General features: G+C 46.4%; 2 protein-coding genes and 2 pseudogenes across 2 annotated transcripts; 3 read left to right on the forward strand and 1 right to left on the reverse strand.

Annotated features, from left to right (window-relative positions):
* Positions 1-6,119: 6,119 nt before the first annotated feature.
* LOC105732599 (eukaryotic translation initiation factor 1A, X-chromosomal-like) lies at positions 6,120-6,614 on the reverse strand (annotated as a pseudogene).
* Positions 6,615-30,841: 24,227 nt separating this feature from the next.
* Positions 30,842-31,808, forward strand: LOC105732598 (alpha/beta hydrolase domain-containing protein 17C-like; annotated as a pseudogene).
* Positions 31,809-33,902: 2,094 nt separating this feature from the next.
* Positions 33,903-46,434, forward strand: LOC135275331 (C-type lectin domain family 4 member C-like). The gene is made up of 5 exons (XM_064376800.1): positions 33,903-34,012; positions 35,234-35,326; positions 40,252-40,362; positions 42,328-42,412; positions 46,290-46,434. The coding sequence occupies exons 1-5, from the start codon at positions 33,982-33,984 to the stop codon at positions 46,432-46,434; spliced, it is 465 nt and encodes a 154-aa protein (XP_064232870.1). The 5' UTR covers positions 33,903-33,981.
* LOC110569501 (small ribosomal subunit protein eS25-like) lies at positions 37,194-37,577 on the forward strand. The gene has a single exon (XM_064376753.1). The coding sequence runs from the start codon at positions 37,200-37,202 to the stop codon at positions 37,575-37,577; it is 378 nt and encodes a 125-aa protein (XP_064232823.1). The 5' UTR covers positions 37,194-37,199.
* Positions 46,435-63,654: the final 17,220 nt, after the last annotated feature.

Consider the following 63,654-nt stretch of genomic DNA (forward strand, 5'->3'; position numbering starts at 1 on the left):
CCAGGCTAAAACGATTCTCACACTTTAGCCTCCTGAGTAGCTGGGATCACAGGCGCACACCACCAAGCCCAATGAATTTTTTTTTTTTTTTTTTTGAGACGGAGTTTCGCTCTTGTTACCCAGGCTGGAGTGCAATGGCATGATCTCGGCTCACCGCAACCTCCGCCTCCTGGGTTCAGGCAATTCTCCTGCCTCAGCCTCCTGAGTAGCTGGGATTACAGGCACGCGCCACCATGCCCGGCTAATTTTTTGTATTTTTAGTAGAGACGGGGTTTCACCATGTTGACCAGGATGGTCTCGATCTCTTGACCTCGTGATCCACCCGCCTCGGCCTCCCAAAGTGCTGGGATTACAGGCGTGAGCCACCTGTAAAATTCGCCCGGCCCAGCGAATTTTTTTAATATTTTTCGTAGAGACAGAATTTTGCCATGTTGGCCAGGCTGGTCTCCAACTCCTGGCCTCAAGTGATCTGCCAGCCTTGGCTTCTCAAAGTGTTGGGATTACAGGCGTGAGCCACAATGCCTGGCCAGAATCTTCTATCTTAAACCATACTGTACATTGTGGACTTAGAAGCAAAGAATTTAGGCATTTTTACTCTCTGATATTGCCATGCCTGAGCTGGGAGTAAGGCCCTGTATAAGTAAACGAATTGGGACTGCAGGGTCCATAGGAAACGGACACATCATTAATTCTTGGCATGTCATCCTGCCTCAGTGAGTCTAGTGACGGGAACTCTGTAGTTTCTTTCTTTCTTTTTTTTCTTTTTTTAGAGCGGGAGGGAAGGAGGGAGAGAGGGCAGGCGGGGAAGGGAAAGGAGAAGAGGTGGGAACTCTGGTTTCTAGCTTGGTGCATGGTAATTCCACCAACAGAAATAATCCCTCAAGCAGATGTTGCAGGAGAAACAGGTAGGTATGTGAGTCAGTTTCAGACATTAGGAGTTTGCAAATATAGGTGCAGATATATTACTGGCAGTTAGAGATAGACAGTAACCTTTGGCGTTGCCATTCACGGTGGCTCATGCCCAGCACTTTCGGAGGCTGAGGTGGCCAGATCACTTGAGGCCAGGAGTTTCAGAACAGCCTGGCCAACATGGCGAAACCCTGTCTCTATCCAAAAATACAACTAGCCAGGCACAGTGGCGCAAGTCTGTAGCACCAGCTATGGGGAAGTCTGAGGCCGGAGAATCACTGGAATCTGGGAGGTGGAAGCTGCAGTAAGCCGAGATCACTGCACTCCAGCCTGGGCAATACAATGGGACTCTGTCTCAAAAGAAACAAAACAAAACGAAAAACTTGGGAGTCATCAACATGATACTGAATGACTAGTTTGGATGAGAAACATCCAAAGACTTTGCTAAAAACAGCAAGATCAGTTTTCAGGGTCTTTGGGGAACAACAAGGTTAAAGAATAACAATGTATTTGGTTGGATGAAGATCATCACTGTCAACTTAATGTAAACATTTTCTGTCCCATTGGGTAAAAATGGACAAATACAAGTAACCCTTTTCAGGAGTTTGGATGCAAAAGAAGGGGAGAAACAGGTGAAACTTTTGTGGGTTATTATTTATTTTTTTCCTTTTTTTTTTCCTTTTTTGAGAGGGAGTTTTGCTCTTGTCTTCCAGCAAGAGTGCAATGCAATGGCACAATCTCAGCTCACTGTAACCTCCACCTCCCGGGTTCAAGTGATTCTCCTGCCTCAGCCTCTCAAGTAGCTGGGATTACAGGTGCCCCCCACCAGAAGCTAGTTTTTGTATTTTTAGTAGAGATAGGGTTTTACCATGTTGGTCAGGCTGGTCTTGAACTGCTGGCCTCAGGTGATCCACCTGCCTCCCAAAGTGCTGGGATTACAGGTGTGAGCCACTGAGCCTGGCCTGGTTATTTATTTATTTTTGAGACAGAGTTTTGCCTTTATAACCCAGGCTGGGGCGCCAAGGCTCAATCTCTGTTTACTGCAACCTCCACCTCCCAGGTTCAATTATCCTGCCTCAGCCTCCTGAGTAGCTGGGATTACAGGCATGCACCAGCATGCCCAGTTAATTTTTTACTTTTAGTAGAGATGAGGTTTCTCCATGTTGATCAGGCTGGTCTTGAACTCCCAACCTCAGGTGATCCTCCTGCCTCGGCTTCACAAAGTGTGGGATTACAGGCATGAGCCACTGTGCCTGGCCTGTGGTTATGTTTTGTTACAACAGACTTGAGCAAGTTTATAGCTTAAGAACGCAAGGAAGAAAAGGTCTCTGGATCAGGCAGGGGAGAAAAGAATTAGAGGCTAAAGTGAGTAGCTGGCCCTAAAAAGAAAAAAAAAGAAGAGGAGATAGAGGAGGGAAGGGGAATGATAAAAGAGTCCCTCAGCGTTTAGATCAGACCCCAGCAGGTGGGGTGGCCAGTGGACAAGGTAACTTTATGGGAGGAGGAAGTGATTGAGGAAAATCACACATTAACTGCCTCAGTTTTCTCAATGACTTAGGAAAGAAGGACATCTATTTATAGAAAGGAAGCCGGGGTCCCAGGGATAATATGAGGATTAATGAATATCAACAAAAATATGACTTCATGTTTATTAAATGTTTACTTTTTTTTTTTTTTTGAGACAAAGTCTCACTCTGTCACCCGGGCTGGAGTGCAATGGTGCAATCATAGCTCATTGCAGCCTTAAACTCCTGGCACAAGCAATCCTCCTGCCTCAGCCAGCTAATGAATATTTTAGTATTTAGTAATATGCTATTAAGATAAGGATATTAAATATTATTTAATGCTTAAACTAATACTATGAGATAGAAATTATTCTAGTCCTCATTTTATGAATGAGGAGGCTGAAATTTACAAGACCAGTGCTCTAACCCCTGAGCTATGGAGACAAATGCGAAGCTGAAGTTCAGAGTGGGGCAGTAACTTGTAGATCAGAGCTTAGTTAAGTGGCAAAGGCTGGAGAGGAAGAAAAGCTCCCTGATTACAAATCTCAAAAGTAAGAAAGATATCATGCAGGGAAATGAGAAGGTAACCATCTATAATTGATAGAAAGCTTTACATTTCCAAAGTGAAAAAGAACAACAGTACAGGTAAGTGATGAAAGAAGGCACATCTGGACGCGCGGTGAGGTGGCTCATGCCTGTAATCCCAGCACTTTGGGAAGCCAAGGTGGGAGAATCAACTGAGGTCAGGAGTTCGAGACCAGCCTGGCCAACATGGTGAAACCCCGTCTCTACTAAAAATACAAAAATTGGCCAGGTATCATGGCATGCACCTGTAATCTTAGTTACTACTAGGGAGGCTGAAGCAGCAGAATTGCTTGAACATGGAAAGCGGAGGTTGCAGCAAGCCAAGATCGCGCCACTACGCTCCAGCCTGGGCAACAGAGCGAGACTCCATCTAAGAAAAAAAAAAAAGGCGCATCTGAATCTTTCCAGCCACAATCCTGCCAAAATGCAGATATATAAGCCCTCTGAACCCTCAGTGCAACACATTTATTCAAATCTGCTTTGAATAATTTGACAAATCTGCTTAACAATGACCTGATTAGGGGTAGGCACAAAAAGGGGGTGGCACAGTGATTTTCTAGTACACTTTCCTACTTAGGAATGCTCCTCATAGCTATTCTATTGCAGAGGAATAGCCATAAGGAATTATTGAAATGGCAAAACCCTATATCCTCTGGAAAGCATCCTACCTGCCTCTCCCCTTCCCCTTCCCCCTGCCAGTGGCTCTCAGACTCTAGCATGCATAATAATCCCCAGGAAGGCATCTTGAATTAGGTTCCTGGGTCCCACCCCAGAATTTCTGTTTCAGTAATTCACACGCGGGACTCAAAAATTTGCATGTCTGTGTAGGGGCGGAGAGGGTGTGATCCCTTTCCTCCTGATAGTAAGAGTCAAGAGGACACTCCAATGACAAAAGGCAGATTAACAAGAGAAAAGCATAACAAATTTATCTAATCAAAGTTTTACCTGACAAAGGAGCCTTCAGAGATGAAGATTGAAAGACTCAGAAAAAAAGTGTCTATTTTTATGCTTAGCTTCTGTGAAGAACGGACAGTTGTGTAGAATCGTAGGACTGGACCAAAAGACTGAGTGGGGAAACCCAGCAAAGCCTGTCTTGAGAGAGAAGGGAACGGGAGACAGGAGAGCAGGAAAAGTTTAGAGAGAGACTTTGCTTCTGAGGCCCTTCCAACATCCCTCAGTTGTAAATACTCAGCATGACCCAGCGCCATGGCTTGTCCCTGCGGTTCTAGCTACTCAGGTTGCTTAAGGTCAGGAGTTCAAGACCAGCCTAGGCAACATAGTGCCCCCCACTGCCATTTTTTAAGATACCTGAACACATAAACACGGTATACAAAAACAAAACCCCAAAGTACTCAACATGCCAAGGCACCAAATTTTGGGGTATTGTTTTCTGAGCCCTAACATCTGGCAAGTCCCCGGTGACAGCCATGCTGCTCACTCAGGACCACACTTTGAGAATCCCTGCTCTGTCTGGCTTCACCATGTTATATGCCACCTGCAGTTCAGAAAAAGAGGACCGGGCAGGGTGTGGTGGCTCACCCCTGTAATTCCTGCACTTTGAGGGGCCGAGGCGGGAGGATCATGAGGTCAAGAGATCGAGACCATCCTGGCCAACAGAGAGAAACCCGTCTCTACTAAAAATACAAAAATTAGCTGGGTGTGGTGGCACTCACCTATAGTCCCAGCTACTTGGGAGGCTGAGGCAGGAGAATCCCTTGAACCCGGTAGGCGGAGGTTGCAGTGAGCCGAGATGACGCCACTGCACTCCAGCCTGGTGACAGAGCGAGACTCCATCTCAAAAAAAAAAAAAAGACAACCCGTTGGCTTAGATTACAACAGTGGGAAGGCTTTTTATTGTTGTTTGTTTTTTGTTTTGTTTTGAGACTGAGTCGGAAAAGCAAAGGCATGAGCCACCAGAGTCCAGCCCAGTGGGCAGGCTTTTGTTTTCCTTTCTGAGAGCTGTAGGCAATAAACCTTGGTGAAGAAGCTAATGCCCCAAGGGGGAGCCAGCCCTCCAGCTTACCACAGGGACTACTCAGAATTTCCTGCAAAAAAGAAAGTGCAAGGCCTGGCTAGGTGGCTCATGCCTGTAATCCTAGCACTTTGGAAGGCTGAAGTGGGCGGATCACCCAAGGTCAGGAGTTCAAGACCAGCCTGGCCCACATGGTGAAACCCTGTCTCTATTAAAAACACAAAAAATTAGCTGGGCATCGTGGTCGGCGCCTGTAATCCCAGCTACTCAGGAGGCTAGGGCAGGAGAATCGCTTGAATCCGGGAGGTAGAGGTTGCAGGGAGCCGAGATCTCACCACTGCACTCCTCCAGCCTGGGCAACAAGAGTGAGACTCCGTCTGGCAAAAAAAAAAAAAAAAAAAAAAAAGTGCAAAAAACCGGTAACTTCTGGCGTAGTAGCAGCCGAAACACAATAGAGATTAATCGGAGAGCTGAGAACTGTGCTTATTTGAATTTTAACCAATTAAGAGTCAGATTTTTATTCCAGCATTCTCTTCCTCAGAACAGTCATGTCAAAAATCAAAACCAACTTTCAAAAAAATAAAATAAAATAAAATAATTTTTAAAAAATAATAAAAAAAAACTTTCTAGATTTTGCTTTGTTTTGCTTTTTTGGAGACAGAATCTTGCTCTGCCACCCAGGCTGCCACCTTGTTCCCCAGGTTGGTCTCAAACTCCTGAGCTCAGGCAATCTATCTGCCTCGGCCTCACAAAGTGCTAGAATTACGGGCCTGAGCCACAGTGCCCAGCCGACAATGTATTTTCACATGTATGTGAGAAAATGTCCTGGTGTTCCAGATGCTGGCAGTTTCTAAATATAAAACATACATTTCCAGAGATCTATTTTGCAGAGAGGTATTCCCAGTATTTTTATATCAAAGACTTTTAAATTATTCTTTTTAATAGAGAAGTAAACTTTCCCACAGAGAGTAACCTAATATCTGACATTAACCAAAAAAAGAAAGAAAAAAGTCATAGACTTTCAAAAAATACACCCATGCTGAAATGGCAGTTCCTTAAGAAGTCTTCTGTTGAAAGGCATTTCTTTTTTTTTTTTTTCCCTGCTTTAACAAACTGTATTCATGCTAATGAAATTTTAATCTTCTTTATCATGGCCAAAATCCAAATTGTAGGACAATCTTCAGAAAAGATGGAATGTAAAATCTTGAGTTCACTTTAGATGTCATCAAATCTTCATCATCATCTCCAATGTCATCAGACTGAATTTCATCATCATCTCCCTACCAAATGTATCAGTTTCATTGATTTTAGCATGCCTGGAAGCTTGCCATATGCCTTCAGACTTCTAGCTTCGTCTGCATTGTATTTTAAAATTACTCAGCTTTGTTATCCTGGTAGTCTTGGAGACCAACCAATATTATGTCGGAGGTATTTATCTAAACCTTTTCTCTCAGTTTTCCTCTGATGTGACATAACCTCTTTACACCATCGACATTGCTTCTAGCCGTCCATTTCCCAACATTTTGATTCCCTGAGCATACTCCTCACCATCCTCTTTGAATATCAGTTCTCTTATTTTCAGATTCGTTCTCATTCTTACCTCTACGTCTATATTTACCTCCTTTACCTTTATTCTTGGGCATGGCGGTGGCAGCGACCTCGCGGGGTCTCTGACTTCTTTCCGGGCGGCGGCTGCTGCTCCGAGGGGCGACACGAGAGAGCGCGCAGGATGAAGCAGGTGCTGGAGGCCAGGCAGCGTGCGCCGAAAGGCGCTTCTTCAGACCCTGAAACTCACCTGCTGGGGGAGCACTGAAGCTTCCATTTCTGTCTCAAGCACAAATGGAATGCTCAGGTTAAAACTCCACTTCTACAGATGTGCATAGGGCAGTCTTTTTGGTCTTTTTTTTTTTTTTTTTTTTTTTTTCCTGAGGCAGAGTTTCACTCTGTCATCCAGGCTGGAGTGCAGTGGCGCCATCTCAGCTCACTGCAACCTCTGCCTCCTGGATGCAAGCAATTCTCCTGCCTCAGCCTCCTGAGTAGTTGGGACTACAGGTGTGTGCTATCACGCCCAGCTAATTTTTGTTGTTGTTGTTGTTGTTGTTGTTTTGAGACAGAGTTGCTCTGTCGCCAGGCGCCAGGCTGGAGTGCAGTGGCGCGATCTCGGCTCACTGCCTCCTCCGCCTCCCGGGTTCAAGCAACTCTCCTGCCTCAGCCACCGAGTAGCTGGGACTACAGGCGCGCGCCACCACACCCTGCTAATTTTTGTATTTTTAGTAGAGACGGGGTTTCACCTTGTTGACCAGGATGGTCTCGATCTCTTGACCTCGTGATCCACCCCCCTCGGCCTCCCAAAGTGCTGGGATTACGGGCGTGAGCCACCGCGCCCGGCCCCTGACTATTTTTAAAAGAATTTTAGGCTGGGCGCGGTGGCTCAAGGCCTATAATTCCAGCACTTTGGGAGCCGAGGCGGGTGGATCACGAGGTCAAGAGATCCAGACCATCCTGGTCAACGTGGTGAAACCCCGTCTCTACTAAAAATACAAAAATTAGCTGGGCGTGGCGGCGCGCGCCTGTAATCCCAGCCACTCAGGAGCCTGAGGCAGGAGAATTGCCTGAACCCGGGAGGCGGAGGTTGCGGTGAGCCGAGATCGCACCATTGCACTCCAGACTGGGTAACAAGAGTGAAACTCGATCTCAAAATAAATAAATAAATAAATAAAAAATAAAAGATTTTTAGTAGTGATGGAGCTCTCACTATGGTGCCCAGGCTGATCTTGAACTCCTGGCCTCAAGTGACCCTCCCGTCTCAGCCTCTCAAAGTGCTGAGATTAGAGGCATAAGCCACCACACTCAGACTCTTTCTTTTAATTTGAAAGCTCATAATGACTTATCGTTAGATTTTAATACTGCCACTTCTAGCCAATATTTACTGCAATCTGGAGGGCTTTGTGCACAGGGAAATATAAACACTGGCAAAATCTTGGCCTATCTCAGTGCAATTAAAGAAACTCACATTACTTTCCCTTGATTGTTAAGTCACACTCCTACTCCCCCCTCACCCCATGAACAAACATATGTACTGCATCTGATAGTTTAGTAAGAACTACTGCCAAGATTGTTCTGAACCCATATCCACTCAGATTTCAGGACTAAAAGAACCTAAGAAATATGAGAACTACAGCATAAGCAAACAACATTTATACAAAATTCAAGAGGCCAAATGGGGCAAGTATCTTTCAGTAGTTGCTGGGCTTCCTTCTGCACTCAGCACATGTTGTGGTAGATAGAACATGAAGCTAATTCTCATTACCAAGCAGCAGGTGGGGCAATTGAGACATGCATAGGCTAGGCATGGTGGCTCACGCCTATAATCCCAGTATTTTGGGAGGCCAAGGCAAGAGGATTGCTTGAGGCCAGTAGTTTAAGACCAGCGTGGGCAGCATAGCTAGAACCTGTCTCTAAAATAAATTAATACATGCATACATGCATACATACATACATACAAACCAAAACCAGCAAGACATGGTGGCATAGGCCTGTAGCCCTAGCTACTTGGGAGACTGAAGTGAGAGGATCCCTTGAGCTCAGGAGTTCACAGCTGCAGTGAGCTATGATTGCACCACTGTACTCCAGCCTGGGTAACAGAGCAAGACCATGTCTCTAAAAAATTAAAACATCAACAAATTCAATTTTTTAAAAAAGGAATCTAAATTCACACAGTATAAAAAGCTATTTCTTGCTTTATTAGGTAAAACTATGCAGGAAAAAAAAAAGGCTATTTCTAAAACAACCATGTTCATCTCCATGTATGCATCCTTAGGTGGGTGCTACGGTTGTGGAAGGAAAATAAAATAAATAAATATCCCTAGAGGAAAATAACTTCCCCTACAGATTTTTTTTTTTTTTTTTTTTTTTTGAGACGGAATCTCACTCTGTCACCCAGGCTGGAGTACAGCAGCAACATGTTGGCTCACTGCAACCTCCAACTCCCGGGTTCAAGCGATTCTCCTGCCTCAGCTTCTTGAGTAGATGGAACTACAGTCACCGGCCACTACGCCTGGCTAATTTTTGTATTTTTAGTAGAGACAGGGTTTCACCATGTTGGCCAGGATGGTCTCGATCTCTTGACCTCGTGATCTGCCTGCCTCTGCCTCCCAAAGTGCTGGGATTACAGGCCTGAGCCACCGCGCCTGACCCCCTCCAAAAAAAAAAAGAGGCCGGGCGCGGTGGCTCACGCCTGTAATCCCAGCACTTTGGGAGGCCGAAGTGGGTGGATCAGGAGGTCAAGAGATCAAGACCATCCTGGTAACATGGTGAAACGCCGTCTCTACTAAAAATACAAAAAATTAGCTGGTCATGGTGGCGCGAGCCTGTAGTCCCAACTACTCGGGAGGCTGAGGCAGGAGAATTGCCTGAACCCAGGAGGCGGAGGTTGCGGTGAGCCGAGATCGCGCCCTTGCACTCCAGCCTGGGTAACAAGAGCGAAACTCCGTCTCAAAAAAAAGAAAAAGAAAAAAAATAGCGTTAGGATTAAAGGCATGAGCCACCACCCATAGCCTGGCGTCAGTCTTTAAATGATGAAACCGTGTCCTTGGAAAAGGATGGTGCAGTTTCTGGATTGGATGCTTCTGCCTTAATAATATTCTAACTCTAATGAAGTTATTAAAGGAGAACCTTACATCTTCGGAAATTGATTCCTCAGTCATTAAGCCTAGTTTTCAATGATTTTGGCATTCAATGAAGTCAATGGGAAGATTTAGCTTTTTTTTGCAATTTGGAGAGATTGACACATACATGTTTTTCTTACAATTTTATTCAACAAATATTCAGTAAGATGAAATATTCTTTGAAAAATAAAACCTGTGCCGAAACATACAGATTTAAGTCTTTACCATCAAATAGGGGGCTTTTGAGATACTACACTTTTGATACGTTTACTTTCTTTTCTTTCTCTCTCTTTCCTTCCTTCCTTTTTTTCTTTTCTTTTCTTTTCTTTCCTTTTTTCTTCTTTTCTTCTTTTGAGACAGACATTCGCTCTTCTTGCCCAGGCTGGAGTACAATGGGGAGATCTCGGTCAAGCGATTCTTCTGCCTCAGCCTTCTGAGTAGCTGGAATTACAGGTATGTGCCACGATACCCCACTAATTTTGTATTTTTAGTGGAGATAGGGGTTTCTCCATGTTGGTCAGGCTGGTCTCAAACTCCCAACTTCAGGTGATCTGCTCGTCTCAGCCTTCCAAAGTGTTGGAATTACAGGTGTGAGCCACTGGGCCAGCACAAGCTTTTATCTTTTTTTCTTTTTCTTTTTCTTTATTTTGAGACGGGGTCTTGCTATGTTGCCCAGGCTGCAATACAGTGGCTATTCACAGGCACGATCCCACTACTGATCAGCACGGGAGTTTTGACCTGCTCTGTTTCCGACCTGGGCCGGTTCACCCCTCCTTAGGCAACCTGGTGATCCCCCGCTCCCGGGAGGTCACCATATTAATGCCTAACTTAGTGTGGACACCCGATCAGCATAGCGCACTACAGCCCAGAACTCCTGGGCTCAAGTGATCCTCCCACCTCAGCCTCCCAAGTAGCTAGGACTACAGGCACACACCACTGTGCCTGGCTCTTTTTTTCTTTTTTCTTTGAGATGGGGTCTCACCCTGTCACCCAGGCAGGAGTACAGTGTTGTGATCTCAGCTCACTGCAACCTCCACCTCCAGGTTCAAGTGATTCTCCTCCTGCCTCAGCCTCCCAGGCAGCTGGGATTACAGGTGTGATATGACCACGCCAGGCTAAATTTCATAGATTATTTAATTTTAGTAGAGACAGAGTTTCACCATGTTGTCCAGGCTGGTCTTGAACTCCTGATCTCAGGTGATCCACCCACCTCAGCCTCCCAAAGTGCTGGGATTACAGGCATGAACCACCATACCCAGCCCAACTTTTCATCTTTCGAAGGAGTATTTGCTTGTTTGAAAGGGCCAGAAGTTTTGTGGAACAAATCCATATGATGAAGGGAAGTCGGTGGAGGATGGCAATGCTCAAAACTGACTCTACTATTTTTAGTTGAAAATGATTCATTAGTATAAAGTAAGGGGACTGATTTTCTTCTCCAGAGAGTAAGCATGCTCAGAAGGCAAACAAAAAAATAAATACATAAAAAGGAAAGAGGCCGGGCGCGGTGGCTCACGCCTGTAATCCTAGCACTTTGAGAGGCCGGGGCGGGTGGGTCACGAGGTCAAGAGATCGAGACCATCCTGGTCAACATGGTGAAACCCCGTCTCTACTAAAAAAATACAAAAAATTAGCTGGGCATGGTGGCGCGTGCCTGTAATCCCAGCTACTCAGGAGGCTGAGGCAGGAGAATTGCCTGAACCCAGGAGGCGGAGGTTGCGGTGAGCCGAGATCGCGCCATTGCACTCCAGCCTGGGTAACAAGAGCGAAATTCTGTCTCAAAAAATAAAAAAATAAAAAGAAAAGAAAATCAGATGAACCCTTGATATTGGGCTCTATTCTGGGGAAAAATGAAACCAGATGACCCTTCAAGATGAAAAGTTTTGTAGGCCAGGCATGGCGGTCTGTGCCCGTAATCCCAACACTTTGGAAGGCCGAGGCTGGCAGATCACTTGAGCTCAGGAGTTCGAGACCAGCCTGACCAACATGGTGAAACTCTGTCTCTACAAAAAATACAAAAATTAGCCGGGCATGATGGCAGGTCCCTGTAATCCCAGCTGTGCCCACCTTGAAATGGTTTTAAACATGTCAAAGAAGACTTTAATCCTTTGAATTTTTGTATAAATTTGGATAAATGGTTAATATTAATTTAAAAAGACAGACTTCGACCAGGTGCTGTGGTTTATGCCTGTAATCCCAGCACTTTGGGAGGCCAAGGTGGAAGGATCACTTGAGGTCATGAGTTCCAGACCAGCATGGACAACATGGCAAAACCCCTGTCTCTACTAAAAATATAAACCAGGCATGGTGGCAGGAGCCTGCAATTTCACCTACTCAGGAGGCTGAGGCAGGAGTTCGAGACCAGCCTTACCAACATGGTGAACTCAGAAAGTGGAGTTAGCAGTGAGCCAAGATCTGCCACTGCATTCCAGCCTCGGCCACAGAATGAGACTCCATCTCAAAAACAAAAACAACAACAACAACAAAATTTCAGTCTGAGTGCAGTGACTCATGCCTACAATCCCAGCACTTTGGGAGGCTGATGTGGGCAGATCATGAGGTGGGGAGTTGGCGATCAGCTTGGCCAACATAGTGAAACCCCTATAACAAGGAGCTGTTCACTGAAAAACAAACAAACAAACAAACAAACAAACAAAACATAGTGAAAGCCCATCTCTACTAAAAATACAAAAAATTAGCCAGGTGTGGTGGCATGCAGCTGTATTTCCAGCTACTCAGGAGGCTAAGGCAGGAGAATTGCTTGAACCCGGGAGGCAAAGGTTTTAGTGAGCCCAGATAGCTCCAGTGCACTCCATCCTGAGCGACAGAGGGAGACTCTGTCTCAAAAAAAATTTAAAAAGGCAGGGCGAGGTGGCTCAGGCCTGTAATCCCAGCACTTTGGGAGGCTGGGGTGGGTGGATCACCTGAGGTCAGGAGTTCAAGACCAGCCCGGCCAATATGGTGAAACCCCATCTCTACTAAAAATACAAAAATTGGCTGGCCATGGTGGCAGGCACCTGTAATCCCAGCTACTTTCAGGAGGCTAAGGTGGGAGAATCACTTGAACTCAGGAGGTGGAGGTTGCAGTGAGCCGAGATTGCCAGATCCCGACATTGCACTCCAGCCTGGGCAACAAGAGTGAAACTCCATCTCAAAAGAAAAAAAAAAAAAAAAAATTAGGCCGGGCGTGGTGCCTCACGCCTGTAATCCAAGCAATTTGGAGGCCAAGGCGGACGGATCACCTGAGGTCGGGAGTTCAAGACCCGCCTGACCAACATAGTAAAACCCTGTCTTTAAAAAAAAAAAACAACATTTCAAGTAGTTTCATGTCTCAGCTGAGCAGGAGTAGAGAGGGTAAAGAATAAGTGAGTAGGTCCCCATTTGTGCAACTAGGCAGAAAATTCAAATTTTTGATGCAGTGTGTCCATATGAGATGCAATCTCAAGACTGGTGCACCACAACACCTACTGAATCCGACTCTGCATTTTAACCAGATCCCTAGATGCTGCTTAAAAGTTTGAAAAGCGGCCGGGCGCAGTGGCTCACGCCTATAATCCCAGCACTTTGGGAGGCCGAGGCGGGTGGATCATGAGGTCAAGAGATCGAGACCATCCTGGTCAACAAGGTGAAACCCCGTCTCTACTAAAAATTTAAAAAAATTAGCTGGGCATGGTGGTGCGTGCCTGTAGTCCCAGCTACTCGGGAGGCTGAGGAAGGAGAATTGCTTGAACCTAGGAGGCGGAGGTTGTGGTGAGCCGAGATCGCGCCATTGCACTCCAGCCTGGGTAACAAGAGCAAAACTCCGTCTCAAAAAAAAAAAAAAAAAAAAAAAAAGTTTGAAAAGCACCACACTAGACCAGCAGCTGTCAACACTCGAATCAACAGCAGCCCCACCCACATCCTCCCTGATTTCCTGCACACATTGTATTATCGAGGACAAATTTTAAGCCATTTGCCTCCTTATCAATGTCAAAGACTCCTTGGATTTTTTCATAAGTTTCTCTTGCTGTATTAGTATATGCCTCTTTTACATTGGAAGCAGTCTTAGCAGAAATTTCTGTGAAGATAAGTCCATGTCCTGGTGCAAAAGCTTCACTTTCTTTTTCTTTTTAAAACTTCTCTTCTGGATTCTGCATGATTTTTATTTCCAATAAGCATGATGGCCATGCAGAACTGGCAGGCATCTTCCAGCCAGCCAGCCTGTCGAGTGGTGGGACGTATCTCTCCTTGCAATTCCATAGACTATCAAGCCCCTGCAGCACCTGTAATCAGACCTCGTGGTGGAGGGAAACAATTCCTGCCCTGCTGTAATGCATATCTCAGTGTTTGTTTCCATCGATAGTTCTCCTTGGAGCGCCAAACTCTACACAATAGTACTGTCACACACTGGCTGAAACTTCCTGTCTGTAAACTGTGGCGGTAAGCATGATTTACCAACACCTGTGGTGCCCAAGATGCCCTACGTGAGACAGGCAAACTCTATGGAATCTACCTCCCGATACAGCTGCTATTCCTGCACCACTCACGCAGGCCCCGCCCACTTGGACTGAGCGGCCAAGAGGAAATGGGGCAAACTGATGCAACAGCCAGCAGAGCCCAAAGCTCCTGAGGCACCTTCACCCCGCCTCTGCCCTTAATTCATTTTTGTTTTGTGAATACACATTTTTGACTTAAATGATTATCAGTGGAAACCATTGTGGTAGCAGAGGTTACATGAGAATACAAGAAGAAAACTAGGCCAGTTGCAGTGGCTCATGCCTGTAATGCCAGACTTTGGGAGGCCGAGGCAAGCCGGTTCGAGACCAGCCTGGCCAACATAGTGAATCCCCATCTCTGCTAAAAATACAAAAATTAGCTGGGCGTGGTGGCGCGTGCCTATAGTCTCAGTTACTTGGGAGGCTGAGGCAGGAGAATCACTTGAACCCAGGAAGCAGAGGTTGCAGTGAGCCAAGATCGCGCCAATGCACTCCATCCTGGACGACAAGAGCAACACTCTGTCTCAAAAAAAAAAAAAAAAAAGAGGAAAACCAGATCTGTTGTGGAAGGGCATAAGGTCATGGTGGGATATTTGTAAAATATGAGAGGATTGGTGATCTTTTTGTGTACAAAGATAAGGTATCATTCCAGAGGAAGTGCTTGAAGGTACGGTTAATGCCAGTATGGAGGCAGGGATGAGGCATGTCACTGCAGGCTCCTGGAGGAAGAGGAGGAAAAATAGAAACATTCAGCTTTTACTTATCAACTTATTATTATTATTATTATTATTTTGAGACAGGGTCTCACTGTGTTGCCCAGGCCGGGGTTAAGTGGCTGAGTCTCAGGTCACTGCATCCTCCACATCCCTGGCTCAAGAGATTCTCCCATATCCGAGTCCCCCTTGAGTAACTAGGACTACAGGTGGGTACCTTCATGTCCAGCTAATTTTTGTACTTAGTAGAGATGGGGTTCCACCACATTGGCCAGGTTGGTTGGTCTCAAAGTCTGGCCTCAATTGATCTGCCTGCCTTAGCCTCCCAAAGTGTTGGGATTACAGACGTGAGCCACCGCACACAGACTTATTTATTAATTTAGTGCAAATATAATTGCAGTTTTCGCCATTACATTTCATGACAAAAACCACAATTTCTTTTGCACCAATGTAATTTTTTTTATAGTCATAGAAATGTCATATTTGTATTAGTTGACCTGAATTAAGTTTAGGACACAATTTCTGGAGCTATCTTCCCAGAAATACCATTAACAGAAATGAGTCATAAATGGTAAGGCAAACTATAAACAAATTGGTCTGCGGCTGTTAATCAGTTCCAAGAAACAACATTTGATCCTGTGGCTGGGTGCCTGTTTTAGCTAAGAGGCACTCAACAGCAGCAAAGAGAGTTCTGCTGGCAGAGGCACAAGATTTCCTTTTTTCTCAAGCAGTTGTCTGTCAGTTTCTTTTTTTATTTTATTTATTTTTTTTTAAAGATGGGGTTTCTCTGTGATGGCCAGGCTGGTCTTGAACTCCTGACCTCAGGTGATCCACCCACCTCAGCCTCCCAAAGTGCTAGGATTACAGGCGTGAGCCACCGCGTCCGGCTGTCTGTCAGTTTCTTTAGCATTTAGTATAAAATTCATTTTTTTGGCCGGGCGTGGTGGCTCACGCCTATAATCCCAGCACTTTGGGAGGCCGAGGCGGGTGGATCACGAGGTCAAGAAATCGAGACCATCCTGGTCAACAAGGTGAAACCCCATCTCTACTAAAAATACAAAAATTAGCTGGGCATGGTGGCGCACGCCTGTAATCCCAGCTACTCGGGAGGCTGAGGCAGGAGAATTGCTTGAACCCAGGAGGCCAAGGTTGCGGTGAGCCAAGATCGCGCCATTGCACTCCAGTCTGGGTAACAACAGCGAAACTCCGCCTCAAAAAAAAAAAAAATTCATTTTTTTCCTTCTTTCTTCTTTTTTTTCTTCCTGTAACCTCAAACTCTTTAGCTAAAATTCAAAATCACCATTTGCTCACATAGTTACAGGACTAGGATTTTCTCTTCTTTTTTTTTTTGAGACGAAGTCTCTCTGTCACCCAGGCTGGAGTGCAATGGCACAATCTTGGCTCACTGCAACCTCCACCTCCCGGGTTCAAGCGATTCTCCTGCCTCAGCCTCCTTAGTAGCTGAGATTACAGGGGCGTGCCACCACACCCAGCTAATTTTTGCATTTTCAGTAGAGATGGGGTTTCATCATGTTGCTCAGGCTAGTCTCAAACTCCTGACCTAGTGATCTGCCCGCCTCGGCCTCCCAAAGTGCCGGGTGTGAGCAACCACGCACCGGCCAGAATTTTCTTTCTTAGTTCCAAATGTTAAAAGAAGCTCTCAGTCTGGGCACGGTGGCTCACGCCTGTAATCCTAGCACTTTGGGAGGCTGAGGCAGGTGGATCACGAGGTCAGGAGTTTGAGACCAGCCTGGCCAACATGGTGAAACCCTGTCTCTACTAAAAATACAAAAATTAGCCGGGTGTGGTGGCATGCGCCTGTAATCCCGGCTACTCTAGGGGCTGAGGCAGGGAATTGCTTGAACTCGGGAGGCAGAGGTTGCAGCGAGCCAAGATTGTGCCACTGCACTCCAGCCTGGGCTATGGCGCGAGACTCTGTCTCAAAAATAATGATAATAATAATAATAAAAGAAGCTCTCTTTGATTTTAATTTTTTCATATTGTCAGTTTTGAGCCTCTCCGAACTGATTCTATTCCTGTGTTCAATTGTGAGAATGCAGGCCTTCCTAACAAAAAGCCGGAGGATATCTTCCTTCCCCTAAAACCACAAAAAAGTAGATAAGTTTCTACAGCATAAATCTGTCCTGCATAAAATGTCCACACTCCTTCCTAAGGGCAGTAGGCTTTGGTTTGCACTTGAGTTCATCCTCTCTGACTGCCCAAGACATTATTCCAGCAATTCTCAAGCTGCTTGCTGCATTGCCAATATTTTCCTCAGCACTTGGTCTTTCCCACCAACATGCAAACATGCTGCTAATGCAGAATTCTAGAGCGTCCTGAAAGTAGACCAGATGGGAGGATTTCCTGATAGGGGATATCTGATTGTAAGCCACTGAAACTCCTTATTCTTTTAATTTTTTTTCTTGAATAGAGTAAGGATCTTGCTATGTTGCCCAGCCTGGCTTCCTGGCCATCCTCAAGTGATCCTCCCACCTTGGCTTCCCAAAGTGCTGTGATTACAGGTGTGAGTCACTGTGCCTGGCCCAATTGTTTTGAAAAATATGTGTTCAGTTAGGTCTAGAAAATGAGAAAACTGGCCAGGTGCTGTGGCTCACACCTGTAATCCCAGCGCTTTGGTATGCCAAGGCAGGAGAATCACCTGAGGTCAGGAGTTTGAGACCAGCCATGGTCAATAAGGTGAAACCTTGTTTCTACTAAAAATAAAAAAATTAGCCAGATGTGTTGGCGGGTAACTGTCATCCCAGCTACTCCGGAGGCTGAGGCAGGAAAATCATTTGAGCCTGGGAGGCAGAGGCTGCAGTGAGCCGAGATCAAGCCATTGCACTCCAGCCTGGGCAACGAGAGTGAAGCTCTGTCTCAAAAAAAGAAAATGAAAAAGTTGAAATTCTTTTTTTTTTTTGAGACAGAATCTTGCTCTATCACCAGGTTGGAGTGCAGTGGCAATTGGCTCACTGCAACCTCCGCCTCCTGGGTTCAAGCAATTCTTCCGCCTCAGTCGCCTGAGTAGCTGGAACCACAGGCACGTGCCACCACGCCTGGATAATTTTTTTGTATTTTTAGTAGAGACAGGGTTTCACCGTGTTTGCCAGGATGGTCTCGATCTCTTGACCTCGTGATCCGCCCACCTCAGCCTCCCAAAGTGCTGGGATTACAGGCGTGAGCCACCGCGCCTGGCAAAATTCTTTAAAAAAAAAAAAAAAATTGGCCGGGCACGGTGGCTCAAGCCTGTAATCCCAGCACTTTGGGAGGCCGAGGCGGGTGGATCACGAGGTCAAGAGATCGAGTCCATCCCGGTCAACATGGTGAAACCCCGTCTCTACTAATACAAAAAAAAAATTAGCTGGGCATGGTGGCACGTGCCTGTAATCCCAGCTACTCAGGAGGCTGAGGCAGGAGAATTGCCTGAACCCAGGAGGCGGAGGTTGCTGTGAGCCGAGATCGTGCCATTGCACTCCAGCCTGGGTATCAAGAGCGAAACTCCGTCTCAAAAAAAAAAAAAAAAATTTGAAATTCTCTTTTTTTTTTTTAAAGACGGGGTTCCACCATGTTGGTCAGGCTGGTCTTGAACTCCCGACCTCAGGTGATCCGCCCGCCTTGCTTGGATTACAGGCGTGAGCCACCACGTCGGCCAAAATTGAAATTCTTTTTTTTTTGAGTCGGAGTTTCGCTCTTGTTACCCAGGCTGAAGTGCAATGGCGCGATCTCGGCTCACCGCAACCTCCGCCTCCTGGGTTCAAGCAATTCTCCTGCCTCAGCCTCCTGAGTAGCTGGGATTACAGGCACGAGCCACCATGCCCAGCTAATTTTTTGTATTTTTAGTAGAGACGGGGTTTCACCATGTTGACCAGGATGGTCTCGATCTCTTGACCTCGTGATCCACCCGCTTCGGCCTCCCAAAGTGCTGGGATTATAGGCGTGAGCCACCGCGCCCGGCTCAAAATTGAAATTCTTAATGCAGATGTGTCCATATGAGATGCAATCTCATAACTGGTCCCCCACAACACCTGCTGAATCATAGTCTGCATTTTTATTTTATTTTATTTTATTTTGAGATGTTGTCTTGCTCTGTTGATAGGCTGGAGTGCAGTGGTGCAATCTCGGCTCGCTGCAACCTCCTCCTCCAGGGTTCAAGCAATTCTTCCGCCTCAGCCTCCCAAGTAGCTGGGACTACAGGTGCACGCCACCACGCCCGGCTAATTTTTTTGTATTTTTAGTAGAGACAGGGTTTCACCATGTTCAGGATGGTCTGGATCTCTTGACCTCGTGATCCGCCCACCTCGGCCTCCCAAAATTCTGGGATTACAGTAGTGAGCCACCACGCCCGGTCTAGACTCTGCATTTTAACCAGATCCTTAGATGCTGCTTAAAAATTTGAAAAGGCTTTATTTAAAAAAAAAAAAAAAAAAAGCCGGGAGCGGTGGCTCAGGCCTGTAATCCCAGCACTTGTAATCCCACTGTAATCCCAGAGGCCGATGGATTACCTGAGGTCAGGAGTTCAAGACCATTTTGGCCAACATGGTGAAACCCTGTCTTTATTAAAAAAAGAAAAAGAAAAAAGAAAAAAGTTTGAAAAGCACCAAACTAGACCAGTGGCTGTCAACAGTTGAAGCACTTGAGCTTTAAAAAATTCTGGGCCGGGCCGGGCATGTTGGCTCACGCCTGTAATCCCAGCACTTTGGGAGGCCGAGGCAGGTGGATCACAAGGTCAAGAGATCGAGACCATCCTGGTCAACATGGTGAAACCCCATCTCTACTAAAAATACAAAAAATTAGCTGGGCATGGTGGCGTGTGCCTGTATTCCCAGCTACTCAAGAGGCTGAGGCAGGAGAATTGCCTGAACCCAGGAGGCGGAGGCTGTGGTGAGCCGAGATCGCGCCATTGCACTCCAGCCTGGGTAACAGAGCGAAAGTCTGTCTCAAAAAAAAAAAAAAAAAAATTTCGGCCGGGCGAGGTGCCTCACGCCCATAATCCCAGCACTTTGGGAGGCCAAGGCGGGTGGATCACCTGAGGTCTAGAGTTTGAGACCAGCTTGGCCAACATACAGAAACCTCATCTCTACTAAAAATACAAAATTAGCTGGGCATGGTGGCGCACGCCTGTAATCCCAGCTACTCGGGAGGTTGAGGCAGGAGAATTGCTTGAACCAGGGAGGCAGAGGTTGGGGTGAGCCAAGATCGTGCCATTGTACTCCAGCCTGGGCAACAAGAGGGAAACTCTGTCTCAAAAAAAAAAAAAATTGGGCCGGGTGTGGTGGCTCATGCTTGTAATGCAAGCACTTTGGAGGCCAAAGTGGGCGGATCACCTGAGGTTGAAGTTCAAGACCAGCCTGACCAACATGGTGAAACCCAATCTTTAAAAAAAGAAAAAATTATGATGTCCAGGACACAGCTCAGATAAATTAAATTAGAATCTCTGGGTGAGATCCAAGGGTCACTATTTTCAAAATCTCTGGGTGGGATCCAGGAGTCAGCCACTTTTAGGGGCACCAATGGGTACTGAAGTTTGACAAACACTGAACTAGACAGACTTTTTTGATCATGTGTGATTGACTGCTGGTATAGTCTCTTAAGACAAAGAGAAGGTTGAATTCATTATAGTCCTAGGAAAAGATGAAGACTCTTGTTGATATCTTATGTGGCATCAGGCATTGGCTAGACAAAATCTAGCCTTGACTTCCAAAGACATATTTATGTATGTATGTATGTATGTATTTATTATTATTTTTAAAATAAAGACGGGGTTTCACCATGTTGGTCAGGCTGGTCTTGAACTCCCGACCTCAGGTGATCCACCTGCCTTGGCCTCCAAAGTGCTTGGATTACAGGCATGAACCACCACGCCCAGCCAATTTTTGTATTTTTATTAGAGACCAGGTTTCACCACGTTGGCCGGCTGGTCTTGAACTCCTGACCTCAGGTGATCCACCCGCCTCTGCCTCACAAAGTGCTGGGATTACAGGTGTGAGCCACCATGCCTGGCCAATCTTCCTTTTTTCCAGAGACAATTTAATTTTTTTTTTTTTTTGGTGGGGGGATGGAGTCTTGCTCTTTCACCCAGGCTGGAGTGCAGTGGCGTAATGGCTCGATCTTGGTTCACTGCACCCTCCACCTCCCGGATTCAAGTGGTTCTCCTACCTTAGCCTCCCTGAGCAGATGGGACTACAGGCACACACCACCACATCTGGCTTATTTTTTTGTATTTTTAGTAGAGACGGGGTTTCACCATGTTGGCCAGGCTGGTCTCATACTCCTGACCACTGGTGATCTGCCTGCCTCCACCTCCCAAAGTGCTGGAATTACAGGTGTGAACCACTGCAACCAGCTGACAATTTACTTTTGCTTTGTAGTTGGAGTTAAAGTAGATTTTACCTTGATTCAATCAGGCGTTGAGTTTATTCAAAACTGATTTCAAAATTTTAGGCAGGGTGCAGTGACTAATGCCTGTGATCCCAGTATGTTGGGAGGCCGAGGTGAGTGGATTGCTTGAGTCCAGGAGTTTGAGACCAGTCTCAGCAACATAGCAAAATGCTGTCTCTACTAAAAGTACAAAAATTAGCTGGGCGGTGGCTCATGCCTGTAATTCCAGCTATCTGGGAGACTGAGGCATGAGAATCACTTGAACTCAGGAAGTAGAGGCTGCAGTCAGCCGAGATTGCACCACTGCACTCCAGCCTGGGTGACAGAGCCAGAGAAGACTCCATCTCAAAACAATAAAAATCGCTGGGTGTGGTGGCTCACACTTGTAATCCAGCACTTTGGGAGGCCAAGGCCAGCGGATTGCCTGAGGTCAGGCGTTTGAGACCAGCCTGGCCAAAGTGGTGAAACCTCATCTCTACCAAAAATACAAAAGTTGGCCAGGCGTGGGGACATGCACCTATAATCCCAGCTACTCAGGAGGCTGATGCAGGAGAATTGCTTGAACTTGGGAGGCAGAGGTTTCAGTGAGCCAAGATTGCATCACTGCACTCTAATCTGGGCAACACAGGCAGACTCTGTCTCAAAAAAATAAATAAATATCACTGGGCACGGTGGCTCACACCTGTAATCCCAGCACTTTGGGAGGCCAAGGTGGGCAGATCACCTGAGGTCAGGAGTTCGAGACCAGCCTGGCTAACATGGTGAAACCTGTTTCTACTAAAAATACGAAATATTTGCTGGGTGTGTTGGCATGCACCTGTAATCCCAGCTACTAGGGAGGCTGAGGCGGGAGAATTGCGTGAAACTAGGAGGCAGAGGTTGCAGTGAGCCGAGATGGCACCACTGCACTCAGGCGTGGGCAACAAGAGCAAAACTCTGTCTCATAAATAAATAAATAAAAATAAAAATATAACAAACTGGATTTCATTCTTTATGAATTAATAGTCTGTTCTTGGGCCAGGTGCAGTGATGCGTGTCTGTAACCTGAGCACTTTGGGAGGGCAAGGTGGGCTGATCACTTGAGCCCAGGAGTTCAAAACCACTCTGGGCAACCCCAGAGAAACCCTGTCTCTACTGAAAATGCAAAACTCAACTGGGTGTGGTGGGGTGTGCCTGTAGTCCCAGCTACTTGGGAGGCTGAGGTGGGAGGATGGCTAGAGCCCAGGAATTGAAGGTTGCAGTGAGCCAAGATTGGGCCACTGCACTGTAGACTGGGTAATAAGTGAGACCCTGCTTCAAAAAAAAAAAAAAAAAAAAAAGTCCATTCCTAGCTCTTCATTATTCATAGTGGAGTGCTTGTCTAAAGTTCTATCATTTAGTTATCAGCCTCCCAGTTGTCATCTTCTGCTCAGACACGCAGTCCTTCAGTCATTAATGAAGAGCTAGCAGACGCTATGTCCAGCTTTCCGTCTCTCCAGGGTCTTGGCTCATGAAGACCTTGTGGAAGCCTCTCTGATGCTTTCTAATAGTTCTTTTTGGTATTGATCCAGCTTTGCTGGTTGGTCTCAGCAAACAATTGGTGTGCCACAAGCTATTTAAGCCACAATCCGGACTGGAAGTTTCGTTTATTTTTGAGGTGGCCTTTCATTTCCTTATTGATTTAAAAATTATAAAAATATATGTTGTCCACGAGCCCTAGTGCTTCTTTTTAGGGACAGCCAAAATTTAGTAGTAGCATTTTAAAAATCAATCAGATTTTAAAAACACAACATACTGATTTTATGAACACAACATACTGATTTATTTAATGCAACCACAGAAGTGAAAAGCAAAATTTACATGCCGAAAAACATTACTATATTTGATATTTTTATCAGTGTGTTGAGAAATGCTGAGTGTATGATTGCTGAGAAATGCTAAGTGTATGATAAAATTATATTGTTTGCTAAAAAGAACGATGGCAAGGAAAACCTGGCCTCCCCGCCCCCGCTTTGCCCCTGCCCCCGCCCCTCAAGTGGAAAACTGCTTAGGGCATTCTAAAGTAGCAAAATAGTATATGTGTATAGTACATGAATTAAAACAATTCTAGGCCGGGCGCGGTGGCTCACAGCTGTAATCCCAGCATTTTGGGAGGCCGAGGCGGGTGGATCACGAGGTCAAGAGATCGAGACCATCCTGGTCAACATGGTGAAACCCCCGTCTCTACTAAAAATACAAAAAATTGGCCGGGCGCGGTGGCTCAAGCCTGTAATCCCAGCACTTTGGGAGGCTGAGGCGGGTGGATCACGAGGTCAAGAGATCGAGACCATCCTGGTCAACATGGTGAAACCCTGTCTCTACTAATACAAAAAATTAGCTGGGCATGGTGGCGCATGCCTGTAGTCCCAGCTACTCAGGAGGCTGAGGCAGGAGAATTGCCTGAACCCAGGAGGCGGAGGTTGCGGTGAGCCGAGATCTCACCATTGCACTCCAGCCTGGGTAACAAGAGCGAAACTCCATCTCAAAAAAAAAAAAAAAAAAAAAATACAAAAAATTAGCTGGGCATGGTGGTGTGTGCCTGTAATCCCAGCTACTCAAGAGGCTGAGGCAGGAGAATTGCCTGAACCCAGGAGGCGGAGGTTGTGGTGAGCCGAGATCTCACCATTGCACTCCAGCCTGGGTAACAAGAGCGAAACTCCGTCTCAAAAAAAAAAAAAAATTCTATGAGCATGGGATATGTGACCCTGCCCCCATGTCTCCCTCATGGAGAATATTTTCTGGTTTGTCCTTGATCAGTGGTAAGCAGGCACAAGCTGCCTACCTAGTTTATCTTGGGTCTATGAGAAAACACAGAACACCTGTTTGTTAATAATCACCTGTTCAGAGAGAATAAATATGTGGGTCAGAATCTGCTCCAGGCTGGGAATGCTGTCAGCTTGGAAGGCTGTTGGCCCCCAACAGTCCCACTTTACTGTTCTATCTGGGTGTCTGCTTCTTAATGCCTTCAGCACCCCTGGGTGGGGGTCTCTACGGCTGAGCTGGTCTCGGTGTCGGTGTAAGACTTTAGTTTTGCTCTTGGCTTTCTTGACACTTGGTGTTATGGTCTGAACGTTGTGTCTCCCAGAAATTCATATGTTGAAATCCTAACCTTCAAGGTGATAGTATTGGAGGTGGGGACTTTGGGAGGTGATTAGATCATGAGGCCTTAATCCTTATGAGTGAAATTATTGCTCTTGTAATAAAAGACCCCAGGGAGCTTGCTCATCCCATCCACTGTAGGAGGACACAGCAAGAAGGAGCCATATTTAAACCAGAAAGTGGGCCTTCACCAGACACCAAATCCGCTGGTGCCTTCATCTTGAACTTTTCAGCCTCCAAAACTGTGATAAATAAATTGCTGCCATTATTGGTCACCCAGTTTATAATAGTCTGAACGGGCCGGGCGTGGTGGCTCACGCCTGTGATCTCAGCACTTTGGGAGGCTGAGGTGGGTGGATCACCTGAGGTCAGGAGTTTGAGACCAGCCTAGCCAACATGGTGAAACCCCATCTCTACTAAAAATACAAAAATTAGCCAGGCATGGTGGCATGTGCCTGTAATCCCAGCTACTGGGAGGCTGAGGCAGGAGACTCACTTGAATCTGGTAGGTGGAGGTTGCACTGAGCTGAGATTGCACCACTCTACTTCAGCCGGGGCAACAGAGCGAGACTCTGTCTCAGGAAAAAGAAAAACCTGAATGGATGAAGACACTCACTTTTCCTCCGATTTCTCTGGATATCCTTGTTTGTCTCTTTTGTCACTTCATGCTCTGCAAGCAATACAAAGTTGGGATTTTTTTCTCTCTCTTTTTTATTTTATTTTTATTTTTATTTTATTTATTTATTTATTTTTTTGAGACGGAGTTTCGCTCTTGTTACCCAGGCTGGAGTGCAATGGCGCGATCTCAGTTCACCGCAACCTCCGCCTCCTGGGTTCAAGCAATTCTCCTGCCTCAGCTTCCCGAGTAGCTGGGACTACAGGCGTGCGCCACCATGCCCTGCTGGGGTCCGTGAGATTGGCACGTCTGCCGGGGGGCTCTTGACCAGCAAGAGGGTCCTAATACCTGGAAGAGAGAGTGCGCGGAAGAAAAATGGGTCTGGAGTTCTGAAACGAGCTGTGCTCAGATCAGCGATTTATTCTTTGTGCACAGGTGCTTATATGTTTTTTCATACAATGACTGACATAGGTCCCATTACAAAAGTTTTATCAGGAGGGAACAGAAAATTACAAAGTAAGCAGGGGAGGGGGTAGCATACAGGTTTATCTAGAGGTCACTGAACACAAAACAAACAAAAGATTCTTATCCTATAAAGATTCTTATCCTCTTATCAATAACTACAGTTACAGTAAGTAACATCAAGGCAAGCGATAATTTGAGGGGTAGCATTTTTCTAGTAACATGTGAGCGATCACAGGATTCAGTGAATGCAGGTAAACAGAGTCATAAAACCAGCCCAGAACGGGAACTTCGAGGGAGACGATAGTCTCGTAAATGGTCACACAGGCATCACCCAGACATGCCATTAGCTCAGTGGATCAAGAATAGGCTTCTGCAAACTCAGGCCTCTATCACTTCCTTCTTTTTCCTCAGCTCGACTGCCCTCAGCGGGGGGAGAATATGTACGGGCTCTAACTCCGTTATGTCAGAGACACGGAGGGGTCTCTACGCTGGTGGAGTGATCCCCATAATGCCCAGCTAATTTTTGTATTTTTAGTAGAGACGGGGTTTCACCTCGTTGACCAGGATGGTCTCAATCTCTTGACCTCGTGATCCACCCGCCTCGGCCTCCCAAAGTGCTGGGATTATAGGCGTGAGCCACCGCGCCCGGCCTTTTATTATTTTTATTTTTATTTTTTGTATTTTAGTAGAGACGGGGTTTCACCATATTGACCAGGATATTCTTGATCTCTTGACCTCGTGATCCACCTGCCTCGGCCTCCCAAAGTGCTGGGATTACCGGCTTGAGCCACCGCGCCCGGCTTTATTTTTATTTTTTTTAAAAGACGGGGTTTCACCATGTTGGTCAGGCTGGTCTTGAACTCCCGACCTCAGGTGATCCACCCACCTTGGCCTCTAAAGTGCTTGGATTACAGGCGTGAGCCACCATGCCTGGCCTCAAACAGGACTTTAAGTTGTTTCAGCAGGTATACAGCTTAGAAAGGATCTTATTGATCTGCATCCTAAAATATCTCAATGGACAGCTGCTAACTCAAAAGTCTTTTCTTCTCTTTTTTTTTTTTTTTTCCACTGATAAAGCTTATAATCTTATTTCTCTACAATTAAATCTCAGCTGAACTTTGGGGAAGATTCTGGAATACCTAGGTTATTTATTTCTCATTGTCTATTTCACCACTAGTTATAACCATCCTTCAACCAAACATCTCCATTTGAGTAGCATAGGCTATAACAGATTTTCTCTCTCTTTTTTTTTTTATTTTAAGATGGGGTTTCACCATGATGGTCAGGCTGGTCTTGAACTCCCGACCTCAGGTGATTCCCCCGCCTTGGCCTCCAAAGTGCTTGGATTATGGATTTTCTCTATTTAAGATTACTCAGCAGTGGCCAGGTGTGGTGGCTCATAACTGTAACCCCAGCACTTTAGGAGGCTGTATGAGTCTGTTTTCACACTGCTGATAAAGACAATTTAATTGAACTTACAGTTACACATGGCTGGGGAGGCCTCACAGTCATGGCTGAAGGCAAGGAGGAGCCAGTCCCATCTTATGAGGATGGTGACAGGCAAAAAAGAGAGATTGTGCAGAGAAACTCCCGTTTCTAAAACCATCTAATCTCATGAGACCCATTCACTATCATGAGAACAGCATGGGAAAGACCTGTCCCCATGATTCAATCATCTCCCACGCAGTCGCTCACACAACAGGTGGGAATTATGGGAGCTTCGAGATGAGATTTGGGTGAGGACACAGAGGCAAACCCTATCAGAGGCCGAGGCGGGTGGATCACCTGAAGTCAGGAGTTCGAGACCCACCTGGGCAACATGGTGAAACCCAGTCTCTATTAAAAATACAAAAATTGGCCGGACACGGTGGCTCATGCCTGTAATCCCAGCACTTTGGGAGGCCGAGGCGGGTGGATCACGAGGTCAAGAGATCGAGACCATCCTGGTCAACATGGTGAAATACCGTCTCTACTAAAAAATACAAAAATTAGCTGGGCATGGTGGCACGTGCCTGTAATCCCAACTACTCAGGAAGCTGAGGCAGGAGAATTGCCTGAACCCAGGAGGCAGAGGTTGCGGTGAGCCGAGATTGCTCCATTGCACTCCAGCCTGGGTAACAAGAGCGAAACTCCGTCTCAAAAAAAAAAAAAAAAAAATACAAAAATTAGCCAGCTGTAGTGACAGGCATTTGTAATGCTAGCTACTTGGGAAGCTGAGGCAGGAGAATTGCTTGAACATGGGAGGCAGAGGAGGCAGTGAGCCGAGATCCCGTCATTGCAGTGCAGCCTGGGTGACAGAGTGAAACTGTCTCAAAAAAAAAAAAAAAAAAAGAGATTACTCAGCAGAGAAAATATTGTCATCAATGTTTGCTTTTTTTTTGAGATGGAGTCTCAATATCGCCCAGGCTGGAGTGCAGTGGCGAGATCTTGGCCCACTGTAACCTCTGCTTCCCAGGTTCAAGTGATTCTCCTGCCTCAGCCTCCTGAGTAGCTGGGATTACAGGCGTGTACCATCACACCTGGCTAATTTTTGTATTTTTAGTAGAGATGGGGTTTCACCATGTTGGCCAGGCTGGTCTCGAACTCCTGACCTCAGGTAATCCGCCTGCCTTGGCCTCTCAGAGTGCTTGGATTACAGGTGTGAGTCACCGAGCCTGACCACCATCAGTAATTTAGTAGAGGGAAAGATTTATACTTCTTTGGAAACTGTGTGTCAAGAAAGATCCCCCAACTTGGGATATGCAGGAAGCCTACCTTGGACATCACTTGACCTCATATTTCTGTTTCTTGTGCCTTAAGATACTATTCACTTTCAGCCAACAAGATTATATAACATTACTGACCTCAGCTCAAACCTGGTCCTGGCTCAATAGGAGTGTTTTTTTTTTTTTTTTTGGAGACGGAGTTTCGCTCTTGTTACCCAGGCTGGAGTGCAATGGCGCGATCTCGGCTCACTGCAATCTCTGCCTCCTGGGTTCAGGCAATTCTCCCGCCTCAGCTTCCTAAGTAGCTGGGATTACAGGCACATGCCACCATGCCCAGCTAATTTTTTGTATTTTTAGTAGAGACGGGGTTTCACCATGTTGACCGGGATGGTCTCAATCTCTTGACCTCGTGATCCACCCGCCTCAGCCTCCCAAAGTGATGGGATTACAGGCGTGAGCCACCGCGCCCAGCCCAGGAGTGTTTTAACAGCCTTTGCAGAGAGATTCAAGAACCTTCCATTCAGCTGGGTGTGGTGGCTCACGCCTGTAATCCCAGCACTTTGGGAGGCTGAGATGGGTGGATCACGAGGTCAAGAGTTCAAGACCAGCCTGGCCAAGATGGTGAAATCCCATCTCTTTAAAAAAAAAAAAAAAAAAAGAATCTTCCAATCAGCAATGAATTTTCACTCTATGTCTATGGGTGCGGTTGTTGTTTATCAGATCAATCCTTAGTGCAATCAGACCTTTTCTCATCTTTCTAGGCTGAGGTAGTGTAAGTCTTCCTAAACAGGATACATTTTAAGTACATGGATGAAACTTTTTTTTTTTTTAAAGATGGGGTTTCACCATGATGGCCAGGCTGGTCTTGAACTCCTGAACTCAGGTGATCCACCCACCTCGGCCTCCCAAAGTGCTAGGATTACAGGCATGAGCCACCGCACCCGGCCATGGATGAAACTTTACATAAAATTTAATTTAAAAAATGGCTCACTAGGGAGCACAAAATTTACTTAAAGCCTATCCTGATTTCCTTGTGACATGTAAGTATCTATTGTGTATGTCTCACTGCATAGAAACAAAATAGAAAACCTTGTTTGTTTATTTATTTATTTTTAGATCTTGTCAACAGGGCTGGAGTGTAGTGGCACCATCATAGCTCACTGCAGCCTTGGACTCCTGGGCTCAAGTGATTCTCCTGCCTCATCCTCCTGAGAGGCTGGGATTGGAGGCACCGTATTGCCATACCTGGCTAGTTTTTTAATTTTTATAGAGATGGGGTCTCACCATGTTACCAGTCTGGCCTAAAAACTCCTGGCCTCAAGTGATCCTTCCAACTTGGTTTCCCAAAGTGCTGGCAAAGTCAACAGGACCGAGCATGGTGGCTCACATTTGTAATCCCAGCACTTCAAGAGGCGAAGGCAGGTGGATCACCTGAGGTCAGAAGTTCGAGACCAGACTGACCAACATGGAGAAACCCTATATGTACTAAAAATACAAAAAATTAGCCAGGTATGGTGGCATGTGCCTGTAATCCCAGCTACATGGGAGGCTGAGGCAGGAGAATTACTTGAACCCAGTAGGTGGAGGTTGCAGTGAGCCAAGGTTGTGCCACTGCACTCCAGAATAAGCAGCAGAATAAGACTCTGTCTCAAAAAAAAAAAGGAAATTCAACAAATAATCAGACCTGGCCAGGCACAGTGGCTTACGCCTGTAATCCCAGCAGTTTGGGAGGCCAAGGTGGGTGGATCACTTGAGGTCAGGAGTTCGAGATCAGCCTGGCCAACATGGTGAAACCCCATCTCTATTAAAAATACAAAAACTTAAAAAAGAAAAAAAAAATACAAAAACTTCAGAGCATACATGGCCTTATAAATAAGTTAAAAATAAATAAATAAAAAATAAAAATCCAAAAATTAACTGGATGTAGTGGCATGTGCCTGTAATCCTAGCTACACAGGAGGCTGAGGCAGGAGAATTGCTTGAACTCAGGAGGGGGAGGTTGCAGTGAGCTGAGATCATGCCACTGCATTCCAGCCTGGGTGGCAGAGTGAGACTCTTTCTTAAAAAAGAAAAGGCCAGGTACGGTGGTTCACACCTGTAATCCCAGCACTTTGGGAGGCCAGGGCAGGTGGATCACAAGGTCAGGAGTTTGAAACCATCTGGCCAACATAGTGAAACCCTATCTCTACTAAAACTATAAAAAATTAGCTGGGCGTGGTGGTAGGTGCCTGTAACCCCAGCTACTCGGGAGGCTTAGGCAGGAGAATCGTTTTAACCCGGGAAGTGGAGGTTTCAGTGAGCCAAGATTGTGGCACTTAACTCCAGCCTGGGCAACAGTGCAAGACTCTGTCTCAAAAAGAAAAAAAGGCTGGGCACAGTGTCTCACTCCTGTAATCCCAGCACTTTGGGAGGCCAAGGCAGGTGGATCACCTGAGGTCGGGAGTTCGAGACCAGCCTGACCAACATGGAAAAACCCCGTCTCTACTAAAAATACAAAATTAGCCAGGGGTAGTGACGCATGCCTATAATCCCAGCTACTCAGAAAACTGTGGCAGGAGAATAACTTGATCCTGGAAGGTGGAGGTTTTGGTGAGCCGAGATTGTGCCATTCATTGCACTCCAGCCTGGGCAACAAGAGTGAAACTCCATCTCAAGAAAAAAAAAAATTGGGCTCCATCCTCCCGGGCCAGCCAGCCAGCCAGCCAGCCGGGCCGGCGGCGGGCACCAGGCCGTCCCGATGCCCGAGCCAGGCCCCAGGATGAACGGCCTGTCGCTGGGCAAGCTGTGCTGGCTCTTCTGCTGCCCGCCCTGCCCGAGCCGCATCGCCACCAAGCTGGCCTTCCTGCCGCCCGAGCCCACCTACAGGGTGCTGGCGCCCGAGCAGCGCGGCCCCGGCGCGTCCGCCCCGGCCCCGGCCTCCGCCGCCCCCGCCAACGCCGCGGCCCAGCCCGCACCGCAGCAGCCCGAGGAGGGCGCGGGCGCGGGGCCCAGCGCGTGCAGCCTGCACCTCAGCGAGCGCGCCGACCGGCAGTACTCGCAGCGCGAGCTGGACGCCGTCGAGGTCTTAATCTCGCGCACGGCCCGGGACAACCGGCTGGGCTGCATGTTCGTGCGCTGCGCGCCCTCCAGCCGCTACACGCTGCTCTTCTCGCACGGCAACGCCGTGGACCTGGGCCAGATGTGCAGCTTCTATATCGGCCTCGGCTCCCGCATCAACTGCAACATCTCCTACGACTACTCGGGCTACGGCGTCAGCTCGGGCAAACCCTCCGAGAAGAACCTCTACACTGACATCGACGCCGCGTGGCAGGCGCTGCGCACCCGGTATGGCGTTAAGTCCTCAGAGCATTGGGACTGTCCCCACGGTAGACTTGGCCTCGAGGTATGAATGCGCCGCGGTCATTCTCCATTCCCCTCTGATGTCTGGTTTGCGTGTGGCTTTTCCGGATACCAGGAAAACATACTGCTTTGATGCTTTCCCCAGCACTGACAAGATATCTAAAGTCACCTCTCCTGTGTCGGTCATTCACGGTACAGAGGATGAGGTCATCGACTTCTCCCACGGCTTAGCGATGTAGGAGCGCTGTCCCCGAGCTGTGGAGCCCCTCTGGGTTGAAGGGGCTGGGCATAATGACATAGAGTTTTATGCACAATACCTAGAGAGACTAAAACAGTTCATATCTCACGAACTTCCTGATTCCTGAAGACAACAGCTTGATCTTACCTCATTTACTGTGAACAGAAGAGTCCTCTGTGTTGCACATGCTTTAACTGGGTAGCTGTAAAGATTTGATAACCATGAAGAAGTGCCCAGCCTTTAGGGTGTTCTAATCAAAGAGCTGATGAAATCGCAGTCTTTTGTATCAAGAGGTTGTTCTGCTAACTCACACAACACGTTAAACTGAACAGTTGGGATTCCCAGCTTCATTACCGTGCAGGAATGGGAATGAGAGCTGAACGTAGGGACAATTTTCTAGTGCTGTATAAAGTAGCCTCGCATCTGTTTCTCAACCTTACCCATCATTTCTGGTTCATTCATGCAGTCCTCACCTCTGTCTCCACCAGTGTTCTCAGTATTTGACATGCAGCTCTCTTTCTGCCACTGGATCCATTTGTGAAGCTGTGATGGTGTAACTGGAAAACTTGTGGTGAAAATTCTTTTATTAATTTTTGTCAACATGCTGATCCTTCCCCAGACAAATGAACTGAAGGGTAATTTACTGGAACTATCGTGTACAGCTTCATCCACTGTAAGCATATAAATATAACTGGAATATTCTTAAACAAAAAGAAATGAGGGGTTTTTTTAAGTGTAAATTTATTACTAGCCAACAGAGTTTTAATATTTTGATTGTCTGGTTGGTTTAACAAAGAGCCTAGCTGACTTTCCTTCTGTAAAGTCCTCCTTGTAGGCTTTTTTAAAGTACTGTACATATTTGCAATCACATTGTGCATAGATTCTTAATGGTAGATATGATTTCTTTTGTCAGGCTACAACAATGAACTGCAAATTCCTTGTTTGTAATGTAAATGATCGAATACATTTTGTTAATATGTTTTTTTTTGTTTTTGTTTTTGTTTTTTTTTTTGAGACGGAGTTTCACTCTTGTTACCCAGGCTGGAGTGCAATGGCACGATCTTGGCTCACCGCAACCTCCGCCTCCTGGGTTCAGGCAATTCTCCTGCCTCAGCCTCCTGAGTAGCTAGGATTACAGGCATGCATCACTATGCCCAGCTAATTTTTTGTATTTTTAGTAGAGACGGGGTTTCACCATGTTGACCAGGATGGTCTCGATCTCTTGACCTCCTGATCTGCCCACCTCGGCCTCCCAAAGTGCTGGGATTACAGGCTTGAGCCACCGCGCCCGACTTGTTAATATGTTTCTATTCCTGTTTTGCTATTAAAAATTTTATAACATTTCCAAGACAAAAAAATCCAAGTTTATGCTTTAAAGAATTTATGTAATTAAAATTTCACTAAACTAATCTTTTTAGTTTAGGAATTATTTGGATTTTGACACTGGAGTTGCACCGAATAAGCATCAGAAATAGAAGATGCTTGAAATTGCTACACTACTTGTATTGGTCAGGGGTTTGGATCTGGGGGTTCTTTGGTTTTAATTTGTTTTTTCCAAATTTAAAAGCCTTAAATGTACTGTAAGCCTCAGATCGTTGTACAGCTGGACTGCGCTTGATCGCCAGTTTGTGTACTGCTGCTTGGATGCAGCGCAGTGGTTGGTGGTAATGGAATAAAGGATGCATGGATCAGAAAAAGAAAAAAAAAATTGATCTGGACCCATGAACTGTTTTTCACATATTTCTCAATATTCTTGTGTTTCCTTATTTCTGAAGAGAATGTATGTTTTAAACTGAAAGCTTTAGCTCACTGCAGAAAGTCTCCTAAGTCACCTCTTCCTTTGCAAGAGTAGGTGCAGAAGGATCTAAGGGCTTGGCTTGTTTGAATGAACCAGACCCCAAAATAACATCTTTTTTTTTTTTTTTTTTTTTTTTTTTGAGACGGAGTTTCGCTCTTGATACCCAGGCTGGAGTGCAATGGCGCGATCTCGGCTCACCGCAACCTCCGCCTCCTGGGTTCAGGCAATTCTCCTGCCTCAGCCTCCTGAGTAGCTGGGATTACAGGCACGCGCCACCGTGCCCAGCTAATTTTTTGTATTAGTAGAGACGGGGTTTCACTATGTTGACCAGGATGGTCTCGATCTCTTGACCTCGTGATCCACCCGCCTCGGCCTCCCAAAGTGCTGGGATTACAGGCTTGAGCCACCGCGCCCGGCCCCCAAAATAACATCTTTAGCAAATGTGATAGAAGAGCTTCTGCACCTCCTGATAGAGGACGTCCAGAGGGTGTGTGCATACAAAATGTTGCCTGAACAAGAGCCTCAAGACCGAGGTGAGCACTTGTTTTCTCAGTTCTAGGGAAGGTAGTAGGAGGAGGATGGAGTGGGAAACAGGCATGGAGGTGATAGCAATGACTTTGGAAGAAGAAGTAGATATGGCTGGGCGCAGTGGCTCACAACTGTAATCTTAGCACTTTGAGATGCCGAGGCAGACAGATCACGAGGTCAAGAGATCAAGAGCATCCTGGCCAACATGGTAAAACCCTGTATCTACCAAAAATATAAAAATTAGCTGGGCATGGTGGCGGGCGCCTGTAGTCTCAGCTACTCAGGAGGCTGAGGCAGAAAAATCACTTGAACCCAGGAGAAGGAGGTTGCAGTGAGCCAAGATTGTGCCACTGCACCCTAGCCTGGCCACAGAGTGAGACTCCGTCTCAAAAAAAAAAAAAAAAAAAAAAGAAGTAGACAAATTTTCATAAAAATAATACTTTCAGTATTGAAATAGGTATGGATCCAAGATGCTAAGGTCAGGGAAAGATGAAAGAATAAAAGAAAGACAAAAACAACTCGGGCCTAGAAGGCCTTAAAGGGATATGAATTTGGCCAGGCATGCAGGCATGTGCTTAAAGTCCCCAGCTACTCAGAGGCTGAGGCAGGAGGACCATGTAAACCCGGAGGTTTGAGGCCATGACTGTGTGATGCAAGGGAAAAGAGAGTATGGAATTGAGGCTGGGCGTGGTGGCTCAAGCCTGTAATCCCAGCACTTTGGGAGGCCGAGGCGGGTGGATCACGAGGTCAAGAGATCGAGACCGTCCTGGTCAACATGGTGAAACCCCGTCTCTACTAAAAATACAAAAAATTAGCTGGGCATGGTGGTGCGTGCCTGTAATCCCAGCTACTCAGGAGGCTGAGGCAGGAGAATTGCTTGAACCCAGGAGGTGGAGATTGTGGTGAGCCGAGATTGTGCCATTGCACTCCAGCCTGGGTAACAAGAGTGAAACTCCGTCTCAAAAAAAAAAAAAAAAAAAAAAAGAGAGAGAGTAGGAGTACAATTTACTCTGAATGAATTTTGCCTGGATTTGTCTTGGGTTCCAGGGTACTATCTGGTCATTTGTTCTGAGGGAATGTCTATAATCTCTTCTTCTTTCACATTTCTTTTAAAATTAGTTTTGATCATAGCCTGAGTTTATTGTTCAAAGGTTTTAGGGACTCTGGCTTCCTGGGTCTTTGGCAGTGGGGATTATGACTGTGCATTTGTCTTTCTGATCCGACAGAGAAAGGAATCTGGCGGTTCCAGGTGAAGGTCTGGTCTGTGGCAGTTGTATCCATCTTGCTCCTCACTGCCTGTTTCACTGTGAGTTCTGCGGGTAAGTTCTTGGCTGGAGTGCAGTCATCCCCTGGTCCTTTTCCCGGTCACATTCTATAGATTTCCTGAAGAAGCAGGCTCCCCTTTCTTGACATAAAATGGCAACGCTAACTGAGAAGTCCATGTTTTTCATAAAATAAGTTATTACTATTCTTAATTATTTTAGATGATTGTCTGTAGTTTTCCAGGTTTCTTTGCCTGGTTTTAGTAGCATTTTCCAAATGTGATCTTGACTATTTTGGTCAGCTTGGGCTGCCATAACAAAATACCATAGATTGGGCCAGGTGAGGTGGCTCAGGCCTGTAATCCCAGCACTTTGGGAGGCTGAGGCAGGTAGATTACCTGAGGTCAAGAGTTCAAGACCTGCCTGGACAACATGGTAAAACCCTGTCTCTACTAAAAATACAAAAATTAGGCTCACACCTGTAATCCCAGCACTTTGGGAGGCCAAGGTGGGTGGATCATAAGGTCAGGAGTTCAAGACCAGCCTGGCCAAGATGCTGAAACCCCGTCTCTACTAAAAATACAAAAATTAGCCAGGTGAGGTGGCACACACCTGTAATCCCAGCTACTTGGGAGGCTGAGGCAGGAGAATTGCTTGAACCCAGGAGGTGGAGGTTGCAGTGAGTGGAGATCGTGCTATTGCACTCCAGCCTGGGCAACAGAGTGAGAGTCCATCTCAAAAAACAAAAACAAAGGGCCAGGCGTGGTGGCTCATGCCTGTAATCCCAGCACTTTGGGAGGCCGAGGCGGGTGGATCATGAGGTCAAGAGATCGAGACCATCCTGGTCAACATGGTGAAACCCCATCTCTACTAAAAATACAAAAAATTAGCTGGGCATGGTGGCGCGTGCCTGTAATCTCAGCTACTCAGGAGGCTGAGGCAGGAGAATTGCCTGAACCCAGGAGGCAGAGGTTGCGGTGAGCCAAGATCGCGCCATTGCACTCCAGCCTGGGTAACAAGAGTGAAACTCCGTCTCCAAAAAAAAAAAACAAAAACTAGCTGGGCACAGTGGCATGCACCTATAATCTCAGCTACTTGGGAGGCTGAGGCAGGAGGATCACTTGAACCCAGGAGACAGAGGTTGCAGAGAGTTGAGATCATGCCACTGCACTCCAGCCTGGGTGACAGAGCGAGACTCCATCTCAAAATAAAAAAAAAAACAACCATAGACTGAGTGAATTAAAAAACAGAAATTTAGCCAGGTGCAGTGGCTCGCCTGTAATCCCAGCACTTTGGGAGGCTGAGGTGGGTGGATCACAACGTCAGGAGTAAAAGCTCTCATCTCATCATGAGAGCCCCCCTCACAACCTCATCTAAACCTGGTTTCCTCCCAAAGGCTCCAACTCCAAATACCACAAATTGGAGGTTAGGGCTTCCACATATGATCTTGGGGAGGACACAATTCACTCTATAACAATAACTCCTGGCTGGGCGTGGTGGCTCATGCCTGTAATCCCAGCACTTTGGGAGGCCTAGGTGGGTGGATCACCTGAGGTCAGGAGTTCAAGACCATCCTGGTCAAAATGGTGAAACCCCATCTCTACTTAAAATACAAAAATTAGCCAGGCATGGTGGCACATGCCTGTAATCTCAGTTATTTGGGAGGCTGAGGCAGGAGAATCCCTTAAACCTGGGAGGCAGAGGTTACAGTGAACCAAGATTGCACCCCTGCACTCTAGCCCGTGCGACAGAAACTTCGTCTCAAAAAAAAAAAAAAAACAATAACTCCGCTTTGATGGGTGGGCTGATGGTAGGTATCATCTAGTTGATCTGGTCTTTTGTTTTAAAAAACTCTCTATTGCTTTTTTTTTTTTTTTGTCCGACATCTTAGCGCGGTCGTAGTGTTCACCGCTGCTCTTCTAGCTTTGCAATGCCGCCCAAGGACGACAAGAAGAAGAAAGACGCCGGAAAGTCGGCCAAGAAAGACAAAGACCCAGTGAACAAATCCAGGGGCAAGGCCAAAAAGAAGAAGTGGTCCAAAGGCAAAGTTCGGGACAAGCTCAATAACTTAGTCTTGTTTGACAAAGCTACCTATGACAAACTCTGTAAGGAAGTTCCCAACTATAAACTTGTAACTCCAGCTGTGGTCTCTAAGAGACTGAAGATTCGAGGCTCCCTTGCCAGGGCAGCCCTTCAGGAGCTCCTTAGCAAAGGACTTATCAAACTGGTTTCAAAGCACAGAGCTCAGGTAATTTACACCAGAAATACCAACGGTGGGGATGCTCCAGCTGCTGGTGAAGACGCATGAATAGGTCCAACCAACTGTACATTTGGAAAGATAGAACTTTATTAAATAAAAAAAAAAACTCTGGGGCTGGGCGCGGTGGCTCATGCCTATAATCCCAGCACTTTGGGAGGCCGAGGCGGGTGGATCACGAGGTCAAGAGATCGAGACCATCCTGGTCAACATGGTGAAACCCCGTCTCTACTAAAAATACAAAAAATTAGCTGGGCATGGTGGCGCGTGCCTGTAATCCCAGCTACTCAGGAGGCTGAGGCAGGAGAATTGCCTGAACCCAGGAGGCGGAGGTTGCGGTGAGCCGAGATTGCGCCATTGCACTCCATCCAGCCTGGGTAACAAGAGCGAAACTCTGTCTCAGAAAAAAAAAACAAAAAACAAAACAAAACAAAACAAAAAAAACCCTCTCTATTGGGAATATGACTATCCTTCTTTCTATGATGCTGTAATTGTATTACTATGGGGTTTTGATCTTCATGTGAGATTCTTCCCAACATGACAGAAAAAACTGTTTATTTGGCCACACCTGTAATTCCAGTACTTTGGGAGGCCAAGGTGGGAGGATCTATTGAGGATAGGAATTCAAGATCAGCCTAGGCAACATAGTGAGACCCTGTCTCTATAAAAAATAAAAATATAAAAAACTGGGCTTGGTGGCACGTGCCTGTGGTCCCAGCTACTCAGAAGGTTGAGGCGGGAGGATCACTTGAGCCCAGGAAGTCGAGGCTGCAGTGAGCCACAATCATTCCACTGCACTCCAGCCTGGGCGACAAGAGACCCTGTCTCAAAAAAAAAAAAAAAAAAAAGGCCAGGTTCAGTGGCTCACGCCTGTAATGCCAGCACTTTGGGAGGCTGAGGAGGGCAGATCACAAGGTCGGGATCTGTATTGGTCAGCCTGGCCAATACAGAAGATGAGCAGATGCTGGCACCATGCTTACTGTACAGCCTGCAGAACTGTGAGCCAATAAATGTCTTTTCTTTATAAATTACCAAGTCTAGGTGTTCCTTTATAGCAATGCAAAAACAAACCAATACAGGATGGTTTGTTTGTTTGTTTGTTTTGAGACAGAGTCTCGCTCTGTCACCCAGGCTGGAGTGCAGTGACGCAATCTTGGCTCATTGCAGCCTCCACCTCCCTGGTTCTTCAATTCTCCTGCCTCAGCCTCCCAAGTAATTGAGACTACAGGCACATGCCACCATGCCCGGCTAATTTTTGTATTTTAGTAGAGACGGGGTTTCACCATGTTGCCCAGGCTGGTCTCAAATTCGTGAGTTCAGGCAATCCACCCGCCTCGACCTCCCAAAGTGCTGGGATTACAGGCGTGAGCCACCACGCCTGGCTGGATGGTTATTTCATTATCCGAGAGGAAAGAAGACATGCAGCAACTTAAAGACATAAATTAAGAGAAAAATAGAAGAGTCTGACTACGTTTAGTCTCAAAATCAGAATGATTAAATACACGAATAAAGAATTAAGTGCCAGGCTTGGTGGCTCAGGCCCATAATCCCAGCACTTTGGGAGGCCGAGGCAGGGGAATCACAAGGTCAGGAGATCAAGACCATCCTGGGTAACATGGTGAAACCCCGTCCCTACTAAAATACAAAAAATTAGCTGGGCATGGTGGTGCACGCCTGTTGTCCTAGCTACATGGGAGGCTGAGGCGGGTGGATCACTTGAGGTCAGGAGTTCAAGACCAGCCTGGCCAACATGGTGAAACACTGAAACACTGTCTTATTAAAAAAAAAAAAAAAAAAAAAAAAGGGCCGGGCACGGTGGCTCACACCTGTAATCCCAGCACTTTGGGAGGCCGAGGCGGGTGGACCACGAGGTCAAGAGATCGAGACCATCCTGGTCAACATGGTGAAACTCTGTCTCTACTAAAAATACAAAAAATTAGCTGGGCATGGTGGCACGTGCCTGTAATCCCAGCTACTCAGGAGACTGAGGCAGGAGAATTGCCTGAACCCAGGAGGCAGAGGTTGCAGTGAGCTGAGATCTTGCCATTGCACTCCAGCCTGGGTAACAAGAGAGAAACTCCGTCTCAAAAAAAAAAAAAAAAAAAAAGAGAGAGAGAGAGATGGAGTCCTGCTTTGTCACCCAGACTAGAATGCAGTGGTGCAATCTCGGCTTACTGCAACCTACGCCTCTCAGGTTCAGGCGATTCTCCTGCCTCAGCCTCCAGAGTAGCTGGGTTTACAGGCATGTGCCACTATTCCCAGCTAATTTTTGTATTTTTAGTAGAGTTGGGGTTTCACCATGTTGGCCAGGTTGGTCTCAAACTCCTGACCTCAGGTGATCCGCCCGCCTCTGCCTCCCAAAGTGCTGGGATTATAGGTTTGAGCCACGATGCCTGGCATGCTGGAGTGCAACAGCGTGATCTCAGCTCACTGCACTTCTGCCTCCTGGCTTCAAGCAATTCTCCTGCCTCAGCCTCCTGAGTAACTCGGATTATAGGTGCCTGCCACCATGCCCAGCTAATTTTTGTATTTTTAGTACAGACAGGGTTTCACCATGTTGGTCAGGCTAGTCTCGAACTCCTGACCTCAAGTGATCCTCCCACCTCAGCCTCCCATAGTGCTGAGATTACAGGCATGAACCACCGTGTCCAGCCAGAGCATAAGGTTCTATAGCACAACACAGATCTACTTAAAACAATGAGAACTAACCCTTCTTTTTTCCCAGTGACTCATCATTTTATGTATAGCAAAACTGCCAAGAGGCTGTCCAAGTTACAAGATCATCAACAGTATCATCCAAGCCTGACCTGCATCACGGAAGGAAAGGACATAGAAGGTATAGCTCTGCAATGGGCAACAGGACTTCCCTTGCCATTAATCAGATTCCTAGTCTGATAGTTTATATCTTCAGCACTAAAATTTTCAACCACAGGCTGGTTTATCCTACTGCACTCCTTTTTTTTAAAATTTTTTTTTTTTTTTTAAAGATGGAGTTTCACCATGATGGCCAGGCTGGTCTTGAACTCCTGACCTCAGGTGATCCACCCACCTCGGCCTCCCAAAGTGCTAGGATTACAGGCTTAAGCCACAGTGCCCGGCCTGCACTCTTTTTTTTTTTTGAGACAGAGTCTCGCTCTGTCGCCAGGTTGGAGTGCAGTGGCCCGAGCTTGGCTCACTGCAACCTCTGCCTCCTGGTTCAAGCAGTGCTCCTGCCTTAGCCTCCCAAGTAGCTGGGACTACAGGCGCGTGACACCACGCCCAGATAATTTTTGTATTTTTCAGTAGAGACAGGGTTTCACCATGGTGGCCAGGATGGTCTCGATCTCTTGACCTCGTGATCCGCCCACCTCGGCCCTACTGCACTCTTTATCTACTTGGATATTTTAAATAGACACCTCAACATTAAAGTATCAAAAAATGGTCCTCAAAACTGTCTCATTTCCTCCTGCTCCCATCAATACTAAAGCCTAAAACTGGAGAATCATTTTTAGCAGTTTCTCTTTACTTACTATCTTCACCCCTGCATCCAATTAATCACTTATGTTCAACAGTAAATATATCCATCACCCTATACAGTTCCAAATTAACTGAGAAATAAATATATACAGGATTCAGATAAGAATAAAATTGGCTGGGCTTGGTGGCTCACGCTTGTAATCCCAACACTTTGGGAGGTCGAGGTGGGTAGATCACCTGAGGTCAGGAGTTTGAGACCAGCCTGACCAATATGGTGAAACCCCGTCCCTACTAAAAATACAAAAAATTAGCCAGGGGCAGTGGCACACACCTGTAATCCTAGTTACTCAGGAGTCTGAGGCAGGAGAATCACTTGAACCCAGGAGTTGGAGGTTGCAGTGAGCTGAGATTGCATCATTGCACTCCAGCCTGGGTAACGAGCAAAACTGTCTCAAAAAAAGAATAAAATTATGTGCCGGGCGCAGTGGCTCACGCCTGTAATCCCAGCACTTCAGGAGGCCAAGGTGAGTAGATCACGAGGTCAAGAGATCGAGACCATGGTGAAACCCTGTCTCTTAAAAAAAAAAAAAAAAAAAAAAGAAGAAGGGCAGGCTGGCGGGCAGGCTCGGCGCGTCCCTTCCGTCCGGCGGCGGGGAGGCGGGGAGGCAGGGAGCGGCCTGCAGCCTGCCCTTTTGAAAAAAAAAAAAAGTCAATCCCGAGTGTGGCCGGGTGTGGTGGCTCATGCATGTAATCCAAGCACTTTGGAGGCCAAGGCAGGCTGATCACCTGAGGTCGGGAGTTCAAGACCAGCCTGACCAACATGGTGAAACCTCGTCTTAAGAAAAAAAAAAAAAGAAAGAAAGAAAGAAAGAAAAAGTATAAAATTATGCCTGGCATGGGTGGCTCACATCTGTAATTCCAGGGCTGCTTTGGGAGGTCAAAGAGGGGTGATCACTTAAGCACAGGAGTTTGAGACCAGCCTGGGAAATATGATGGGACCTCATCTCTACAAAATATTTAAAAAATAAGTTAGCCGCAGCAACCTCGGTTCGTATCTGAGTCACGGCACCAAGAAAAAATAAAAATAAAAATAAGTTAGCCAGCTATGGCAGCATGTGCCTGTAGTCCTAGCTACTTTGGAGGCTGAAGTGAATCGCTTGAGCTCAGGAGGTTGAGTCGGCAGTGCAGTGATTACACTGCTGCACTTCAGCCTGGATGACAAAGTGAGACCCTGTCTAAAGAAAAATAATAATAAATAAAAATAAAATTATCAGCTTGATTGATGGTAAAACTGAATCATGAAATATGGCTTAGAGTGAAGCCAAAATGTTGCTCCCGAGTCCAGGCCTACTCACCTCCTGGGAGATAATTGTTCAGCTGTGTCCAGGATCAGAGACTGCCTACAGCCTCATGTGCAGAGCGAGAGAGAGGTAAGTTCCATCTCAGAAATGCCTCGATGCCCTTAATCCTTTCCAGGAAGAAAACATGGACCCAAAGGCATCAAACTGTTATTTAAATAATGAAATAATTCATTCTCTACTTATAGGGAGAAACCGTGAGAGGTAAAAAGATGACAAGAGCTTCTTCCTCAAAACTACCATAGGAGGCCAGGCTCAGTGGCTCATGCCTGTAATTCCAGCACTTCAGGGGAGCTGAGACCAGTGGATCACCTGATCCCAGTTCTAGACCAGCCTGAGCAAAAAAGCAAGACTCTGTCTCTACAAATAATATTAAAAAATTAGCTAGGTGTAGTGGCACGCCCTGTGGTCCCAGCTACTTGGGAGGTGTTAAAACACATGCTTTGAATGAAGAGAGCCCCCCAAACAGGCTTTGTGTGAGTAACATGGCTGTTTACTCACCTGGGTACAGGTGAGCTAAGGCTGAAAAGGGCATTAGCAAAGGGTGGTGTGATAGGTGTTGGTTTTACAGGTTGGGGCAAATCTTTTGGGGAGGGGGCAGGGGTGTTACTAAGATTAGTTACAATGGTGGGATAGAGGCAAGGAATATACATTACCATAAGTTCAGTTACAGTGGCGGGTGGGGAAAGGCATAAGAGTAGTTAAGATGGTTGGGTGGGGCAGAGGGATATTCACAGAGCAAGAACAGTTAAGGTGGCCAGGTGGGGTGAGGAGTATTCACATTATCATAATAACAGTTAAGATGGCAGGGTGGGGTAAGGAGTATTCACATTTTTTTTTTCTTTTTTTTGAGACAGAGTTTCACTCTTGTTACTCAGGCTGGAGTGCGATGGCGCGATCTCGGCTCACTGCAACCTCCGCCTCCTGGGTTCAGGCAATTCTCCCGCCTCAGCCTCCTGAGTAGCTGGGATTACAGGCACGTGCCACCATGCCCAGCTAATTTTTTGTATTTTTAGTAGAGACGGGGTTTCACCATGTTGACCAGGATGGTCTCGATCTCTTGACCTCGTGATCCCCCCGCCTCGGCCTCCCAAAGTGCTGGGATTACAGGCGTGAGCCACCGCGCCTGGCCCACATTGTTGTAACAACAGTTAAGATGACCAGGTAGGATGAACCATCTTAACGGGGAAGCTCTGCTGGGCGATCAGGGATAATGGCGGAGAGTGGGGTGTGATTAGCCGAGGCAGGCAGGACTTCAGACTTTCTGGGTCCAGTCTTGCACATGGAGGCCTGACAGGAGGCTGAAATGGGAACATCTCTTGAAGCCAGGTCAAGGCTGAAGTGAGCCATGATTATGCCACTGCACTCCAGGCTAGATGACAAAGCACAATCCTGTCTCTAAAAAAACTTTTTTAGGCCAGGCACTGTGGCTCACACCTGTAATCCCAGCACTTTGGAAGGTTGACAGGGGAGGATCACGAGGTCAGGAGTTTGAGAACAGCCTGGCCAATATGATTAAACCCTGTCTCTACTAATAATATAAAAATTAGCCAGGTGTGGTGGCACACGCCTGTAGTCTCAGCCACTTGGGAGGCTGAGGCAGAAGAACTGCTTGAACCCAGGGGGCAGAGGTTGCAGTGAGCCGAGATTGTGCCACTGCACTCCAGCCTGAGTGACAGAGTGAGACCCCGTCTCAAAAAAAACCTTTTTTTAAAAAATACTAATTTTGGTATAATATATGCCAAACATAAAGAAAAACATTTTGATGTGGTCTCCATTGTCACTGTTTGTTAGAGGGAATGTGTATAATCTCCTTGGTGATGACAGTAGAAGAAACTGATGCTTCAAAGGAGAGATGGATACTGCTCTAAAGTGTTTTGCATGTATTATGTCATCTGGAACTCTCAACATCCTGAGTGAGAAACATTCCCATTTACAAATGAAAAGAAAAATATTTAAGGCTTAGAGCGGTTATATAATTTTCCCAAAATTACAGCACAGAAAGTGAGGTTGCAACCCAGATCTGTCTTATTCTAGACTCATTCTTTGTAATGGGCTGCTAAACTAAAGGATATTTATATCTAGGCCGGGCGTGGTGGCTCACTTCCAAGCACTTTGGAAGCCAAGGCGGGCGGATTACCTGAGGTCGGGAGTTCAAGACCAGCCTGACCAACACGGTGAAACCCCGTCTTTTAAAAAAAAAAGAAAAGAAAAGAAAAGAAAACGAAAGGTGGCTCGCAAGTCTAAAATTTTAGAGAAAATAAACTCGAGAGGAGACTCTGGCCAAGTTAGGTCAGGGGCACATTCTCTTACAGACTAAGAGTTTTGTTTTGTTTTTTTTTTTGAGACGGAGTCTTGCTCTGTCACCAGGCTGGAGTGCAGTGGCACAATCTCGGCTCACTGCAACCTTTGCCTTCTAGGTTCAAGCGATTCTTCCGCCTGAGCCTCCTGAGTAGCTGGAACCACAGGCACGTGCCACCACACCCGGCTAATTTTTTTGTATTTTTAGTAGAGACGGAGTTTCACCGTGTTGGCCAGAATGGTCTCCATCTCTTGACCTCGTGATCCGCCTGCCTCTGTCTCCCAAACTGCTGGGATTACAAGAGTGAGCCACTGTGTCCAGCCGGCCAGACTGAGTTTTTAAGGATTCAGGGTGGGAGAGTTTATTAGAGGCTTGGACTGCTTCTGCGTCTCTTTGTTGTGGTTATCTGGGAGAGTTGTGTGTCTGTTCCCATACCTCTTTCTGCAGCTGCAGGCATATCCCCCGAGTCCGCTCTTAGCTTTCCTAGCTCAGTGCACCTGAGGAGAAAGGCCCACCCTTTTACTGGGGCCCACTTTCCTGTCAGGGTGCGGGGAAAGGCCCACTGTTTCACTAGGGATCATTGTATGAGGGTAAAGTTTAGCAGTTACCCAAGAGACTTTCCCACCACCTCCCTTTGTGCCTGAGCTGTCTTTTTTTTTTTTTTGAGATGGGGTTTCACCATGATGGCCAGGCTGGTCTTGAACTCCTGACCTCAAGTGATCCACTGCCTTGGCCTCCCAAAGTGCTGGGATTACAGGTGTGAGCCACTGCACCCAGCCATAATTACTTATTTATGTAGTTCTTTACAAATGTTAAAGCATGGCCGGGCGCGGTGGCTCACGCCTGTAATCCTAGCACTTTGGGAGGCCAAAATGTGTGGATCACCTGAGGCCAGGAGTTCAAGACCAGCCTGGCCATCATGGTGAAACCCCATCTCAAAAAAAAAAAAACCAAATGTTAAAACCCTTTAAAGAGTCCCACTTTTGACATTCATATCAAGTATGTCAAATATGTAGGGACATTGTTCCAGTTCCCATTTTTTTAGATAGAAGAACTGAGACTCAGGGAAATTAAATTACTTGCACTAAATAACAGAGACTAAGTAGCAGATCCAGGGAATTTGCCTAGTTTGGACTCGAAAAGCAGTGAATAGAACCTGATTAATACTTGGGACTAGGGCAAAGAATCTTTGGATCGTTTAACCCTGTGAGACTGGAAGTTCCATGGCAATTGAACTTAGGGATGGTTGAACTGAAGGAATCCTCTAGGATATCTGCGCGGAGGATTTTCAATGTATTCTGAGTTGCTTAAGATGACAGAGTACTAGATCGTGTGGGAACAGTTTTCAGGGACAATACCAGAGGCACAGGTGGAGAGGTAACTGCCTGAACCTGAGGTTTTACAAAACAATCATTAGACCGACTGGGGTTTGCTGGAAGTGTCTCCCATTAGAACGCCTGCGGTCGCAGGTGTCTCTCACTTTAGTCTGCCTGGAATCGACGGGATTCTCTCCCACTAAAACTGTGGCAGCAGAAACAGGAAGGTGGTTTGGGTGTATGTGACCTTGACTTTCACACTGTTTAGCCCTAGCCCTCTCCCAGTCTCTAATCTTTTCCGAAACACCACTGTCCTTTATCTACCTTTCAGATTCTGGCACTCAGATGAACCCAATAACCTTGATGAACGCTGTGTGGTAATAAATTTCCGTTCTTCAGAAGAATGGGGCTGGAATGACGTTCACTGTCATGTACCTCAGAATTCAATTTGCAAGATGAAGAAGATCTACATATAAATAAATATTCTCCATGAAAATGTGTTTGGGTTGGCATCCACCGTTGCAGAAAGCTAACTTAATGTTTAAATTTATGTGTAAGTGAGGAGGAAAATAAAGACAGAATTAAAACAGAATAAGTAATAGTTAACATTAGGACTAGGTCATTAAGAAAAATCATAGTAGGCCGGGCGTGGTGGCTCACGCCTGTAATCCCAGCACTTTGGGAGGCCGAGGTAGGCAGATCATGTGGTCAGGAGATCGAGACCATCCTGGCCAACAAGGTGAAACCCCGTCTCTACTAAAAATACAAAACTTAGCTGGTAGGGGTGGCGGGGGGCGGGTAGTGGCAGACGCCTGTAGTCCCAGCTACTCAGGAAGCTGAGGCAGGAGAATTGCTTGAGCCCAGGAGGCAGAGGCTGCAGTGAACAGAGACCACACCACTGCACCCTAAGCCTGCACCCCAAGCCTGGGCAACAGAGCTGGACTCTGTCTCAAAAAAAAAAAAGAGGCCGGGCGTGCTGGCTCATGCCTGTAATCTCAGCACTTTGGGAGGCCGAGGCGGGCGGATCACCTGAGGTCAGGAGTTCAAGACCAGCCTGACCAACATGGTGAAACCCCGTCTTAAAAAAAAAAAAAGAAAGAAAGAAAGAAAGAAAGAAAGAAAGAAAGAAAGAAAGAAAGAAAGAAAGAAAGATCATAGTAAGCAAAAACAAGTAACCCCTCCCAGCTTAGCTCAACTAACTGCAGCTGCAAACTTATCTCACAGCCCACATTCCAGGCTAGTCACAAAATCTGTATTTAGAGAAAGCAGAGGTAAAGTGGACCTATCACAACCCCCCTCTCTAGTTAGATAAGAGCACCAGAGCATATCTTTAGGTCTGCAGCCCACTCATTCTTCTGCAATTCCTGTTTTTCTGGCTTCCTTGGGTGTCCTCCTCAACTTTACGACCTCCTATCTCAGCTGCAAGGTTATAAAGTCAAATAACCACGAAGCCCAAGATTGTAAAACTTGATTAACTGTCTTTGCCTGAAACCTGTTTCCTGCCTTGTTTTCCTGCCTCAAATTGTATAAAAGCAGTATGTTCTCTTTTTTGAGGGCTGGCGGCCATTACGGGCAGTCAGGCCACCATCAGCCAGAGCTCCAATAAAGAGATTTTCTTGTGTCTCTTGGTCTCTCTGTTCTTCTCGGCTCGAATTTCCACAACATAACTTTTGTACAAGGAATGCCCATAAAATTTTTCAGTAGGCTGCCACCTATTACACTTATGATATAATCCATTTACACATTCATTTACTTATTCATTCACAAAATGAGTGTTTAGTGAACATTATTCTATGTGCCAGAGACTACTGGAGAATGCTTTTGCAGGAAAACCAGAGGGAGCATGAGCATCTGTTCTTATTTTCTGACAACTGAGGGGTGAGGTGCCTGTTATGGGCTGAATTCTGTCCCCACCAAATTCATATGTTGAAGGCATAACCTATAGTACTTAAGACTGGGAGTCTATTTGGAGATAAAACTTTTTGAGAGGAAATTAAGTTGAAATGAGGACCTCAGGAGCCTTAATTCAATCTGACTGATGCTGTTCTATGAGGAAATTTGGGCAGGCAAGGTGGTTCATGCCCGTAATCCCAGCACTTTGGGCGGCCAAGGCAGGAGGATCCCTCTTGTCCAGGAGTTCAAGACTAGCCCGGGCAACATAGCAAGACCCTAACTCGACAAAAATTTTTGTTAAAAATTAGCCAGATGTGGTGGCATGCACCTGTAGTCCCAGCTACTTGGGAGGCTGAAGTGGGAGGACTGCTTGAGCCTAGGAGTTTGAGGTTGCAGTGATCTATGATCAGGCCACTGCACTCCAGCCTGGGTGACAGAATAAGACCTTGTCTCACAAAAAAAAAAAACAAAAAAAGATAAGAGGGCAGGTTGGGCACAGTGGCTCACGTTTGTAATCCCAGCACTTTGGGAGGCCAAGGAGGGCAGATCACAAGGTCAGGAGATCAAGACCATCCTGGTCAACATGGTGAAACCCCATCTCTACTAAAAATACAAAAAAATGCCAGGTGTGGTGGCTCACGCCTGTAATCTCAGCACTTTGGGAGGCCGAGGCGGGCGGATCACCTGAGGTCAGGAGTTCAAGACCAGCCCAGCCAACATGGTGAAACCCTGTCATTTTTTTTTTTTTTTTTTTTGAGGCGGAGTTTCGCTCTTGTTACCCAGGCTGGAGTGCAATGGCGCGATCTCGGCTCACCGCAACCTCCGCCTCCTGGGTTCAGGCAATTCTCCTGCCTCAGCCTCCTGAGTAGCTGGGATTACAGGCATGCACCACCATGCCCAGCTAATTTTTTGTATTAGTAGAGACGGGGTTTCACCATGTTGACCAGGATGGTCTCAATCTCTTGACCTCGTGATCCACCCACCTCGGCCTCCCAAAGTGCTGGGATTATAGGCTTGAGCCACCGCGCCCGGCGAAACCCTGTCTTTAAAAAAAAAAAAATTAGCCGGGTGTGGTGGTGGGCGCCTGTAGTCCCAGCTACTTGGGAGGCTGAGGCAGGAGGCGGAGGTTGCAGTGAGCCAAGATCACGCCACTGCACTGCAGCTTGGGTGACAGAGGGAGACTCCGGTCTCAGAAAAAAAAAAGGTATTTGAACACACACAAGGACACCAAGGATGCACAGGGCTGACCATCTGAAGACACAGAAAGAGTGTGACCATCTGCAAGCCAGGGAGAGAATCCTCAGAAGACACCAACCCTGCTGGCACCTCGATCTTGGACTTCCAGTCTCCACCACTGAGAGGAAATAAGTATTTGCTGTTTAAGTAATCCAGTCTCTGCTATTTTATTATGACAGCCCTAGCAAACCAATCATGCGGTACTGATGTCAGCATCTGCTGTGTTTGGTCAAAAGGTTTTTCCATTTCACTCTGATTTATTACTTTTAGCTGAAAGCAGACTATGAAGCAAGATACACAAGAACACAAGATATACAAAGAAGGCAGTGTTTGGGAGCTGGGTGCTGTGGCTCATGCCTATAATCCCAGCATTTTGGGAGGCCGAGGCGGGTGGATCACGAGGTCAAGAGATCGAGACCATCCTGGTCAACAAAGTGAAACCCCGTCTCTACTAAAAAATACAAAAATGAGCTGGGCATGGTGGCGCATGCCTGTAGTCCCAGCTACTCGGGAGGCTGAGGCAGGAGAATCGGTTGAACCCAGGAGGCGGAGGTTGCGGTGAGCCGAGATCCCACCATTGCACTCCAGCCTGGGTAACAAGAGTGAAACTCCGTCTCAAAAAAAAAAAAAAAAAGGAAAGTCTGAGAAACGTTGACAGGCAAGGTGATGGTCTATGCTAATACAATGGAGGGAGCTTAGCAGTGCCTGCTGGTTCAGATTCTCCTGATTGTGTCTTCATTCCTTTCCTCCAGCTAGGGAGGACCCTTCTGAAATGAGGGTCATATTGACTTACTTTACAGGAAGGTCACAGAGGTTTTTTCTGTTCTGCTTCTGGGTACAACAGTCAAGAGAAGGTCAGAGGCCAGGCGCGGTGGCTCACGCCTGTAATCCCAGCACTTTGGGAGGCCAAGGTGGGTGGATCACGAGGTCAAGAGATCGAGACCATCCTGGCCAACATGGTGAAACCCCGTCTCTACTAAAAACAAAAAAAATTAGCTGGACATGGTGGCGCGTGCCAGTAGTCCCAGCTACTCAGGAGGCTGAGGCAGGAGAATTGCTTGAACCCAGGAGGCGGAGGTTGCGGTGAGCCAAGATTGTGCCACTGCACTCCAGCCTGGGTAACAAGAGTGAAACTCCGTCTCAAAAAAAAAAAAAAAAAGAGAAGGTCAGAGAGAACTTCCTACTTGTGCTTTTCCTCAAGTGCCAAGGTGCTGTATTCTGGGGAACCATGTCCTGAACCCCATCATCGCCAGAAACATTAGATAAAAGGCTGATGGGGAACTTGATAACAGATATACCAGACTAACAACACCCAAACTCACTGATCACTTTCACATCATGAAATAGAAATAACCAGGTCGGTTATGTTCTCTACCTTGATGCAGTGAGAAGTACCCGGCCGCACCCCTCCAGAAAGCATATTCCCACCCTCTCCCCACCCCAAAATAACTAAATCAGATCAAGCTTTTAGAGCTAACTACTGGTTTACAGAAAACGCAGGAGACAGGGGAACACATTGAACAACACTTAGAGACAATAAGGCCAGTTCAGAATACAGAGAGTCTTACAAGACAATTGACCTCGTTTCTTCAAAAAATAAACAACAAGGAAATGAAAAAGACCTAAAGACCAAACAACCAAATGGGTGGACCTTGTTTGGATCCCAAACTAAACAAACCTAGTATTACCTCCTACTCCAACCAAAAATGAGGCCATCAGGGAAATCTGAATATTGTTGATTCGGAAAGATGTGATAATGGTGTTTTTATTATTTAAAAATAAAAAGGCTGGAGCAGTGGCTCACTCCTGTAATCCCAACACTTTGGGAGGCTGAGGCGGGAGGATTACCTGAAGTTGGGAGTTTGAGAGCAGCCTGACCAACATAGAGAAACCCTGTCTCTACTAAAAATACAAAATTAGCCAGACGTGGTGGTGCATGCCTGTAATCCCAGCCACTAGGCAGGCTGAGGCAGGAGAATCGCTTGAACCCAGAAGGCGGAAATTGCAGTGAACTGAGATTGTGCCACTGAACTCTAGCCTGGGCGACAAAGCAAGAATCCATCTCAAAAATAATAATAATAATAATAATAATAAAATAAATTTTAAAAGTGGGTCAGGCGCGGTGGCTCACGCCTATAATCCCAGCACTTTGGGAGGCCAAGGCAGGTGGATCACGAGGTCAAGAGATCGAGACCATCCCAGTCAACAAGGTGAAACCCCGTCTCTACTAAAAAAATACAAAAATTAGCTGGGCATGGTGGCGCACACCTGTAGTCCCAGCTACTCGGGAGGCTCAGGCAGGAGAATTGCTTGAACCCGGGAGGCAGAGGTTGCCATGAGCTGAGATCGCACCATTGCACTCCAGCCCGGGTAACAAGAGCGAAACTCCGTCTCAAAAAAAAAAAGTGGCCAGGCGGGGTGGCTCATGCCTGTAATCCCAGCACTTTGAGATGTCAAGGCAGGCAGATCACCTGGGGTCAGGAGTTCAAGACCAGCCTGGCCAACATGATGAAACCTCGTCTCTACTAAAAACAAAAACTAGCTGGGCCTGGTGTCACATGCCTGTAGTACCACGGGAGGCTGAGGCAGGAGAATTGCTTGAATGAACCCAGAAGGCAGAGGTTGCAGTGAGCCAAGGTTGCACCATTGCATGCACTCCAGCCTCGGCAACAGAGGGAGACTCTGAATCAAAGAAAAACAAAAACAAAAAATAAATAAATACAAAATAAAAAATGTGCAGATAGAACTAACAGACAGACAAATCAGTGAATATCAAATACTCTAAACAATGTAGAAATTACAACTAAACAGTTGAGAAAAAAATAGAGAAAACATGATAGGAGATAGAATAAGTTACTTATGTCATATGTGGTCGGGATTTTAAAAATAAAATTTTAGCCGAGCGAGGAGGGTCATGTCTGTAATCCCAACACTTTGGGAGGTCAAGGAGGGTGGATCATGAGGTCAGGAGCTAAAAAGACCAGCCTGGCCAACATGGTGAAACCCCATCTCTACAAAAAATACAAAAAAATTAGCTTGGTGTGGTGGTGGGTGTCTGTAATCCCAGCTAATTAGGAGGCTGAGGCAGAGAATTGTTAGAACCCAGAAGGCAGAGGTTGCACTGAGCCAAGATAATTAGCTGGGCGTGATGGCACACACTTGTAATCCCAGCTACGAGGGAGCCTGAGGCAGGAGAATCACTTGAACCCAGGAGGCGGAGGTTGCAGTGAGCCAAGATCGTGTCATTGCACTCCAGCCTGGGTGACAGAGGGAGATTCTCTCAAAAAAAAAAAAAAAGGGCCAGGCGCAGTGGCTCACGCCTGTAATCCCAACACTTTGGGAGGCCGAGGCAGGTGGATCACGAGGTCAAGAGATCGAGACCATCCTGGTCAACATGGTGAAACCCCGTCTCTACTAAAAAAAAATACAAAAAATTAGCTGGGCACGGTGGCGCGTGCCTGTAATCCCAGCTACTCAGGAGGCTGAGGCAGGAGAATTGCCTGAACTCAGGAGGCAGAGGTTGCGGTGAGCCGAGATCACGCCATTGCACTCCAGTCTGGGTAACAAGAGTTGATGGTGACCCGGGAATACACCATCAACATTCATAAGGGCATCCACAGAGTGGGCCTCAAGAAGTGTGCCCCTCGGGCCCCTCGGGCACTCAAAGAAATTCGGAAATTTGCCATGAAGGAGGTGGGAACTCCGGATGTGCGCACTGATACCAGGCTCAACAAAGCTGTCTGGGCCAAAGGAATGAGGAACGTCCCATACCGATTCCCTGTGCTGTTGTCCAGAAAACGTAATGAAGATAAAGATTCACCAAATAAGCTCTGTACTTTGGTTACCTATGTACCTGTTACCACTTTCAAAAATCTACAGTCTATGTGGATAAAAGCTAATCGCTGATGGTCAAATACATCAAATAAAGTTATAAAATTGCCTTCAAAAAAAAAAGTTACCACCTGGAAAAAGAGTCTTTCTAAATGTTTGAAGAAATGTACACAGACAGAGCTGAAATGGGATGAAATGTAAATGAGACAAAATAACCCACTGATTAGCTAAGATGCTTAGGAGGCTGAGGTGGGAGGATTTCGTGAGCTGATTGAGGCACTGCACTCCGCTGGGCAACAGAGTGAGACTCTTGTTTCTAAAATAAATAAATAAACATCCAATGAAAGAAAATATTTTCTGGTTGTATTACACAACCAAACTGAATTCTGTGTTGTACAGAAGAGTCTGCTGGGCGTGGTGACTCACACCTGTAACCCCAGCACTTTGGGAGGACAAGGCAGATGGATCACCTGAGGTCTGGAGTCCCAGACCAGACTGACCAACATGGTGAAACCCCGTCTCTACTAAAAATACAAAAGTTAGCTGGGCATGGTGGTGCACGCCTGTAGTCCCAGCTGCTCGGGAGGCTGAGGCAGGAGAATTGCCTGAACCCAAGAGGCAGAGGTTGCGGTGAGCAGAGATCTCGCCATTGCACTCCAGCCTGGGTAACAAGAGCGAAACTCCGTCTCAAAAAAAAAAAAAAAGAAAGAAAAGCTAATGCATGTGAAGTCCTTAGACTAATGCCTAGCACTAAATAAATGTAAACTGGGAGCTTAAAGATTCAGGGCAACTCGAATTAATGCTCTGGGTGGCAAATATATAAAAGTAAGGTATTGCCGGTGCGCAGTGGCTCAAGCCTGTAATCACAGCACTTTGGGAGGTTGAGGCGGGTGGATCACGAGGTTAGGATATTGAGACCATCCCGGGAGGTCAACATGGTGAAACCTCGTCTCTACTAAAAATACAAAAAATTAGCTGGGCATGGTGGCGCGTGCCTGTAGTCCCAGCTACTCAGGAGGCTGAGGCAGGAGAATTGCCTGAACCCAGGAGGCAGAGGTTGCGGTGAGCTGAGATCGGGCCATTGCACTCCAGCCTGGGTAACAAGAGTGAAACTCTGTCTCAAAAAAAAAAAAAAAACTTTGGGAGGCCGAGGCGGGTGGATCGTGAGGTCAGGAGTTCTCGACCAGTCTGGCTAACATGGTGAAACCCCATCTCTACTGTAGTCCCAGCTACTCAGGAGAACTGCTTGAACCTGGGAGGCAGAGGTTGCAGTGAGCAGAAATGGTGCCATTGCACTCCAGCCTGAGCCACAGAGCAAGACTCTATCTCAGAAAAAAAAAAAAAAGACCAGGCATGGTGGCTCACACCTGTAATCCCAGCACTTTAGGAGGCCAAGGCAGGCAGATCATGAGACCAGGAGTTCCAGACCAGCCTGGCCTACATAGTGAAACCCTGTCTCTACTAAAAGTTCATTAGCTGTGTGTGATGATGTGTGCCTGTAATCCCAGCTACTCAGGAGGCTGAGGCAGGAGAATCATTTGAGGCAAGGAGGCAGAGGTTGCAGTAAGCTGAGAGCTCACCACTGCACTTCAGCTTGGGTAACAAGAATGAAACTCTGTCTCAAAAAAAAAAATACTAAAGGACATGTGACATGTAGAATTAATGTTTTCATTAATTTATAAATTTAACATGATTACAGAAGTTATTTTAAAATATATTTTTTATTTTAAAATAAAAAATGGGACATGGGGGTGGGCTGAGTTGGTCTTTTTTCTTTATTTCCCTTTTTTTTTTGAAACAGAGTTTTGCTCTTTTCACCCAGGCTGGAGTGCAATGGCACGATCTCAGCTCACTGCAACCTCCACCTCCAGGGTTCAACTGACCACCCTGCCCCAGCCTCCAGAGTAGGTGAGATTACAGGCACCTGCCACCACACCCAGCTAATTTTTTCTCCATGTTGGCCAGGCTGGTCTCGAACTCCTGACCTCAGGTGATCCACCTGCCTCAGTCTTCCACAGTGCTGGGATTATGGGCGTGAGCCACCGAGCCTGGCCCTAGAAGTTGCCTTTTTTAACTAGTTAGTGATTCTCAGGTTCATACAGAAAAATAGTAAAAGTTAGCTTTGCTACTAGAAATGACTTGGAAGTTACAAATGCTCAAGCCGGCCCCATGTTTGTCCTTGCTGGTAAGCCATGTTAGCTTTAGTTCTTCCATGAGGTAACTTCTTTTTTTTTATGAGACGGAGTCTTGCTGTCACCAAGCTGGAGTGCAGTGGCGCAATCTTGGCTCACTGCAACCTCTGCCTCCTGGGTTCGAACGATTCTTCCACGTCAGCCTCCCAAGTAGCTGGGACCACAGGCGTGTGCCACTATGCCTGGCTAATTTTTTTTTTTTTTTGTATTTTTAGCAGAGACGGCATTTCACCGTGTTGGCCAGGATGGTCTCGATCTCTTGACCTCGTGATCTGCCCACCTCGGCCTCCCAAAGTGCTGGGATTACAGGCGTGAGTCACCGCATCCAGCCCGATGAGGTAATTTTTGAGGACCAAACTTGGCAGTGTGGTCCTGCACTCCAGTCTGGGAAATAAAGACTCTATCTCAAAAACAACAAAAAAAACCGGAAGCCACTGGACAGCATCTTGTGTTATATCATGCAGATATCCTTTCCATTTCTCCCTGTGATATGAAAAGTATTTGTTTTTAGTCACCATTTCCTGTCATATAGCTCCTAAAATCTTTGAAATCACTGGAGCTGTAACTTTTGTATGCTAATGGTGACTGCTGTCTGGGGGCTCCAGGCAGGCAAGTGATTGGAGGGTTGAAACTTTCACTCCCATTCCGGGACAAGGGACAGGGGCTGAAGGCTAAATTGGTAAACCAATGTAATCAATCCTGCCTACCTAAGGAAGCTTCTGCAAAAACACAAAAGGAGTGAGTTCTGAGGGCTTCTAGACAGCTGCACACACTCCTTAAAGGCAGTTCATCCTGCCTGCCTTTTTTCCTTCACCTTGTCCTATACATCTTTTCCATCTGGTTGTTCATCTGTATTCTTTGTAATATCCTTCAGAATAACTAAGGTGTTTCCCTGAGTTCTATGAGGCAGTAGAGCAAATCAAGCAGGGGGTTGAGGGAATCCTGATTTACAGCTGGTCAGTCAAAAGCACAGGTAAGAGAACCTGAAGCTTGTGACTGGCGTTAGAGGTGGACAGTCTCATGGGACAGCCTTCAAGCTGCAGGATCTGGAGCTACCTCCAGGTAGATAGTGCTAAAATCAAATTAGACACCCATCTGTTATCTACTGCAGAAGTGCTTGCTTGGAGGCCAGGCGTGGTGGCTTTAGACCTGTAATACCAGCACTCTGGGAGGCAGGCAGGTGCCTTAAGTCAGGAATTCAAGACCAGCCTGGCCAACATGGCAAAACCCTGTCTCTACTAAAAATACACAAATTAGCCAGGAGTGGTGGCAGGTGCCTCTAATTCCACCTACTCAGGAGACTAAGGCAAGAGAATCACTTGAACCCAGGAGGCGGAGGTTGCAGTGAGCCGAGATAGTGCCACTGCACTCCAGCCTGGGCGACAAGAGCAAACTGTCTCAAAACACAAAACAGGAATTCCTTGGTTGGTAATGAGGACCCCTGCATATTTCCTATCACAACCCAGTAAGCTCCACTTCTGTTCTACCTTCTTCCAATTTTCACGTCTTATGGGAAGTTGATAATTGCAAATATTTGTGCCTGTATTTTCCAATCACTCACATGTATAATGACGTTTCTTCCCAGCGGGAATACATCACAAAATATTAGAATGCCATATGCTTTCAGTCTAGGAATGCAATGATAAAACTACCGTTCACCTAATTGTTAGCAAGAACAAGTATAAATCAAAAACAATTTTTAAAAGGTAATCAAATGTCAACTTTATTGTTTCTATATTAACACCTTTTTGTACTGAAAACTGTAAAAACAGCACAAACTTTGCTCTTATTGCAACCCAAATTTTTGAAAGCCAGAAAATCTAATTATTATACTCTAACCAAACTAGCGAATGCTTTCTTTATCCACAAGTATCTTTGCTTCAATTTCTTGTTGCTGGGTTTCACCTCACTGACTTTGGGCTTCTAAAACACATGGGAACACTTATATGCTCTTGGCTTCTTTGGGTCAAATCAAACAGTACAGCTAAAGTTATCCAAATATATTCAAACTACACAGATCCCTTATAAATTACTAGCATCATGGTAGGGAAAAAGATACAAGAAAAATACAACCTTGAACTCATTATCAAAATTACTGGTGTATAATCCATACGAGCAGAGAGTAGCTTTCTCGGTCTGCTATATAAAATTACCAGCAAGGAAAAAAAAGGGGCAAGAATAAGGTTTATGGCTGAAGTGGCTTGGTGTCGTAATTCCCCATTCTAGCATTCTCAGAAGGATCCCATCCGCTAGACTCGCAGAAACTGCAGGGACATTTGAACATTCCTCTTCTTGATGCACTCTGAAAAAATAATGAATTAATTGGAATATTGTACCCAAGAGAAATGTAATAAACCCTCAAATAGGTAAATGTTGGAACAGGGAACACACAAAAAGGGGATAGGGGCCAAAAATGAAACATTTTAGGAGAAAAATAGAGGGAGGATGGGGATATGGGTACTACAGAATGGCAGCTTGAGGGTCATTTTGTAGTGGTGACAACTGGAGCTTGTCAATAAAACATTCTAGTCTCAGTTCTCTGAATGCCTTAAACGCAACTCACTGTGCTGCTGAAGTGTTTGTTCTCTTATTACACAGCGCTACTGTGAAGATGTTTGTAACAGCATGTGAAAACATATCAACCTAACACCCAAGAGTGACCCCTAGTGCAAACTATGTGTGATGTTGATTGGTAGAGGTGGCATGTGTGGGGAAAGGGCACATATTGGAACTCTATACTTTCTGTTCAATTTTGTTATGAACATAAAACTGCTCTAAAAAATACATATATTTTTCCCTTAGACCGAATTTCGCTCTGTCACCCAGGCTGGAGTGCAGTGATCTCAGCTCACTGCAACCTCCACCTACAGAGTTCAAGTGATTCTCCTGCCTCAGCCTCCCAAGTAGCTGGGATTACAGGCACGCGCCACCATGCCCAGCTAATTTTTTGTATTTTTTTTTTTTTAGTAGAGACGGGGTTTCACTATGTTGACCAGGATGGTCTCGATCTCTTGACCTCGTGATCCACCCGCCTCGGCCTCCCAAAGTGCTGGGTTTACAGGCGTGAGCCACCGCGCCCGGCACAAAGTGATTTCTTTTTGCCTTGACTTTCCTTTTCCCCCCACCACCCCAGACAGTCTCATAGTGTCGCACCTGGCTGGAGTACAGTGACATGGTCTCACTGCATCCTCCGCCTCCCGTGTTCAAGCAGTTCTCCTGCCTCAGCCTCCCGAGTAGCTGGGATTACAGGCATGGGCCACCACCACGCCCAGCTAATTTATGTATTTTTAGTAGACACGCATGCCATGTTGGCCAGGCTGGTCTCGAACTCCTGATCTCCTGCTTCACCCGCCTTGGCCTCCCCAAGTGCTGGGATTATACGCGTGAGCCACCGCGCCCAGTCCAAGAGACAGGGTTTCTCCATGTTGGTGAGGCTCGTCTTGAACTCCCCAGGAGAGTTTGAGATCAGGAGATCCGCCCACCTCGGCCACCCAAAGTGCTGGGATTACAGGCATGCGCCACCACGTACAAACATCAACTGACTCCTCCAGAGTTCCTAGGGATTCAGCAAGTCCAAGAAAATTCCCTATTTATTCCTCATCTCTAAAAAGACAAAAGGAAACAACCAGATATACAACTACATGTAAAGCAAAAAAAAAAAATTATATTTACCTTAACTCCCTTAAGCCCAGTGTTCGTTAGTGTTCTTTCAGGCTGCTTTGGAAAGAAAAAAATATATTTATTGAAAACTCTATCAAGAAAAATATTACTAATACTACACATATATATAAGGGAGAGAAGCTGGGGAGTTTGTTATTGAGACAAGGTCTTTCTCTGTTGCCCAGGGTGAAGTGCCGTGGAGCACTCATGGCTCACTGCAGCCTCAATCTCCCACGCTCAAGGCATCTAGCTGTCTCAGCCCTCAGCCACCTGCCCACCAGCAGCTGGGACTTACAGGCATGCACCACTACACCCGGCTAATTTTATTTTTTTGTGGAGACGGCTAATTTTTATTAATTTTTTATGTTGCCTAGGCTGGTCTCGACCTCCTGAAAGTGATCCTCCCACCTCAGCCTTTCAAAGTGCTGGGATTACAGGAGTCAGCCACTGGCCTAGAGCTGGGGAGTCTTAATTAGGTCTTAATTTATAAGTGTCATTCCCTGGAATTGGGGAGCCCCACCCACATCACATCAACATACCACAGGACCTCTGCCAAGTAACATGTATCTGAATCTTGCCAGCCTTTCTCTCTTCACAGACAGCAATGTTCTTACTCCTCTCCTCCTGTAAGGCAAGTCATCACCGATTTCCCTGAGGATTGCTGCTCCTGTAGACTGCGGATGGAGTGAACCCTCTGGTAGAGGGGAAGGGAATTCAGTACTGGTGTTGAGAGTCAGCTTACTAAGGTTCTTTATCAATGTCTCGGAGAAGTTTTGAGAGGCCCCTGAAAGAGAAAGTTAAAAACCATTACATTAAGGAGATCCTCAACATTCACACTTCAACTAAGTCTGCCCTTAAGCAGGTGAACAGGGGACTGTGGGAAATTTCTCAGGGTGGAAGGTCACAGGAAACAATGCATGGCCTCTAGTCTTTTCTCAAAAAGAGTAAAGTTGTCGGGGTATGGTGGCTCACGCCTATAATGCCAGCACTTTGGGAGGCCAAGGCGGGTGAAGCAGGAGATCAGGAGTTCGAGACCAGCCTGGCCAACACGGCATGCGTGTCTACTAAAAATACAAAAATTAGCTGGGCATGGTGGTGGCCCATGCCTGTAGTCCTAGCTACTCGGGAGGCTGAGGCAGGAGAATTGCTTGAACACGGGAGGCGGAGGATGCAGTGAGACCATGTCACCGTACTCCAGCCAGGGGCGACAGTATCAGACTGTCTGGGGTGGGGAGGGGAAGAGGCAAGTCAAGGCAAGAAGAAATCACTTTGTACAGGGGCACATGGCGACACAGCTGACCCTTGAACAACACAGGTTTCATTAAACTTGGGTCCCACTTAAATGAGAATTTTTTCCAACCAATCACAAAATTTTCAATACACCCACATATACCCTTAACTTTTGTTTTTTGAGATGGAGCCTCGCCCTTTTGCTCAGGCTGGAGTGCAATGGCGAGATCTCGGCTCACTGCAACTTCCAGCCCCCAGGATTCTCTTGCCCCTTGTGTGTGTGTTTCATTTTGGTTTTGTTTTGCCCCCTGTAAGTGAAAGTATTAAACAATATCAAATTTCGGGATCGATTCTCAGTATAGGGACCTGTGCACATAGTTGACCTGTGCACAAGGATCCCACTCGGATATATGGACCAGCATTCTTTCTTCTGGACGCAGGGGACACAGTGAACACCAGGCGCGGAGGGCATCAGAGTGCCAGCCGCCCAAACTCCCAGACCTCCTGGCAGTGAGAAGTCTGGGATGTTGGCTACAGCGTTTCTGCCTCCACCACCCTAGACACCCAGCCCCGCTGTTAGGGTCACAAGACTTCAAACCACGTGGAGGGCCTCTGTGGCCAAGCCCGAACTTGGGTGCTGCTATAAGAAGATAAGGAGTTCCTCTACCAGAGGACCCGGCCTAAGAACTAGAATTATCAAGTTTCTTTTTGAGAAGGAGCCTCGCTCTATTGCCTAGGCTGGAGTGCAGTGGCGTGATCTGGGCTCACTGCAACCTCCGCCTCCCAGGTTCAAGCGATTCTCCTGCCTCAGCCTCCGGAATAGCTGGAACTACAGGCGCCCGCCACCCCGCCCGGCTAATTTTTGTATTTTTAGTAGAGACGCGGTTTCACCATGTTAGCCAGGCTGGTCTCGAACCCCTGACCTCGTCGTGATGCACCCGCCTCAGCCTCCCAAAGTGTTGGGATTACAGGCGTGAGCCACCGCGCCCGTTCTACCCAAGCAATTTCTAGGCAAGCCGCCCTCCGGTGTAGCTCCTGCTACTAATTTACATTACAGAGCACATTTACATTTACGGCCTAGCCCTTCCATTTCCCGGGTAAAGCCTAAAGCCGGGTTAGTCTTGTTTATTAACCTTCCCGAAGGGTACATTTAGCTGGAAAGCCAGTCTCAAAAATGTTGCCTCGGCGCGCAGACGCGGTGGCGCACGCCTGCAGTCCCAGCTACGCAAGAGCATGGCCTAAACCCAGGTGCTCGATACCAGCCTAGGCAACGTGGCGGGACCCATGTCTCAAAACAATAAATAAAAGTACTGGCGGGGCGCGGTGGCTCACGCCTATAATCCCAGCACTTCGGAAGGCGGGCGGATCACCATTGCACTCCAGCCTGGGTAACAAGAGCGAAACTCCGTCTCAAAAAAAAAAAAAAAAAAAAAAAAACTGAAGTACTCCTAAGCATAGTGAATAAAAGAATACAACTCTCACTACCACCACCCCTTTCAATAGTCTCTGACCTCTGTGTTTTCTTACAGGAGGAAGCTGCACTCCCTCTGATTTGAGGTTTACTTAGATACATTCCTCTTGCAAAGGCTGAAGTGAACATAATTTTTTATTTTATTTTACTTTATTTTTTTGAGACGGAGTTTCGCTGTTGTTACCCAGGCTGGAGTGCAATGGCGCGATCTCGGCTCACCGCAACCTCCGCCTCTTGGGTTCAGGCAATTCTCCTGCCTCAGCCTCCTGAGTAACTGGGATTACAGGCACGCGCCACCTTGTCCAGCTAATTTTTGTATTTTTAGTAGAGACGGGGTTTCACCATGTTGACCAGGATGGTCTCGATCTCTTGACCTGGTGATCCAGCCGCCTCGGCCTCCCGAAGTGCTGGGATTACAGGCGTGAGCCACCGCGCCCGGCGTGAACATACTTTTTTAAAAAACGACGGCAGCCTTTTGACTTCCCCACCACCCTACACTCATATAGTCAAGAAAGGTATTAACTTACCTGAATCGTCCGGGTAAGTTTCTTCGGTGACCACTTGTGAAGACTCTGAGATGAAGGTTAGATTAAACTTCTGTGTTGGGTCCATTTTCGTCTTGACACAACACTAAGCTTCTCCCGGATCTTTGAAACCCAGCAGAAACTGACGACCGGCAAATTCAAATTGCTACAAGGTAGCCTAGAAAGAAGCTGAAAACCGGAGCTCCAAGGAATGGTGGCAGAACCGACTTAAACCGACGTAAAATACAGGTTCGGCTTCCTCCTAAAATACAGATAAGCCAATCTTCCAGGATATTTGAATGTTAATGATCCAATGATTAGAGGATTAAAGGATCCAAATGATTAAAGGCTGATGGGTGTAGTTTAGACAGGTAGGGTAGTTCTTCATCTGATTTGCATTAAAATAATATGTCTACGTCATATCTGCTAGAAAATGTATAAAAAGCCTCTCTTTTGTGGCTCTGTCTCCCTAAGGCTGCCTTACATTTAAGTTGCTTTTTTCTTGTTTTTTGTTTTCCCGAACTACTGGAGATGGCTTCTGTTTTGTGAACTGGGCTTAAGTGTTCTAGTGCAGGGAGAATGGCAGTTTTTACCGATCCCCACCCCCAAGACTGCCCATAAACTCCCAATTAAGGTAATTGAGAAAGTTTTCTTAAAGTTTTCCTTATCTAAATCGTCTTAAACCTTTGCTGCTACTAAGGAAGAAGAGAGGAAAAATGAACAAATATGTTATGAACACTTAAATAGCTTGATATTTTAGGGACATGTATTATTGATTTGTTTTATAAACTATAAACTTCACAGTACCTAACATTTCTGAGCAGCTGAAATTAACTGAACCTACAAATTGCTACTCCCTCCCCACAAGAAAATGCTTGTAAATTGTAGCAAAGCACACCAACATTTATTTAACCACTGATTGTCTGCAGGAGGTGGAAGAACAAGTCCCCAGCTGCCCTTCTCATCTTTTTCCCTCTTACTCAAATATGCACCCTTCCCCATTCTCTCTTTAGGTGGAAGCAAAAATTGGTAAAAAGCAAAAATCGAAGTTATAATTAAGAAATATTTTCATAGGCCCGGCTAATTTTCGTATTTTTAGCAGAGATAGGGTTTCACCATGTTGGCCAGGCTGCTCTCGAACTCCTGGCCTCAAGTGATCTACCTGTTTCTTAAAAAAAAATTTTAAAAAAATTTTCATAATGAGCAGCCATAGACATAGATCATGTCCCAACACTTTATGCAAGTGATTCTCAAAAGTGTGTTCTCTGATATCACCCAGGAGTTAAAGGCTGCAGTGACCTATGATCATGCCACTGCACTTCAGCCTGGCAGATAGGGCAGGACTCTGCCCCTTTAAAAAAAAAAAAAACCGTGGCCGGGCGTGGTGGCTCACGCCTGTAATCCAAGCACTTTGGAGGCCAAGGTGGGCAGATCACCTGAGGTCGGGAGTTCAAGACCAGCCTGACCAAAATGGTGAAACCCCGTCTTTAAAAAAGAAAGTGTGGTCTACAACAAGCACCTGGTTAACTTAGATAGACAAATCCTGAGCTCCCACCCAGCCCTACTGAATCAAAGGGTAGGGCCCAGCAGTCAATGCTTTAACAAGCCTCCCAGGCAATTCTGCACTTGATTTTCTGCAGAAGACAGAAGCAGCCCCAG

Source organism: Aotus nancymaae, unplaced genomic scaffold (genome assembly GCF_030222135.1).
Source record: "Aotus nancymaae isolate 86718 unplaced genomic scaffold, 86718_ANA_hifiasm-v0.15.2.pri h1tg000016l, whole genome shotgun sequence".
In the NCBI taxonomy this organism is placed as follows: domain Eukaryota; kingdom Metazoa; phylum Chordata; class Mammalia; order Primates; family Aotidae; genus Aotus; species Aotus nancymaae.

Bases quoted from the DNA above. Each gene is read 5' to 3' on its own strand.
- LOC110569501 (XM_064376753.1), top strand. From the start codon at position 37,200: ATGCCGCCCAAGGACGACAAGAAGAAGAAAGACGCCGGAAAGTCGGCC.
- LOC135275331 (XM_064376800.1), top strand. From the start codon at position 33,982: ATGTTGCCTGAACAAGAGCCTCAAGACCGAG. The intron at 34,013-35,233 runs GTGAGCACTTGT...CTGATCCGACAG, and splicing joins ACAAGAGCCTCAAGACCGAG to AGAAAGGAATCTGGCGGTTC. The intron at 40,363-42,327 runs GTATAGCTCTGC...TCCCGAGTCCAG, and splicing joins GGAAGGAAAGGACATAGAAG to GCCTACTCACCTCCTGGGAG.